Consider the following 68,763-nt stretch of genomic DNA (forward strand, 5'->3'; position numbering starts at 1 on the left):
TGAATAAATGTCAGGAGAAGGAAGGAGCCCGGGCACACACACGGCAGGGAACAAAGCAGACATCCTTCAATGTCCCAGCCTGATGAGCTCTGTTCCAGGGGATGTTAATCACGCAGGTGGCTGGTGCGTGCGGAGGAAGCTGATGGCCCACACTTGGGAGGTGTTAGAGAGCAGGAAAGACCAGAGTGCTCACGGGAGAACCCTCATCCTGCAGTCTGCATGTGGTCCTGTGTGGAACTCACTGCTGATGCAGGTGGAGGCTGAGTGTGTGAAACCCCAGCTCCAGGCCTGGCCTTCTGCAGTGCTGTTCGTGCTTGGATCGGGGTGTGACAGGACAAGGGACAAGGGCTTTCAACTAAAGGAGGTAAGGAATAATTAAGCCCTGCCAAATCCTCCTGGCTTTGTGTTCTGTCTGAACTCAGCATCTCTTCTACAGGCGGTGAAGAATCTGAGCCTCTTGTTGTTCAAGACATGACCCTATCCTGGGTTTTCCAGCACTCGCATCCCGAGAGTTAGAAGGTTTGTCACTCTTCCTGCTCTTTGGGCATTGCACGTGTTCACTTTGTAGTTAGAGCTTCTCTCCTGCAGATGGACAACAACCAGAGTTATCAGCTTCTGTGTAGCCACCAGCCCTTGTCCCATGCATTCTTTACACGTAGGGAGAACTGCCTGTGGTGGAAGTGTGTTTGCTGGAGGCACAGATGATGCAAAGTTAGGATGTGAGCACTGTCTGCCCCACAGAGACTGCCCTAACATTGAATTCTTACATCCTCCCCTGCCCTGACACTACATCCATTTATCTTGGATTGTATCTATCTACTCCTTATGCTCTCTTCCTGTCCTCCTCTTCCTCCTGTTTCTCTGACAGATGGTCTTCAAAGCCAGTTATAACAGGGAGAAGAGGCCAAGGAAGCTGTTTCACTACCCACCACACTTAACACCAACTTGTAAATCATACTTATTACATAGTAAGACCTCTCTCATCAGACCAGAGCTTACATTTGAAGGCTTAGGGGTTAGTATACATGGGCTTCACACGTTTCCTGTCACCTATTACTGGCAATGCCTCTCTTTCTGAGCTGCTGTGGCAGCCTCAGCACAGACCAGTGCCACGTGTGGGCATGAGGTGGGCTTTAATGCACCCCCAAAGGGGAGTTTGGCAAATGGCAGATTAGATCCAGGCATCTGGAGTGAAGATTCAGTGAGTTTTAACCCCTTGGCCATGGATCAGAGCTCTGGAGCCTCCCAGATGGCCACATCCAGCACCTCCAGAAGCACATGGCATGACAAACTCGGGTCTCAATGTGCTACTGGGCCAGGAGCTGTCTTAACTGGATAGACTGGTAACTTGGAGTCTGCAGATGTGGCTGCAGGTTGGTGCGTGTCTCATCTATTTGCTTACTCAATGACACTTCCCAGTCAAAATCATCCCAGATTTCATTTGACTCAACAGTAGTGAAGGTTTATTTAGAGCCTGGCTGTAGATTTCTCCCTGCCAAGGTCCTTATCTCATATGAGATCCCTTTCTTTTAATACATCTCCTCTTTCTAAAAGCAATCCTGGAGCTTTTAGTTCGAAATACAATGGGAGACTTCTTTTAATAACCAGGAGAGGAAATTGGGGTTGTTTTGCCAAGGAAATATCTAGAGAACAGTAATAGGAGTCTCTGCAAAGGGGAGGTTGAGTCGTAAGCTGGATTCTTAATCCTGAATGTTTAAATATAGTGGTTAAAGGCCCATTGCATTCCAAACAGTTAAAGTATTCTGCAACAAGAAACAGGCTTTGCTCTGCTCTTGTGAGTATGATGATGCAGGAAATGTGAAGGTGGAAACCTAAAACAGCACCTGAAGTTAAATAATGAAGCAGTAACTATAGCACCAGTCATTTCCTCACCACTGGTTCTATGCATTACACAGCACAGTGTCTGTGGGGGAGAGAATGGGACCTCTCTTTTGGACACTCATCATCTGAAACAGAAGAGCAAGTCCCAGTCTAGCCTGGTTTGTCAGCTCTGTGCTGCTACAGAAGTTACGTCCCTGCACAGCCCCAGCTGCAGAGACAGGATAAAGTGAGGGGCTCCAGTTCCTACCCCTGGCAACGCTGGAGTAACCTAAAACCACCCACTGCCTTCACTGAAACAGCTTTACCTGCAGTCACAACACTCTTGAGATGACTTAAGGACTAAACCTCAGGTCAAAGATGCAAGGTCAACATGTAAGAACCTGCTGAAGCCTCACCAAGCAGAAGTGCCGCGTGGCACTTGTGTGCTCCTTTGTGTGTGTTGAACTGAAAGCCAGGGGAGCAGAGCTGTCAGCCCGCCTCCACTTGGAAATCATACTTATGTTTTGAAAGTCAAATCCTGGGGGTGACAGACTTCCTGCCACGGAGATGTCAAGGACACCTGCCTGGAACCTCAGGCTGTCTGCGCAGGGCCTTCCTGCCATGGATCAACTGTGAAAGCAATTAACATTTCAGATCCCAATGCCAGAGCAGCAGTAGCAGCTGCCATCATCTTTACACCATCGTGCAAACCGGCCGCAGACGCAGTGTAAGGAGCAGGCTCCACGTTTTGCTTTCCTTGGTCAAATTGGTTTATTAGTTAACTGTGAAGAAACAGGGTGTCACAAACACAATGGCCTAATTCTACATGGCACTTGCAGGATGAGCCTCAGGCTTGTGCAGGATGAGTTTCATGGCCCTTCTGTAATATTAGAACTAGCGCACAACACGGATCCATTTCTTTGTTATGTGAATAAATAGCGAAATCAATGTGTTCTATTCAAACCCTATGAAGTTGTCAGACTCACTGACTGCCAGGCTGGCAATGGAGCAGTTTGCTGTTGGTTTGGATGATCAGAACAAGCTGGGATGTGCACCTGGGAAATCCTGGGTGCGAGCAGCAGGGCGGGAGCCCCATCCATCAGTGGCTGTGAGCTCAGGTCCTGCTGCAGCATCCCCCCATAGGGACCTGTGCTGCTGATGCTGCAATAGGCCTTTGGGACTTCACTGCCTGACCTCTGGCCTTGGAAGAGATTGTCATAAACCAGCGTTATTTCAACCAGAATATATAGTTATTGTCTCTATAGTTATTGACTATATAGTCTATATTGTCTGTAAAGTCTGTAAAAGCCAGGCTGATAGGATAAACCAGAGATGGGTGTTGTGTATTTAAAGCCTTTCATATGATCCAATAAAGTGATTCACACGCAGAACTTCACATTCTGCTGCTCACTTGTAGAATATTCTATGGCAGAAAGGGGGAAATTTCATATTAGAATGTGTAACAAAGGCATTAACGCCAGGTTGCTCCGCAGCAAACAGACCCTATTGGAGATGCAGCTGCCGAAACCACCGAACTCCCTCGCGGAGGCCGGCCAGGCTCGGTTCAGGACGGGGTCCCAGGCTGTGGTTGGGCAGGGCCCCGGGCGGCTCCTAGCCCTGAGGCGGTGATGGGGCCGGTGACCGGACCCGCGGCCCGCACCGCGCCGTCACCCCTGCACCGGCGCGGCCGGACTCTGCGCGCCCCGACCCGCCGCGTGCGGAGCTGCGCCGGGGCTGGAACGCGGGAGGTGGCTCCGTGGCGTTCCTGCCCCTTGCCGGCTGAGGCACCGGCACCGGGGCCCAGCGGCGCCGCGGCAGGCCCGGGGCGCGCAGGCAAAGCGGGACCCACTGACGCCGCCGGGAAGGCGCTGAGGGCCTCGCGGCTCCGGGCAGGGCAGGGCCTGCCACGTCCGTGCCCCATCCCTGCCGCAGGGCCGCAGTGAAGGCCCGGGCCAGGGGTCGGACCGGGCCCGCGCCCAGAGCCCTCCGGCACCGCTCGCTCCCTGCTGGGGCGGGCTCCCGCGGCCGCCTGGGTTCGGAGCGGGGATTTCCCCCCCCCCCGGGTGCCGGGAGGCCGCGACCTGCCCGGCCCGGCCGCGGCTGCCCGCGGAGCGCTCGGCGGCAGCGCAGCCTCCCCGCCCCCGGCACACTCCAGGGAGCCGTTTCACACGGAATCACACGGGAGCGTCTCCCCCATCTGTGCAGCCGAGGCACCCCCACCCCCACGGCTCCTCATCCCGGCAGAGCCTCTGCCATTATGTTCCACCAGCTCTTAGCCAGGCCGCGCCGCAGGCGGCCGAGGCAGCGCGGGCCGTAGCCATGCCCGCCTGAGGCGCCGGCCGGGCCGCGGGGCCGCAGCAGGTGTGTTTGCATGGGGTCGAGCTTGCATGCGGTGGGGATCGCCGTCCTCCGGCCCCGCGCCCGGCTCCCGCGCCGCCGGCGCGCAGGCCCCGCGCCGCGGGCAGGCTCCGGGTAGCGGCCTGCCGGGCCTGCTCGGCGCGGCGCGGTTCGGGCCGCTCCGAGGCCGGGGCGCTGCGAGGGCTGCGGCCGCCGGAGCCCCGCGGCCACCCGAGCGCCGGCGCTGCCAGGGCCGGCGGCCTCGGGCCGGCTCGGCGGGGATCGCTCGGCCGTGGCCGCCTTCCCACGCCCGGCCGCTCTCCCCGCCGCCAGAGGGGCCGCGGCCTCCTCTCCCCGGGCATCCCCCGCGCGTGGCGGGGTCCGCTCCGCCGGGCCGGGCTCGGCAGCGCCCGCTCGGGTAGGGCCGACCCCGGGCCGGGGAGCGAAGCGGGCCCGGCGTGGGGGGGGGCCGCGAGCGCCGCGCTAAGGGGAGGGGGCCGCGGTCCGGCAGCGAGGTGCCCGGGGCCACGGCGGCCCGCAGAGGCGGGAGCAGCCCACCCGGGCTGCGGGGCTGAGGGAGGGCCGGCTGCAGCCGCGGTGCGGGGAAGACAGGGCTGAGGCAGCGGAAGAACATGGTCGTTTTCCCCAGAATGGGGTGGGGATGAGGGATGTGGAGAAAGTGCCAGATCCGAGCTCTCTCCGCAGGGGAAGGGGGGGTGAAGGGTTGTGCCCGAGACCTCTGCTAACAGTTACAGGTGCAGCCCGCAGAGCAGAGGGGCTGCTGGTGTCGCCTGGCGTGGCCGCTGGCTGCAGGGGAGCCTTGCCGAGGAGCCACCGCGGCACATCCCGGGAGGATGGGGCCTGGCGCGTAGGAGGAGGTGGTCACTGGTGTTACCAGTGCCGGGGTGAGTAGCCGAGGAGCAGCGGGGAGCACAACGACTGGGGCTGGGGTGACTGTCGGCCTGCAGGAGGAAGGCCCTGGGTGGCACAGGAGAAGTGGGGAGTGGGCTCGGAGCACGGCTGCCACGGGCAGAGGTGGGCGCAGAGCCCTGCTCTAGAGGGACCCGGGCACCGCAGGGAGCCGCGGCCCTGGTGCGGAGCTGCCCCGGAGCGGATGGGAGCGGGCAGCCGGAGCAGGGCCGCAGCCATCTTGCGGGACGGGAGCGGCGCAGGCTGCAGAGCTCGGCCCCGGCCTCCCGCAGCCGGGCTGGGCAGGGGGCCGCGGCCGGGCGAGGGCTCCGCAGCCCGCTGCTGCTCCCCGGGGCCTCGGGGGCGGCCGCACAGCAGAGAAGAGAAAGCCCTGAGCTCAGCAGCCAGCGCGGCGCTGCGAGGAGGGGGCAGCGGAGCTCCTGCAGGCATCTTGCTGCTGCGGAAATGTGTTTCTTGCGGGGAGGGAGGCGCGTGTGTGGGTAACCCCTGCAGCAGCGCTGTGCAGAGGAGACAAAATGCCATTCGAGCGGCCCCCGAGGCAGCGAGGAGCGGGGCGGGCGGGAGGGGACCGTGTGCGGCCACCCCACGGCCGCAGGCACAGGGCAGATGTGCCGGGGGCAGCGGTGCTGCGGGAGCCGAGCGGGGCTGCCGGTGCTGTGGCCGAGCCTGCCTGGCGCTGCAGAGAGCTCCTGTGCGGGGTTTGGCTGCGGTCTCTTTGTTAGCTACAGACAGGCACGCACACACGCTCAGCTTTGAGCCGGGTTGTGGGAGGTAAGTGGGGAGGAGAGGAAGGGAGCGTGTGGGGCGGCCGTGGGGCGCAGGGGCCGCGTGTGGGGCGCAGGGCGAGGGGCCAGCGCGGCCCCGCAGCCCCAGCAGGGAGAGCCCCGCCATTCCAGGGACTTGCTGGCAACTCCGCGAGGGTTGCCATAGCTTTTTATGTAGGGTGACCAGAACCGGCTGGAACTGGTTTGAGGCAGATCAGCTCCTGAACACAATGCAGTCACTGAGCTACTACAGTGGGATAGCTTCCTCCCTTCATGGCAGCCAAAAGCAGAGGAGCTTGCAGAAAGATACCATCCCAAACCAGTATGTGAATGCACACTTTAGACACACAGCACTGGTATGTGGCTAATAGAGGCATAAAGGGTTCTGTATGTAAATGTACATATTTGCAGTAACTGAGATGACTTTGGCTTTTCGTGCCTTTTTATGCTTAAGGAATGGGCAAGAGCTGAGATTTATGACCCTTATTAAAATACTTGTGCTTTGCAAGGGTGGGACACTGGTTATGCAGACTTATTTTAAAGCTGAGCTGAATAAACCGGCTTGAATGACTTGTAATTGTAGCAATGCTTGTGACTGAAGAATGCTGTTTGCATGCTCTTTTCTTTACAGGGTGCTGTCTTGTGCTTTGCTTCTTTGGGAGACGTTAAGGGGGGGTGGGGGGTGCTGTGCCTTTCTGTAGGGCCAGAAGGAAACAGTGTTGTGAAATTGTGCAGAAGGCATTGCAGAGGTGCTGTAAGGCGTACTCGCTTTCCTTTTTGTCTCTTTCTTTCCCTTGTAGGCCTATTGATTGGGGCTGCCTTTAACCCTTTCATATTTGCAGAGGTAATGCGTCTGTGGCAGTCACTGAGCATTGGCTAAAAACCTTTCAAAGGTCAAGGTTCACAAGGTGAGCTGTGCTGTTTGGGTGTGAATGGAACAATAGCATGAAGGTACATGTATGTGCAAAGCGAATCTGGCTCCTGGCTGCACACATCAGTAAGGAGACAATTGTTTAAGTGTTACTAAAGAAATGCTATTAACGTCCTCCAGCTTTAATAGGATTAAAGCTATTATTTGTAAGACTTACTGATATCTTGGGCTAAATGCAGTGTTTGAATTGCAATATCTTGTCTCCAGCTATACGTTTTTATAACAATGTGGGGATAGGGAACAGGCCTCTGAGTGACAATCAGAAATTGTGGAGCACATGGCACTGAACTGTCTGTGCTGCGTTACAGCAGTCAGAATGTGCTCTCTGCTTATTTAAAGGTTGCTTGTTTGGCCAAATCTGAGTAGCCCAATACTGGCTTCTGAATTCAGGTCTTCAGTGTTAAATGTGTGCTTAATATAGCTACATAGAAAAAAACCCACGTATGAAATGAATAGTATGGATGGTGTTTCTTAAGCTGTTGTAACCAGGGAGGATTTTGCAGGAGCCAAGTGGAAAGATGTATTCAGAGGGTTGATGGAGCTCCAGCGGGTTATTAGCAGCATGAATTATAACGTTGTGCAGTAATGAAATCAGCCTGGGAAGCCGGCTGGGCAGTGCAGCAGCTCCTGGGGGTGGCTGCTTTTAACTCAAAGCAATGGATAATGGAGAGGGTATTTTTTCCCCTCTCATTTGAAAAATAGATGTGTACTTAGATTGGAGCCGGCGTTTGGGTCTTGTGGTGGAAGCTGAAGGGTTCAGAGACAGGGAGAGGGGGAGAGGGAAGCAAGCAGTGATGAATCTAGCAAAGGGAAGAACAAAGGCTGTTAGGGCTTACACATTGGAACACTAAACGTTTTGCCTTGGGGATTCTTTTGCTAGAGCTGCTACTTCCTATAACAGGAAATCAGCAGCTCTAGAATCTGAACCAGGATGATTTTTAAGAGACCTGACCAGTCCTGCCTGTGCTGGCTCCAAGCAAGATAAATATGGAGGCAATCCACTGAAAATGCTCTGTCCTAGTGGGAAATGAGGGTCTTTGCTAAAGCAGACAGGCTTAAAAGCCTTGGGAGGTTGTAGATCTTGGGTAAGTTGTGTGGAGGCTGGTGATAGGCAGGGTGCCTGCACCAGGGAGTGACAATACCAGGGAACCTTTTCCTTTCTGACTGCAGTAGATTACGTAAGGTATTGAGGTATTAATTGTGGCAGAGTGAAAATAGCATGCTAATGTTCAGCCTGGAATGATGGTTTGATGGGGTTTAATGCAGCTGCAATGGGTTGTTTCTCAGATGTGATGGGGCAGTAAATAGCTTGTGTGGTGGAGCAAAATGCTGCACAGATCACTGTGCAGATGATTTCTGCTCATCTTATTCATAAGAGGGATGCAGAGGTTCTATATTTGCCTGTAGACATCTGGCAAAATGATGCTTGCAAACCTGAATTCTTGTTGCATGATAGGAATAGTATCTATTGCTAATGATGATGCATGTTCTTTTCCAAGTGTCAGCTAAAATTCCTATGCTCCATGAGAGCACCTTTTAGGTTGATTTTTCTTCCTAAGCAGTGTTAAAAGTGTATGTTCTTGAAATGTGACAAAATTCAGCGTATCTGTTTTGATTGGGTTTTTGAGCACGGGCTGTCCTCTGAATCCTGATTCTGAGCAAAGGAGCTTTTGAATGGCAGAGATTTCTGCAGGCTGTAAGATGAGAAACCCGAATAGATGCTGGAGCCTGCAGTGGTGGTGGTGAGTTTTGTTTGTTTAGTCTCATGGTATTTGTAAATGCTCTTCACCAGGAGGTTCTGATTTGCACCAGTTCCAGCAGAAAATGCTGCTTCCTGCTGGAGGGCTGCTCCTCTGCATCGGCAATCGTGATCTCTCTTTGCATTGAGCCTTGTCTCAGGTAGCTCATCTTGGGAAGAAGGGGGATGATTTATCAAGTTCCAAGGCTCTTTTGAATGAATTAACTAACTTTGCTTTACTTACAAGTATCAATATGTGTTAAAACATAAATATGCATACAGATTGCTGGCAGTGGATGTTTAAAAGGAAAACAAAATGTGACCCTAATGTTTTAGGGCCTGTTTGTTGCTAGTGGTGCACAGGAGGGCCCTGCCTGACTTGGTGTGCTCTCACCGTGATTGTCTGTGGCTGCTTCATGCTGGTTTTGGGCAAGAATAGCCACCCACTTAACCAAAGTCCATTAAAGGAAATAGGCAGGAAGCAAGTGCTCTTTAGAATGTGATTCACATTTGTGTTAAATTGGGAATCTCAACGTTCCGTTCATTACTGTTGTACATCTGAATTATTCATGCATTACTGTCCTGCCCATTTTACATACAGAAGTACAAAATGAAGCCATTTTTGTCATTCCTTTTGAGTAGAGTGCAAAAGGGATGGTTTGGGGGTTTACCTGCTTGTCATGAATTCATCTCCATGTTAGGAAGAATCCAGGAAGTTGTTAGGCCCAACACCTTAACTGGATCTCTTGACAAGTACAGGCTGTTTCATTTGGCCAGCTCTAGATAGAGCTGGTCAGTTCAGCTCCATGTGGTGTGGGAAAGGAGATGCCTTGCTCACTGTTGAAATACCCCTATTCTTTTTGCCAGCCGAAGGCTGGTAATAGTGAGCTTTGATCCAGTTGCATGTGGTTCTCTTTAGACTGTGCGGGAGGTAGTTCAGTGGTGGTGTGGGAAGAGCAAATGGACAGGCTTCAGAAGATATCCCTTCTCCTCTCAGCCTGTTTTTTCCTGCCCAAAGAGAACTTGAGATACCCATGTTGCAAAAAACTAAGGAAGTTACAAAATGGAGGAGTTAAAATACAAAATGAGGCTTCTGAGGAGTCATGAACTACAAGAAATTCTATTTTGGCTGTCAAAAACCCCATGGAAGATCGCTTAAGAAAGCAAATTCACAGGAACTGTCTTTACTTAATGATACCTATTGCAGAGACAGCCTTATAAACCACCACCACTACTGAGCTTTGTGTAGCTGCTTACCCTGTCCCAGATCCAAGGTGGTGTGTCTGCCCATGGCATGAGCTGGGATCGTGCTCTGGATCAGCAGTTGTGGCCCATGGTTTGATGAGCTTCCACTGGATGGTGCACTCCAGAAACACGTTTGGATGTTGTCACGAGTGGGTGGGAATGGAAGTGAATGTGAGTAGGTCTGAATGCTGGTTACTGCTTTAAATACTTCCTGTGAGGGTGGTGGAACACGGGAACCTGTTGCCTTGAGAGGTTTTGGGGTCTCCATCTTTGGCAACACTCAGAACATGATGTCCTAAGGGTCCTGCGTTGAGCAGAGATGTTGGGGTTCAGAGCTCCCTGTTCTCAGGTTCTGTGAAATGCCTGTTGGAAACCGTTTTGGTTTGGAGTTCCCTTTTCTTTCTAAGGCAGATAAGGTGGTTAATGTTGAAATAGCAGATACATTTTAACTGTAAAACACCCCATACTAAGCCAAGATGAGGACTGGCGTGACCGTATTTATCCTATGGATGGTCAGTGAGGCCTTTATCCTACAAAATCAAAATGCTTTCTATTAGGAAGGGAATCCCTATTATTCCTGGAAGCAGGAATCTTAGTTTTGCACCAGTAACCAATTGTGGAAGCTTGATAAGGGAAAGGGAACCCGTATGTCATGTGAACATGACAGGCATTGCTGATTGTGGTTAAAGTGGCCTCGTGCATATCCTCCTGCCTGCTGAGCATTTAAACCACAGCAGGTTGTGATTTGAGATGTGGTTCTCATTTCCTGAGGCAGGTTTGGAGGGTGCGGCAGCAGATAGCTTCTGTCTGGCTTTCACATATTAGCTGTCAAAGTAAATAATCAGAAGTATTAGTCAGTCATCATTACTAATATATCTTGAATAACTAATGAAGTGCTCCTAAGCTGTGCATTAGGCTGCTGTTTGCCTAATGCTTGGATGTATATTACTGTAATTCTAATTTAATCACTTAAGTCTTCTCTACCTGATGAGATTTCTTGGCATAACAATACAGAAACTTCATTAAAAACTGCTTTTATGCTGGTTAAGCTGGGATTGCTCCCTTTGTAGGCATTTTCTTCCAGAATGAGCACCATGTTATTTAGGAATCAGTACTCATGTTTGGAAGTGGAGTATTTACTGGATTATCAGAATTTAGTCTTGGAATACTGCATCTAACTGGGAATTCCTACCAGTTTAACTGTAACAGTTGTTATCTATGGTTCTACCAGGAGTATTCTTCCAGAATCGAGACATACCCATCGAGACACTGGAAAGTGGTGGCTCAATGCTCATGTTTTCATAGTCCTGAAAAGAACAGTGGGAAATGCCTGTAACAAGAAGTAGCTGCTGTAGGAAAACAGGATTTCAAAATGGTTTCTGAGACCCCTGATAACAGGACAGAAGCTCTCAGATACATGACATTTTATGGTGTTTTCCACTTTTTGCTGGAGATCAGCCTCTTAAAGTCTTTGAATACATCCTTAGGCTTTCCAGCTAAGCAGCCAGGGTGTGAAGGCCCCAAAAAGGTTGACAACAACTGAACTGTTTCTCATGGTATAGCAACAAATTCCTGCCCTGCTTTCTGCTTCTACTGCCAGTAGAGAGTTCTCATGGACTGGGTCTTGTTTTGATGTCATTACCCAAGTGAGTGCTTCACTGGAACGTGTTACCAGATGAGCTGGAAGAAAAGGGCTGCCTGGGAAAAGACAGGCAGTGAAAACCTGTGCCATTTTCTGCATGCTGTTCATGGGAAGCGCTTATTCCAGGAGATGTGTTTCCAAAGAAAGAAGGATGTAGGAAGTCCTGCACACGTGCTTTGAACAAAGCATGGACACAAACAAAACAATCTTGGTTTATCCTCCAGAACTTAATTCACACCTCAGTTTCAGTAAGACATTGATGCACACATAGGGGTGGATGTTGTCGCCAAAGAGATTAATGGAAATCATAAAGTGTATCCAGACTCTGCTGGTTATAGAAACTAAAGCTGAAAACAGTTCTGGTTTGGACAAAGATCGGCGGTCGTTCAGGTTGTTTCTTTACATCTAGTTTTGTTGTTCAGGCTGAGGAACGTCTCTTTGGTTACACACCTTGTGGGCTATTTCTCAGTCCAGTGCTGACAATCATCCTAATAGCAGCCCTGTGATGCTGGGTCTTCCACCTCTGTGTGTCTCTGGAGACACTGAGCTTTATTCTCAGCACTTTTCAAAGCAATTCTCAAAGAAATTCCAGTTCCTGGATAATGGCTGTTTCTGAGGGAACCAGGAACTTGCCTCATTTCCTGTTCTGGAGGCATCACGTTGGCCCAGAGAAGGAATAGGCTAACAGCTTGTCTGGCAGCCAGGGAATCAGTTGATTCTGATCTTGGATAAGAGGCGGAGTTTTATCCCTAAAGGAAGGAGTTCCTGAAAGGTTTTCAGAGGAAAAAAAGGGAGGAGTGTGGCTTCAGAAGCCACATTGTGGCAGTTGTGATGGAAACATAGTTTATATACTGCACCTTCAAATGATACACTACAATAGTGAGGAAGAGATGAATAAATGCCCAGGTTAAAACTTTGCTTACTTGTTTGTCAAGACTGGCCATGGCTTTTGTCCATCCTTGTTTAACTTGAGCGGCTTTAAATGTTTGAAGAACAGGATTGATTCTTCATAAGGGCAGCAGTAATTCTGGGTGCCTGTGGAGAAGAAACCATTCCCTTCTCATGCTCTGTTGGAGCATGGGAGTTGTTCCTTCTGCAGACACCTGAAAGGCAGTTGCAGCTTCACGCAGTGTGCTCCTGAGGATGGATTTATGCCCTCAGCTCTGCAGGCCCCTCAGTTCTTTTGAGATACTTTCCCAGTGTGGAATTAGTCTGAGTTGCTCAGTAAAGGACAAATGTAGCTCCTCTGCCATGCTCTGACACAGTATTTCATCCAGGTACATTTAAGTGGGCCTTTACTTCATTCACTTTTCTTGCTAAATGTTAACTAAACTCCAGTGTATGTAATTAGAGGGAGGTTTAGACCAGGAAGACTTTTGAGTTCTTTCTGAGGGTGTATTGTATAAAAAGACACCTATGGACAGATGTACAGTCAGTGCAAATAACCAGTATCTCAAACCATGAAACACTGTGTCAGTTAAGGCTTTGTGTAGTTTTACATGGATTTGGTAGGCTTTGGTCTCTGGAATCTTTTCCATCTAATTCTTACAGGAACTTCCTTTGTGATTTTGCTGTTATGTGTGTATGTATTTCAGTGTTTAGGAGTCAGACAAAGCAACAAAGCCATTAAGTGGATTGTGAACAGTTTTCAGAACCATTATCTATTTATTTGAAGGTACTATACGAAATGTCTGTGTGTATTCCAGTATCCTGGAGAAATATTCCTCAGTTGCCTTTCTTGGAGCCCAGAATGACTCCCAGGTCATACATGAATACGTAAGACTTGCAGATTTTTGTCAAGCAAAGGGGTTGTGCCAGTTTAATAAACTGTTTCCTCCTGAGTAGCAGTTAGTGCTGCCCCAGTTGATATCTATAAAAATATGTATTTAAACTTGTATGCATTTGGATTAGTTTTCCTTAGCACTGTTACAGCTGAACTCAACAGCCAGTAGTTTCTCTCCAGAGCTCAAGATAATGGGCTGAGAGGAGGAGAATGAAGTGAGCTGCTGAAGCTGTAGGATGTACCTCCATTGGCAAGCGGCTTCCAAGAGACCTTCTGCCATGGGGCATGTAGCTTCTTGCTACTATTAGCTTGACCTAATATGAGGAACTTGGAGAGCGTCGTTGCAGGTAGTAACACCGTGGTTCTCTGATGGCTTGTGTTACCTGATACTGGAGACAGAGTGTTGAGCTATACAATAATGTTTTCCAGTCCTTTAGGGTGATACCAAGGCAGGAGGACAGACAGGATGCTTTCTAAACTGAACTTTCTAACATTAACACTCACTGGTTAAGTATCTTTTTATATTGAATATTACCTCTGGCCTGATGATGATTACTGAACAGAAAGAACAGGATCTGGAAAATGTCATTTGCAAGAGGAAAGAAAACCCTAAAGATCTGATGTTGGTTACCCTAAAAAGGAGAAGTTTGAAGGGAGATAACGGTCTTGGAGTAAAATGCTGTTGCAAAGAGGACAGGTGAATAGAACCACATGTAGTTTGTTCAGATTGCACTAAGAAAGATTCACATTATGCAGGAGGAAACATGGAACAGTGAAAATTGTGAATGACTGGAGTAAATTACATTGGAGGTTGGAGAATCTGTTACGGGAGGTCCTTAAAGTAGGTGAGACCTGTCAGGAGTAGTGTGCAGATCCTTCATTGGAGCTGCTGAAAAAGACTACTGTGAACACAGGGAGACACTTACTCCATAGTTCTTGTAAATCAATTTAACTTACAGAAAAGAGTACAACAGTCTTAAACTATTAGTAAAAACACATTTGTTACCATCTTCAGGAAGGCTCATGAGGTTGATAATGCAAATGTCAAGGAAAATCTAGACTTAGGAGGAATTGTGCCTCATGTTATTTTCCTGAAGTCTGGGAATCTTCCTGTAGTCATTGTGGATGTGGAGAGGCAGGAGAGGAGGCAGGAAGAAAGTCACTGAAGAGAAATCTGTGCTAGAATGAAATGACTCTGATAGAGTCTGTGAAGTCAGGGGCTTACTGTAGCTGTGCTCTAATGATGTGACTGTGCCCTGGCACCAGAACACTGTTCTGTGATGTATCATTTCTGACAATATTACTTCAGAAGTGAAATAATACCTTTCTGCATGGCCTATGTGATCATATGCTGATTTGGTATAAGACTCTGCTCTTAGAGCTTCACATACTGAAGTGATGACTTTCTGCTTGTTTTACAGATTTGCTTACAATCAAATACATGACCATGGGGGATATGAAGACCCCAGATTTCGATGACCTTCTTGCAGCCTTTGACATACCAGACATGGTTGATCCAAAAGCAGCTATTGAATCTGGCCATGATGACCATGAAAGCCACATCAAACAGAATGCTCACACAGATGAAGATTCTCATGCCCCATCATCGTCTGACGTTGGTGTGAGTGTCATTGTGAAGAACGTGCGCACTATTGATTCTTCCGAAGGAGTGGACAAGGATGGGCACCATTCCACAGGCAATGGCTTGCACAATGGCTTTCTAACCTCATCGGCTCTTGATAGCTACAGTAAAGATGAAGGGAAGTCACTTAAAGATGATGGGTCAGCTTCTGAGACTACACTGAAGGATTCAGCTTTCAACCAGTTTAGCCCCATATCAAGTGCTGAAGAATTTGATGATGATGAAAAGATTGAGGTGGATGACCCCCCAGATAAAGAGGAGATGCGGGCAAGCTTCAGAGCAAATGTCCTGGCAGGATCTATATCTCAGCAGGAATATGACAAACTAAAGGCACTTGGAGGGGAGAACTTGATTAAATCTGGAATCTCAGTTTCAAGTAGTCTAGATAAAAGTAAAGCTGCTAAACGAGAGGCAGAGACAAACTCCATGAACTTAAGTGTCTATGAGCCTTTTAAAGCTCGCAAACCAGAGGACAAACTGCTAAAAGACAGTTCTGAGAAGCTGCTTGAAAACAGGGTACTTGATGGAAAACTGAGTGCTGAAAAAGGCGAAGCAAATCTTGCCAGCATTTCACAGTCCAAAGCAAAGTCATCAGCAAAGCTCTCTTCGTGCATTGCTGCGATTGCAGCACTGAGTGCTAAAAAGGCAGCTACAGATCCCAGCAAAGATTTACAGTCTAATTCAGGAGAATCTTCTCCTCTTCCAAAAGACATGAGTGAAAGTCCCCGGGCTGTTGAAAAATCACCTGAATCTCAGTGTCTCATTGATGGTGCTAAAAAGCCGTCCATCAAGCCACCTGACAGTCCCAGAAGTGTGTCCAGTGAGAACAGCAGCAAAGGGTCTCCCTCTTCTCCTGCAGGGTCAACACCAGCAATTCCTAAAGTTCGCATAAAAACCATCAAGACTTCTTCTGGGGAGATCAAGAGAACTGTTACTCGAGTGTTACCAGAGGTTGATCTGGACTCTGGTAAAAAGCCAGAGCAGAATGCTTCTCTGGTAACTTCCATGACATCTCTGCTGTCCTCGCCAACCTCTGCTGCTGTGCTTTCCTCTCCTCCTAGAGCTCCTCTCCAGTCCACAGTTGTCACCAATGCAGTTGCATCTGCAGAACTTGCACCAAAACAGGTCACTATCAAACCTGTGGCTACTGCCTTTCTCCCTGTTTCAGCAGTTAAAACAGCAGGTTCTCAAGTGATTAATTTGAAGCTTGCTAACAACACCACAGTGAAAGCCACTGTAATATCTGCTGCCTCGGTGCAGAGTGCCAGCAGCGCCATTATAAAAGCTGCCAACGCCATACAACAGCAGACTGTTGTGGTGCCAGCATCGAGCCTTGCCAGTGCTAAACTTGTGCCAAAGACAGTCCATCTTGCCAACCTTAACCTTCTGCCTCAAGGTGCTCAAACCACCTCTGAACTCCGCCAAGTGCTAACAAAACCTCAGCAGCAGATAAAGCAGGCAATAATTTCTGCAGCAGCCTCACAGCCTTCTAAGAAAGTGTCTCGAGTCCAGGTGGTGTCATCTCTACAAAGCTCCGTCGTGGAAGCGTTCAACAAGGTGCTGAGTAGTGTCAATCCTGTCCCAGTTTACATCCCAAACCTGAGCCCCCCTGCCAGTGCTGGAATAACGTTACCAACGCGAGGTTACAAGTGTCTGGAGTGTGGTGACTCCTTTGCTCTCGAGAAGAGCCTGACCCAGCACTATGACAGGAGGAGCGTGCGGATCGAGGTGACCTGTAACCATTGCACAAAGAACTTAGTTTTCTACAACAAGTGCAGTCTCCTTTCCCATGCCCGTGGCCACAAGGAGAAAGGAGTTGTAATGCAGTGTTCCCACCTCATCTTAAAACCAGTCCCAGCAGATCAGATGATAGCATCTCCTTCAAGCAATACAGCTGCATCCATGCTTCAAAGCCCCGGGGGGGTCAGCACACACACGGTCACCAAGGTCCAGCCTGGCTTGACGGGGACAGTGATCTCGGCCCCAGCAAGCACGCCTGTCATCCCAGCCATGCCCCTGGACGAAGACCCCTCGAAACTCTGTAGACATAGTCTAAAGTGTTTGGAGTGCAATGAAGTTTTCCAAGATGAGACATCTCTTGCAACTCATTTCCAGCAGGCTGCAGACACAAGTGGACAAGTAGAGTATCATACGTTTACATTCCAATGTTTCACCTCTAAGCCTAGGAGACTTCGGATATGGGTTTACTTTGATTTAGCTGTTATTTATCTGAACCTCCGTGATTAAAATGATAATGAAAACCACCCAACACCCTTGCAAGCACTTACATAGTGAATGTCAACACTGTTTAAGTAAGAGCTTTCTTAGATTTTTTTTTAGGCCCTGAAGTCTGAATTTACCCTGTGTAGTTTTGCTGACATTCAGCATTAGCTTTCTTGCAGCTGAACGTTATCATACTGGTCTTTACTAAGGATTTTTGGTGATTTTTTTCCTGTGCTTTGGAATGTGAGTATCCTGTGGAATCCACTTAATTGGCACCCTCACTAACAGCCCATCTCTTCAATCTGAGTGATAGATTGAAGCGATTCAGTCTGATTTGTCTTCAGTTTGTACTGGTTTCATCCACACTATGGCTGAGCCAGGCACTCCTCTTGCCTACAGGGACAGTGAAAAAATGGCACACAGACTCCTTTGACAGGAGATGCATGCTGTTTCCTCGGGTCCTTCTCAGACAGCAGTGACATGGGGTTCACTAACATGTATCTCTTGCTGTGTGACCATTTGTTTCTTTGTGTTGGCTTTCCTCTTACAATTACAAATGAGCCAAACTTACAAACCACCTTAAAATTCTTTACTAATGTCTATGGCCTAATCTGAAAGAGACACCTCATTCAATAAACGTTAATACAATCAGTGTGCAATGTATTTTGTAATGCTACAGGAGTTGAGCTTGTTTGTTCAATGATACACTTGGATTTCTGTTGGGGTGTGCCAATTAAAAGGGATTCTGGTGTGTTTCAAAGCAGTCACTTGAGCTTGGTGGTGCAGCTTCTTGCTGTGTGGAAGCTGAAGACCTGCAGACATGCTCAAACTGATAGAGACAGGAATGCCCCAGGCGCATTCCTGGGAATTGCATAGCAATTTGAAGTGCTGCAGTTAGGGAAAAATCCCCTTGTCATAGGAGCACATACAGGTTCCTGCCAGAATCTCTTCACTAAACTTCAGAGCTATTCTCTGGCCGTGAGGCAGTTGCACTGTGCCCACCACTACAGATAGTGAAGAGTGTGGAAATAATCTTGACTACGTGGATTATGTGGCTCTGCCTCAGTTCCTCCTTTACTAACTGGGCTGAAATTGCCTGGATCCACAGTGAAATGCCATGGGAGTGAATTTCTGTTTGTAAGATGCTACAGATGTGCATACCAGATGTGCATTCCTACAGTGTGTTTAGTTAAGCTTTTTGGCAGAAAGAAGTTAGCAGAATGTATTCTGTCCTTAGGTCTTGCTGCAGTTGTGAACAGTATCTAATGGCTGACCGTGAGGATATTCTGCACCAGCTCTGGAGTTACTTAATACTCAGTAACTGGTTTTTAGCTAACTGCTTTGCTGGTACTTACTGGTGTTAGATTTATCTTCTATGAGAGGTCCATTAGGTATGCTACACTCCAGTAGTCCTTGTGAAACCCCTGTTGTTCTTGATCCTGTAAAACCAAGCAATTAAGAAGTTATTAAGATAAAGCAAGTGGATGAGAGACAGAAATACACTGAGCATAGGCTGGGAGTGTGAGGTAAGGATAAAAAGGAAAAATTAGGGAAGAACTAAGGTAAAGTGATGGAGTCGCTTTCTGTGGGACTTTTTTTGTAGGAGCAGGTAAACTAAACAGGTTTGTAGAAACCCCTTTTGCCCTTCCCTGCTGCCTCGGCCTGGTGCTTTTGCCCTGTTGCTATTGCCCTGTTAGGTGTTGTTTATCCTGCTGACTTACTACAGGAAAGCAACTGAGATTGTCCAAATACAAGTGCAGTTAGGGGGAAAGATGACTGTGGGCACACAAGGGGCTGCTGGTCAGGGAGGAAAGCTTATCAGGGTACAGGAAACAGCACTGCCTATTGATGAGTTGTGTCTCTTGTTGGAAACTTGCTCTCTTCTAAGAGCTGATGTAGGAACAAGACCTCAACGCCAGCTTCCTAGGCTGTGATTGCCAGGTTTAAATCACAGAACAAAAAAGCCTTGTTGCTGCAAAGCACTGGGCTAAAAGAAGCTATTTTCCTCTTGTTCCATTTGCAAAGAACACTTAATAAATGTAGTTTTAAATGTTCTTTATTGAAATATCTTCTTAAAAACTATTTTTCTTAGTTCCTTTCATGCATCAACCAGCAGGTTTCAATTCTGTGGGGGTTTTTATGTTGTGTTTTATTACCTACCTTAGTCTTGTAGCTCTAGTGGAATGCCCAGCATAAGAACTATTGAACTACTCCCATTTCTGTTTTTCTTCCTTGTACTTGGCACTGGCTTTTTGTTAATGGGGAGGAAGATGGGGAAGGTAGATGAGATTGATATTTTGGCTTAAGAAGGAAGAATAAACACGAACATTTGGGGTTTGCAAGCAAATACTAGGGAAAAAGTTGTTACTTGCAGCTTCCTATGTCTTTCGTGCCCCCTCATTGCTCTTGAAATGGAAATTGCAGCCTGGTTTATGCTTTCAATGAGCCTAAGCAGTAAGTAGCTGTTACTTCTTGTTCTTGAACTCCTGCTGTGAGGGTAGAGTGTTTCTTTTATAATAAAGAGCCCTAGCAATTAAAAGATATTCCCTATAAAGTTGTTCCCTTTCTGTCATATTTTACTTCCATGGATATTCCTGTTAAAGGGAATGGGAGCACCCAGTGACAGGTTTCCTGGCTGAATGAAACCTTCATCTACTTACTGGGGTTAAAAAAGGAGCAAATCTGGGCTCATTAATGGTGATGTTGGTTTCATTTACAGCTCTAAGTGTGTAGCTCCCGTGGAACCTGCACAGCTCATTTCCCTTCATGCTCATGGTTCTTGTGCATCTTTATTTTCCACCTCCACCATGTTTTCTTCTAACCCTTTTATTTCCCTGAAACTCTGACTTCAAATGCAGGCAGGTGATGATTTCACAAACTCTGTTTTGGTTTGGTGTGGGTTGCAATGAGAACTGGAAGTTAAGGCCACCTTAAGCCCAAAACACAATGGTAAGCAAACCCACTGCCTTTCCCAGTAGATGCTGCTTGTTCTTCTGTAACCAGCTGGAATTAAACATTTTACTGTATCAAAGTGGCCAACCAGTTGCCTCAACAAATAGCAGTTGTTGCCTGAGTCTGGCATTCCAGGTGAATCTTGCAGGCTCCTTGTTCCAGAACCAGTTTGCTGTGCTTACAGGAAGTTCTGGTTTGCTGTTTTCTTACCTAATCAAGCAGTACTCTGGGTTCTCCAGTATTATATTGCTGCTTATTAATACATACATGTCAGAAGGTAGGTTTTAGGAATGGCACTGAAGCCAAGTAAATGTGGCTAGCATGTTTTATGTAGCGTTATAGTTAGATTTTGCCCTGAAGCCTGAGCTAGAGACAGAGTTTACATGCCAAACCCGTTGGGAGGGCACCAGTCAGTGCCCACAGCTGAGTGTTCAGTTAAGGACAGATATTTGGCATTTCAAAGTGAATATAAATGTGTGTCTGAATAGTTTCAATCCTACTGTGCCACAGAGACTCTAGTGAGGGTGACAGTTCAAAAGCCCTGCAGAGAGTTAGCTAACCTCAGGCAAAGCCTTCCCCGGAGGTAGTAAATATATCTGTGCTATGTGCTGGCTGGCAGCAGTGCTAATATTGAACTTGACTGAGTAATGGTAGCTTGTCTTTGCTTAACTTCCTCAGGATATTGGGATGGAGACTGTGTTCACAAAGTAAATGTTCCGAGTGAACCACGTGAAAGTACACTTCTTGGACCTGTGTGCGTGACCACAACAAGCTCCATGTTAACATTTCTACTTCAAATTACTCCTAAAAAAGGAATCCAAGTATTTGCATTCAGATTATGTTATTTTGGAAAAGAAGAAGAATGGAGTGGACAGATGGACAAAACCAAGCAGTAATACTGTAAAAATGCTAAGGCAGTTGAGATTTAGACCTTGATATTAAACTGCGTTCTGTTAGGGACAAAGAAATCCTTTTGTGCAGTGACTATAAAGGCTTTTTCCTTCCATCTTTGGAGTTAGTGTCTCCTCTTGATTAAATGGCAATGGGTTAGTTTTTTACTGGCAGAGTTGCTAATACTGGTAAGTCAGATTCCTGTGAAAGCTATTAGTAACACTACTATTTCTTCTACAGTGGTAGCTATGATTCTGCTATTACATGATCTGGACCTTGGTGGGTTTTTAAAGAGAGGTTTAAATGAATCACCAGAGAATCACCAGAAATGGAAGAAGGGGGGGACTGTCGTTCAGTAAGAAACTATTCTGCCATAGGGAAGGGATTATTTCTTGGTTCCTGATTTCAGGATTTCTTCGCACCCTAGGTTAGTAAATCATCTCTGATACAGCTCTGGAGATCTCGTTCTGTTCTCTATTCCTGCATGACACAATCTCATGTTAAAAAACACCCGTATCCTGAAGGAGTCTCGGGTTTGTTTAAATGTTCTTAAGTCACTAGTGAGTACCAAGTCATAAGAAATAATAATATTAAAGCCTTACAAAGCAAAATCTTCTAAAGTTGAGTTAAAATCTTACTCTGCAAAGACCTTTTTGTGCTTGACTTGGAGACCAGGAGTGTTTCTGTTGGTCAGTGAAGCAGCTTCCATAAGCAAAGCACAGCTCCCGAGTGTCAGCTATCTGCTGGGAGATTTTAGGGATGTTTTCCTGTAAAGGAAACATTTCCTGGACTGCTTTTACAGGTTCAGGCCTTTGTGCTCTCCAGTGATGGAAAGAACTTTGTGTTTCATCCCCAAAGCACCCAGAGAATGTCAGTGTTTGTGACTGGGCAGATGGTCAACATGTAGCTGAAGGTTTTTATCACACCCAATGCAGATGTCATATTCCAGCCTGGGAAATACATTTTGCAATTAGCTGTGCACTTTCTGCCTGGTAATATTCCATTTTATTGGTATTATGGCTATTCCTATAAGAACTCCTCAGGAGCAGGGCTCAAAGAAGGTGTATGGTGGTTTGGTTTTTACTTTGTGGTGCACTGAGTTAAAGCCATAAAGTTTGATGCTGGAGTTGTACTTAGGCTCCTTGCGCTATGAAGTATTTAAACCAACATGCACCTCCCATGGTCAGTGGTGCCTGGAGGAGCTTTGTTGTGCAAGAATGGCCCAGGATGCCCACAGGTCTGGTTGCCAGTGTCTGCCAGCTTTGTCCCTCCAGGTGTGTCAGGAGGGCCTGTATTTAGCACTTGCCTTTGGTTCACATCCCAGGCATAACATTTAACCTTTTATTTGCTATATTACAGTGTGTGACACGAGACGTTCTGTATAGCTGAACCAAACCTTTTGTTTCATCTATTTTGGTTTATCGTTTAGAAGACATGCAATATCTGCCAGATGCTGCTTCCTAACCAGTGCAGTTTTGCATCACACCAGAGAATTCATCAGCATAAATCTCCATACACGTGTCCTGAATGTGGAGCAATCTGCAGATCTGTCCACTTCCAGACTCATGTCACTAAGAACTGCCTGCATTATACCCGAAGAGTTGGTTTTCGGTCAGTATAATGATTCCTTTTGTTGTCAATTTATGTGTAATTTCTGCTTTTAAAAGTGATTTTCCATTTTCATAAGCACTGTTTGTAGAATACAGCTTCATGGGTTTAAGGTTGTCACGGCAACAATGCTATTAGTCCTACAGAGTTTGGAATAAATGCCACATTAGGATCCTGCTTGGTTTGGGGCATCCGCTTTTGTATGTTATTAAATCAGAATATTAGCTAATCTTATCCAGCATCACACGTCAGATTCAGGGCTTCACAGCAGAGAATTCAGATGTATTTTCCTAATTTCAGGTCCTTAAAAAATCCTTTTTGGATAACATGGAATTTTAGATTGTTCTCTCTGGTAGAACAGTAGTTTTCAGTATTGAGAGCCAGAAGCTACTGTTGAGATGCTGATGGGTGTACTGCATCTCTCTGGTTGCTCTCTTTCCTTTGGGAAGTCAGGATTCTTCAGCTTCACATCACTTGAAAATGGCCTTTCTCATTCAAGCAGCCTGGCCTTTTGGTTCTTCTTTGTTACCCTCCACTTCCCCTGTTACTCCTGTGTTTCTCACTGAGAAAATGGGGCTCAGAGGCATTTCATGGGAATGTTAACTTTGGAAAGGTTTGAAAACCTGTTTTATCATAGAATCCTACTGGCGCTGAATGGCAGCACAGCCAGAGATCAGGAGAGCAGCCAGTGCTCAGCACTCCTGAAACCTTCCCACCCCATCCTGTCTGATGGAGAAGGGTGATTTACAGTCAGGGTGATTTACTTTCTTCCCACATAAGGTGCCACAAGTTCCCTTGCTGCGGTGGCTGTGAAGTCTTCCACGGAGGGCAGGAAGCATGCTGACTGCATCAGGCCAGCATTGGCAGGCTGCTTCCAGATCAAATTTGTGGCCTGACACAACTCCCAGCTCTTTGTGTTTCTTTGGGTTCTTCTTTTCTCCCAAGCAGTAGTCTGTCTTGTCCTCATTGCTTACATCTGCCTCCTCCACACGTTCCCCTCGAGTCGGTGTCTCTTTGGTTCACACATAGAATCACCTTCAGGGACTCCTGGCCTGTGCCAGTAACGCCAGAAGACTCAGAAATCCTTCACTGCGAATTAAAACTGATGTAACTAAACTTGTCAAGATGTGCCATAAACATCTCATGTCTCACCAAGTCAGAATTTCTCTGTGTGGTGAGACTAACCCCAAAATACCTAGGCAAAGCAAAGCAGTAGCTGGGAAAGTTAATGTCTTCCTTCTTGGGCTCCTCAGCATCTCCTTATCCCCATGGAGCATTCACGTGAGGAACAGCATAACCTTTCTTGCCTTTCCAAAGGACCTCTGAGGGAATCCAGTCTGATTTCAGCCATTCAGTTGCCGGAACTAAATCAGGCAGAAATTGCAACCTTAAGTTTAATTGCATCCTTCCAAGGTGAAAACAAGAAAGCTGTTATAGCAGACCTGGAAAGGAAGGCTTGGTCCTTCAGAACTGTTGGAATATACACTGGTGGATGCTGAGCATTGTTTATTGTGCCACATCACAAGAGAATAAAGCCTAAACAGGATGGGATGGGGAGGTGGGAAAGGCAACCCAGCTCTTGAGGTAACAGCATAGGGGTAGATCTGTTAAGGAGAGGATCTTGTACCACTCTGAAATGTTCGTCTCTGTATAAGCAAGGAAGATCTTACAAACCCAAGAAAGAGAAGGCCCATTTACTTGAGAAATGCATAGATAGATAGATAGATAGATACTTGATTAATAGCGTTAAGCACGTAAGTGAAGTGCTCAGACAAGAAAGGATAACGTTCATAAAATTAAAAGGTGACACATTTAAAGGAAAATGGGATTCTTGAATGCAACGTACATCTATTTCCTGGTGCCTTGCCATCATCAGGGCATTAAAACAGTACCAGAAAACGACGAGAGGTTTATGACAACGACCACCACCATAGATGCCCAAATTAAAATGTTGGGAGGGTAGAGACCTATGTTTAAACTGTAAAACTCTTCCTGCAGAACCTGGTCACTATGAAATGTGTTCATTTGGGAGGTTGTTTTGTAATGGCTGTTGCAGCACATTCTGTGGCTTGGTAGCGGTTACCACTGGGGTGTGTGGCACTACCAGGGGCCGCTGGGTTTATGTACTAACATTAACTCCATTTTTTAATCATTTTGTTTTAGAATAGCTGCGGGAAGGTCACAAATTCTCACCACAGCAGAAGTATGTGTTTGAAACCTGTTTCCAGAGCTCCAACCTGATAGAACTGATCTGACTATAGAGATTGGATTTAATTGTCCTGAGTTGAAATTACTTCTTACTTTGTTTTTCAATCCAAGCTCTGATTCGATTACATGTACAGAGAATCATTACCAGTATGTCTTCATTAAATCTAAAGGAGGGAGATGATGGTAATGTTTCCTAACTGGTGTCCCCTGTTGGTGGTAGCTCCTGAATCGCTGGGGTGTACCTCACACAATCCTCTGCATGTCACAATGCCTCCTGTAAAATCCCTTTCCAAATGTGCAGAGGATTTAAGCATTCTTTCCACAATCAATAGACTATTCCTCTGTCAACCCTTCTATCTGTTTTGTTGTAATGCCATAAACCCACGTTCTGACTTCATATCTCTTGGATTTTCAAATCGGATTGGGGACCTTTCTATTTCCTTACTTCCTGCTATGAAATCTCTGTTCATGTCGATTCTTACTGGCTTGTTTAAATTGACAGAATAATGTAGATTGATGCAGTTGTATATATATGTTTATCTCTGGCACTTGCTTGCAAATCAGTGTTGATTCCATTTCGTTCAGTACTGCTTTGGGCTAGGCTGAACTGACTCTTCTCCGCTCTCTTTGCAGCTGCCTGCATTGCAATGTTGTATACTCTGATGTGGCGGCACTCAAGTCTCATATTCAAGGTTGTCACTGTGAAGTCTTTTACAAGTGTCCTATCTGTCCCATGGCATTTAAATCTGCTCCCAGCACACACTCCCATGCCTACACACAACACCCCGGTATCAAGATAGGCGAACCAAAGTAAGCAAAATTAATCTTCTACTGCACTTGCCTGCATTTTAATACCTGTGAAATTGCATTCTGTTGTGTGCCTGTAATCCTGAAGTCACGTACTTACAAGCAGCAGTTTGTTGTGTGGAGTCTGTGTGATGATTTCAGGAGTTTGCAGTTTATTTGGTGAAGGTTGTATTTCCATGGATATAGCAACGGCAGTTCTTGAAGGAGTGGTTTTCATAACCATAACATCTGGTGGGGAAAAGCGCTGTTACTTGTTTCTGTTGCATGCTCACAGATAGACACCTGGGGGGATTGGGAAAACCAGTCCTGTCAGTGCCATCAGTCATGTGTGGACTTGTGCTGGTGACTTTGGAAGAGGCAGCTGTGGTCCCTGGGCTGCCCTCGGGTGATGCCCAGGGGCAGTTCCGCTCACTGCTCGGTGCTGGTTTTCCCGCAGGGTCTGTTATTCTCTTCCTGTCCACTCCATTTTGCTTCAGGAAAGCTGTCGGCTTTGGCAGTGGTGAGATAGCTTTTTGCTTCCCTAAGGCAGTCATATCTCAAGGAGAGCAGCTCCAGTGTGTTACGAAGGGAGAGGTGCCAGCTTCTACAGCCTTGCCTCTCATATCAACACAGATGCATTCATAGAGCTGTTTATAGAAGCTTCTTTCCAATAGGTAATCTCATTTTCCTGGATTAAAGCAGAACTGATTCCACTCTGTAGCTGGGAAAGTTGTGCTTAAACAGGGGAGTTACTGAAGATGGTAGCACAGGGCACAGTTCAGAACTCAGCTTCAGGGTCTTTGTTTTAAAGCTGCTGAATGTTCAAGGCAAGTGCTGATGCGTGTGAAAAACACATCTCAGTGGTCTCAGCCTGATGCCTCCTCCTTGCAGACCTTGTTCTTCTGTCTTCTTTCTCCTCTGTTGGTTCAAGCGCAGTACTGAGAGTAAATATTCAAGTACTTAACTCCATGTTGTGTCTCCATTGTGCACAGAGCACACTGATGCATTTAGCAACTTGCAGACTCCAGAAGACAGCAGAGAGAAACAGGCATCATGTAACATAATAACCAGATTTCAGAAGGATTTGGTACATACTAAGAGGAGATTTATTCTCTAGGATGTTTAGACCTACATGAAAGCAAAATGGCAACAAGCTTCCCTGCTACCACATTGAGACATTTCCAAGGCCAGATGATACTTCGTTTTCATTCAGGATGGTCCCTTCAGTGAGAGGCTTTGAAATCCTAATTTCATCTAAAACTTGTTTCAGATTCCCATAACTTTCATTAGAGGAAAGCAAAACTTGAGATCACCATTCGAGTAAGGTACTTCCCATATGGAAAGGGCAGAAAAGAGATCCAACTCCTTCCATCTTTCCTCATGGGGCAGAAGATTTCTTGGATTGTGCTTGGATCTGCTGAGCTGTTTCTCAGCAGCTTCATGAATTAAATATTTTACATTAGTTTTCTTTCCATACAGATACACTTATAGGTGTATTATCTTATTAATTTATTATTTAAAGGCTAAAAGTTTTAAGTACTATTGTATTGTAATACACCATAGAATCCATAGTTGAGAGCTCCTCTTAAGAAGCGGTGTTGTCTTCAAATTAGCCAGTTTTAACCAAGGTGCTGTCTTAACTGCAGGGTGGCTAGTAGGATTTTCCCAGTCTTCCCAGTGTTGGAGTTCTTTTCTTCCATTTCACAGTCATCTCTAGGTAGTAACCCAAGATGCTCTGTGATGAGGTCCCCTGAGCCTTCTCCAGGGAGAAGAGGCCCAACTCCTTCGGTCTTTCCTTGTAGGGCAGGTTCTCCAGCCCCTTGATCTTCATTGAGGAAGGGTGCAGCAGCCTTTTGTGTTTGGCAATGGGGAGCTTTTGAGCTGCCATTGAGTGTATCAGGGGTCTGACCTTGAACTTGAGCTCACACCTCGCCCGCAGGCAGAGGTTGTTGATCCTGCATGGCCGTGGAACTGGGGAATGACCATTCCTTCCATCCCATGAGCAGGCAGAGGCCCTGGAGGACTCATCGTTGGTTCCCACTGCGTTGTTCCCAGGACGCGGGCTCCCTGGTAAATGGCTCCGTGCCTCTGGCATTTACTGGAACTGTGCAATTTACAATCATGTTACAAATGGTTGTTTCAGAACAGATACAGTCAACTCCGTGGTGGATGAGAAATGAAGTTTATGTGCAGTGATTCTCAGAGGGATGAAATTAGATTAATTTAATCCAGGGAAATGATGGCTGTCTGGTCCCTCAGCTTTGTGAAGCTCTCCTGCAGCGTACACAAGAGGCTACATGTGTTTAGGGGAAACCAAAACTGGTGTATGGTTTTCTTTTTCAGTCAGCAATGTGACTGCATAGGAATGGCACCAAGATGGCATTTCTCTTTTGGGATATTGGAAAAGCTCTTGTTTATCAAGCCAGATTGTGGATATGTACTGTACTATTGGTACAAAGTATATTATCCCTCATTTTCTAGAGAAGAAGCTACAGGAAGGAGAAATAGCATACTGTGGTGCAGAAGCTTTTGAACACTAAGCATCTTTTGTATGATGTGAAGGTGTGTTCCTGTGAGCTAGGATCTGTAGTTATTCTAGGATAATAAGGGAGTTTGTTACCTGGTTTTTGAAGTGAGAAGTGCATGTCCCAAGCCTGTTTGGGTGCGTGCTGGGGGGCAGGAGCAGTTGAGTAACGGCGCTGGTGCTGTGGCTGCACTTAACTGCCCACCCTGCTCCAGAGCCTTGTTGAATGGAGGTTGTAAATACATCGTGGCTGAGCATAACTAGCTGCCTTTGAGTTCTGGGCAGGCTCACAAGGATCTTTTTGATGTGTGCAGATACCATACCAGGAAGAAGAGGGAGCCAGGCTCCTTTCTGTGGTGCTCAGAGACAGGACAAGAGGCAGCAGACACAAACTGAAACACATGATTCCGCCTCAACACAAGAAATCTCCTGTTTACCGTGAGGGTGGTCAGACACTGGAGCAGGGGCTGTGGAGTGTCAGCCTGTGGAGACATTCAAGCCCTGGCTGGACATGATCCTAGGCAGCCTTCTGTGGCTGACCTTGCCTCAAACTATTGTCATGCAGTAGTTGTTGCAGCATTGAAACCAGAGGATTCTGTCACTGGTTTCCCTGGTTTTTGCCTGTTGGACAGACACTTGACAAGGATCTGCTAAAAATACTACTCATTTCAGCTCACTGATGATGTTCACAGGATTGTGATACAGAATTCTGACTGTCGTACTCATTTTCAGGGACTGTGCTCTTTGTGTCCAGTATCCACCTGGTTCTTTGTTAAGTATATCTAGTTTGAAAGCACTTTTGAAGTGATATTAATGGATGCATTGCTTCACACAGTACTAATGTGTGAATAGCTTCTGTTACAGTTTTGATTACAACATTGCTATCAGAATGGGACATTTAGGTGGCTGATTTCAAAAGTGGCATGTGCTCCGAGAGAGGAAGTTGTGGTTTTGGTGGTGTCTCTGCATTGCTTTGATAGACAGAGTCTTAAAGGCTTGTAATTACAAAACAGGGAAACACCAGCCTGTGAAGTTCCAGCTTCAGAGCATGAACAGAGCCCAGGCTTGGCATTCAGGAGGTTCAAAGCCACGTACATTGCCAAAACCACATTTCTCCTGAAGTCTATTACCAGTTATGGGGCTCTGAGCAACCTGGGCTGGTGGAAAGTGTCCCTGCCTGTGGCAGGGGGTTGGAACTGGATGAGCTTTAAGGCGCCTTCCAACCCAAACCACTCTGACTCTGTGATTACGATCATACTAATCACTCCCTTTAAAACCCACTGTTCTGCAACCTGAAATGGGTGTATTGTCCTTCAGTTATAATGTGAGTTCAGCAACTTAAGACGTTCAGCTTTCAGAGTATCCTAAGCAGATGTTATGTATGTAACTGGCATATGCTGTTGTTTTCTGGCTTTTTGTTTGCACTTTTTAATGATTTCTTTTTCCTTACTGCTCCATATTTTGAATTTGGAAGATGTTTTGACTTAGTTTAATCTTAACCTTCTTCAGGCAGTGTGAAATGATTGCTTAAACATGTCAGATCTTACCTCTGCTGAGAAACAAGTTAACATCATGCTTCTTGCAAAGACATCATCAACATGACTGACACTGTTTATTGTACTTCTGTTTTTAGAATAATATATAAATGCTCTATGTGTGACACTGTGTTTACTCTACAACCTTTGCTCTATCGCCACTTTGATCAGCACATTGAAAACCAGAAGGTGTCTGTTTTCAAGTGTCCAGACTGTTCTCTTCTATATGCACAGAAACAGCTTATGATGGATCACATCAAGGTGTGTAGGCATCTTCTCTTGTTTCCTTCATAGATACCATTTGTTATGCAATATATGCTGTGAGAAAATGCTGTAAAAAGGCATAGAATAACAGGCAGACTGTTGAAAGAGAGAGGTGGTGTTAATTCCAAGAGTCATCTGTGAATATTGTTCTCCCATGTTCAAATGTTATATTTCACATGCTCTTCAGTGTATCTGGGGTGTAATCACTAACTCAGGTTTTCTATATGAATGTTGATTTGGGTGTACCAGGAATATCTCAGAGCATTGCATTCAACAGGTCATTTGATCAGAGTAACAACAGAGTGAAGTAAGTTAGTCCAGTCCTAGTAAGTAGTGAGCCTTATTTACAGTATTCTCAGTATGATTCCAGTTGTTAGTACATGATAAAATCCAAACTTTGATGTTCAGAATTCACTAGTAGGAACCAGTCAGTTTCTTGCAGACATGCAGAGGTTATCTGCGTGTGTCTTTACATACAAACATGAACACATGCACGCTTTGGGACTTCCTCCTAAATGCCCTTAGCACTGAGGGAGAGTCGCTGTCACCCTTTGCACGCAAGGGTTTTCAGAGTCGGCAGTGCCCTGGCTGTACTCTGCTAGCTGTGCATTTGAATATTCTTGTGTTGCCTTGGTTTATATAGACTAAACCTGTCAGCAATGTTTATGCCTTATCAACAGCTGGTAACAGTTGAAGTTATTTACACCATTGCAGAGTATTACAGTCCAGGCTGGTAGCACTTCATTCAGTGGGTTTCTCTTGCAGTGACACATCAGACTTAAGTCAAATTTGTATATAGAAAAGTGGAAAACCAAACCTCTTTCTTGCCTGCTAAAACCAGCATTTTGCATTTTAGTCTCAACTGTGGCACTTGTAACCTCAGACATCCCTGAAGCTGTGCTGAAAACAAGGTCACAAGTCTTGAAAAAGAGTTGGTCTTAAAGCCAGTCCTTAACTTGAGGAGCTTCTTTGCTTCTGAACTAGTTCATATTTACTGTAAGAATCAGCTTACGTCTATGCCAGGGATCTCAAATGGTCCTCTCATTGGCAATGCAAAGTCCTATTCTCTTGTATTGCTTCATTTTTTAACTAAATAGGCAAATTCCCTGTATTGCAGTGCATGTCTTATTTATGTAATTAGCTTTTCTTGACTCAGGCATTACTGAAAATGTATTATTATATCTGTACCCACCTACATCTTTAAGACCGGAAAACAACTACTGAGGACATGAAGCTATTCCTACATAAATTAGGGTTGTTCACCACCTCTCACTATAAAGTTATTCTCAGTTCCTTAGGATTTGGGCACTATTTAACTCTTGGCTTTAGTGTTCCATGCCAGTATTTGTATTTCAAACACAGTGGGGTTTTAGCATTGTCACTGTAAATGATTCAGATGTTTTTGAGTAAATGAGAGGATTGGAACATACACATGCACTAACTATTCCTGCTGTTATTCAGAATTGCTAGAGCTTTTACATCAAGGATGTGTGTATGGCAGTATGCGCAGCCCCAGCAAAGTTAAGGGGGGATGAAAAGACCAGTAACAGGGGCTAGATAAGAACCTAAAAGGGCTCAGGAGAGGAGGAATGCCAGAGCTCAGCCGGGTATGGCTAGACATTAAAGCATCAGGGCAGAGAAGACTGGGCTGAAGGCAGAACAGAAAGGGACAGCAAGCAGCTCAGGAGGAGGAAGGTAACCTAGAGTAATTCCTGCAGATGTGTTTCTTGTTGGCAACGTCTCATTTTCCAGTAACAGCTCGCTACAGAAACCTTGTCAGAGCCAGTGAATGAAGGGCTGGGCTGGAGGTGAACACTCCCAGCTCTGCCAGTGGTATGTGCTGTGGTCACTGTGACTCCATGTTGTGCTTTGATACTTCTGTTTATTTTCAAAAAGGTAATTAAATTCCAGCAATTGTGTGTAAAAGACACTTGGGAAGTTGAGCGCTAACACTTCACATGCGGGCAAGTTAAACTGGGGGGGAATCTCAGTTGCCTGGAAGCATAGGGACCTCCTTCCTCCCTGCCCTGTGCTGCTGCTGCTTGTCCTGGTGCAGTGGGATACTAAAGGCAGCCTCCTCCTTTCCTACACAACTTCACTTTGTTCTCAGAGCCAGTCACTTGGCCCTGTGTGCTTTGCTTTTTAATAACATTTTAGGGTTTTAAATTACTGGCTTTTCTTCTATTTAGCAACTGTTAAATAGAAGAACATGTTTCACAGATCAGGTTGATATTTGCTAGAGAGCCAGCGGGTAGTCCCAGGAGCCACAGGATTTACGGAAGAACTTGATGCTGAAGTATAGTGCTAGAGTATCAGATCTGTATTCTTACATTGTCAGAACCAAGAATGTATTGAATGGTTTTTTGTTTCTGAGGTTACCTGTAGTAAAATAATTAGGTTTGGGATGGCTTCTTACTCATGGTTTACTGAAACTGAAAAAGCCTAGAAGGAAGCCAGTGAGAAAGGATCACTGTGTCAGAGCTGCAGGGTGCTTGTCAGACACTGCTTAGCTGTGCCCTGGCCTTGGGGACCACCTTTGATTCTAAGGACTGTCAGCAATGTGGTCCTGAGTTAGGTACTAATAACCAGAGCATGGAGTAAGACAGGGCTCACCTCAGCCTCAGCATAAAATAATAATACATCCTGAATGATGGAGTTGTTTGATCTTTGCCTTTTCTTGTCCTATTTACCAATGTGCCAAGTCAAAATGTGACAGCAAACACCTTTCCTTCTTGGAACTCTCTAGTCATGTAGTTTGAAATGAGGATGCTCAACTCATGTTAGGTAAGTAAAGTGAGAAATTAAACTTAACATAAAGGACTTCTTCAGCCCCTTTTCCCTCCTTATTAAGCAGCAATTTAAACTTAACTTACAAAGTCTCTTTTGTGTGTGTGAGAAAACATCTAGCCATGGAGAAAACTTCTCTTTAGCTACAGATGGCGTCTGTTAGTGTTGGCTAATTTCTCTTTATGCCAAGCCTTGCCTTTACTTAGTCATGTTTCTTTAAGAATGTGATCTGATAATAGTATGGCAAAGAAGTAAATGAAGACCTTTGGTTCAGAGGGTCTTTCATTTTGTCGATGCAACTGTTACATCTATGTTAGTTTTGTACTTCTCTTTTCTCTTTCATTGCAGTCTATGCATGGAACTTTGAAAAGTGTGGAGGGGCCACCAAACCTGGGGATAAACCTGCCTCTCAGCACTAAACCCACCACTCAGAACTCCGCCAGTCACAACAAAGAGGACACAAAGTCTCTCAACGGCACGGAGAAGCTGGAGAAGAAATCCCCTTCTCCCATGAAGAAAGCAGAGCCTAAAAAGGTGGCGAATCCTGGCTGGACGTGTTGGGAGTGTGACAGGCTCTTCACTCAGAGGGACGTGTACATCTCTCACATGAGGAAAGAACATGGGAAGGTAAATGGGGAATATTCTAGTACAAAAAAGTGAATTGAATCTGAAATATGAAATGTTTTTGCAAGTAACCCTTTAAGTTCCATTATTGTTCTCTGGTTTTGGATCTACTTCATCTTTCTCTCTTTGGCTGCTTAGTTTTTGTCATTTTCTACATGGTTTCCCCTGTAGTCCAGATACTAAGTCATCACTACCTTTACCAGCAAACAGAACTAGATTCAGACCAGATGCACTTCATATTGATGTAGTTCTTCAAACCAAAGCCACACAACCTCCCTGTGAAACTGTCCCTTCCGAGCGAGCTGGAGAATGGCATCCAGCCTGATCACGTCCATAGCAAAGTGCAGAAGACGTGTAGAATAAGCTTAGTAACACACTGATAATGCTTTCTAAATATTAGCTTTAAATATGTATCTTTCTATCCCTGATGTTTGATATGAATGTGCAGTGCTACCTCAAGAGCAGCCCTTACTGTGAAACACTGGATGGATAATTGTGTCTCTCAAACACTGGCCCAAAGGCCTGTTTCATTGCTTACATTTAGGTGCTATATTTTATCCCTATTCAAGCAGTTCCTCAGGCAGCACAGGAGGCATATATATATATAAAAATGAATAGAAATACAACTTCAGGTCTTTCAGAAATGGGTGATAAAGACAGTTGCTGTGTTCCTTCCAGACCTCTCAACATTTGTTAGCTTTCACAATTACTATATTCAAACCCTAAACTTTTATGGATGCATTTTATTGCAGAAAGACTAGAAATGAGCATAAGATACCAAGAATGTCGCATGGGTCTAACAAAGAACGGAATGAGTTCATAGGCTGGTTTTACTAAGGATGATGGCTGTGGGTTAAATGCTCTAAACTGAGCTCTGCAGGATGAGGTACAAACTTCATTCAAGCAACCCATGAGCTATTCACAAATAGCCCATTCTCATGCAATGTATTTGAAGAGAATGACTTTCAATCCTCTAATTGCTGCTCTTGCAGGACCAGAGCACCCTCCTTAGCTGATCCCAGGCTGAGTTGCGCACAAGTATTCACAGAAGAGCTAGTGCCAGATATTTCCTCTTTGGACACATGAGTTTCCAGAGCTTGTTGGGAAATGTCTACACAGACAGACAGACAGACAGATTGACCTTTCCTGATGCTCTTCCTGAGCTGCTGACGGCGAGCCAGCTGCAGGGTAGGAAGATTTGCAGCCCCCTTAGTGTGTCTTTGCCCGATCTTATAAGTGCTGTTTAAAATAACAAACAAAAAGCTATTAGCCAGACAAAGGGTGGCTCCAACAAGTCTATACAACTCCTGGCTTGAAGCTGCATCATGTATGTCTGCACTCGGCCAGGTAGGCGAATGCTGAGCTTCCCAGGACTTGTAACTAATGCATCCAAAATCCTGGTTGGGTCTATCCAGAATCTTCTAATGACTTTAAAGCAAGTGTGGTGGTGTGGATGGTTTCCCCAGTGCTCTCAGAGGGACTGGCTCCTGTGAGCACAGTCCTGCTGCTTTCTGAAGTGCTTGATGCATCCACACTGGGCAGTAGCCTTGGCAAAGCACTTGGGCTGCTTTGGCTGAGCTGGTGTGTTTGCACCCCATGGTGCAGGGCTGTCTCTTGATGGAAGCCCTCAGACAACTTCACCTTTTATTCTCTAAGTTCCTCCCAGAGCACTGCAGTCATAAGCACAGTGCAGAATGTACTCATCCATGCAGTGGCATCATTGAGTATGCAGTGTGTGCACACACTGTCAGGTTCTCACCTTTAACAATTCAAGAGCAAAATATGTTGGTTTCCTTTTATTTTAATTGGCCTTTAAACATGAAAAGGAAGTCGAGGCTGTTCAGTACTGCGCCTGTAACAGCATTGTGTTGACTAGCCGCAATCATATTACCATATCGTGTTTCCTAATGGGCTGCCTCACATTTGCATCCACGACCTTTCAGAACAGCTTTGCTTTCCTTCCCCACACTCCACGTGATAGCGAAAGGTCTCCCATCTCCCTGAAGCAGCTCTTCTCCTTTAGCCATGCAGACATCACATTTTCCTGCACACCAACTTCCCAGCAGTAAACAATAATCCTCGGGAATCACACCACCTCTGCAGGGCTCCACTGGAGCTCATCCTAAGCAGTGCAGCTGTCATATAAAACTCACAGAATTCCACAAACCAGTGTCCCCCACACTGGCATTGGACCATTCCTCTCATTTCCTCATGGCTTTTCCAAGCCCTGTTAGTGTGTCAGTGTCTGTGACATTTTGCTTTGGTCCTTATTCTGTGCTCTTCAGCCCTCCTTGGTGCTGGGAAGGGACAGATTACTTCATAGTGAAAGCAAAGCTCTCGCTGTACTGCTTTTACTGATCCAGGAATTACCCACTATCTCCCTTGCTGCTTTGGTGGAAGAAGTTCCCTTCATCCCCATTCTGTGTCACTGATTTACAACCGTTGGTAGGTGTGTGTGTAACTCGTACTGGCCACGCTGCTTTGAATTGGTCCGGGCCCTCCAACTTCTGCAGCGTTGCTGTGGGAGTGGTGTCACTTGCAGGTACACTACCAACACTGGTGAGCGGTGTTTCTTCCCTGTCAGCAAAGGTTTGACACATGCACCACTACTTTTCCTGAGCTTTTTTAATTCATGTCTTTCTCTTCTTTTTTAAAGCAAATGAAGAAACATCCATGTCGACAGTGTGACAAATCTTTCAGTTCATCCCACAGTTTGTGTCGGCACAATCGCATCAAGCACAAAGGCATCAGGAAGGTTTATACCTGCTCGTAAGTTCCACTTCCATTTATGTAGAAACAGAGTAGAAACCAACAAGAAACCCTGTTAGTATTGTTTAGTTCTTGGTTCTATAAAAGCCAGTGTCCCATTCATTCAGATGAAGTGGGTATTTAGATACACAGACAGCCCAAACTATTGAGGCTCTCCTGCCTGCATAAAGCATAGCAGGCTACTGAGAAGGCAGGTACCTGAAGTCTGCTGCCTCTCAGGGGCTTTGGCAACGAAATGTAAAGCTTTCTTGAGAAATGTAAAGCCACAATACAGACTTCCTGTTTCCCTCTTCATTCGTAGCTTGGTATGTATTTGTGTGCTGTGGAGCTGAGTTTGGAGTTCTGTGAAGGAAGCTGCAAGCTGCAGCAGCTGTCTGTGGCTGAGGTCATAGTCCCTTCTCTGTGGTAGCATGGTCTGTGCTGTCTAACAGAACACAGCATTCCAACAGCCTGGCTGTTGCTCGTGATTGCCTGACACAGCCCGTGCATCAGGTTGTTTCTATAGCTTGTACTATATGTTTTGCCTCCAGGAGCTGGCAAGCCTGGCCACTATTTATCCTGGTTTATGACAACCAGCAAGTGTCTGGGTTTTGCTACCCTCTGAGCAGAAGAAAGCTTATTGTGGTTCTCTGTGGTGTTTCTGTAGGCACTGCCCAGATTCAAGACGTACTTTTACCAAGCGGTTGATGTTGGAAAAGCATATTCAGTTGATGCATGGCATTAAAGACCCTGACGTGAAAGAAATGACCGAATCAACAAACACAGAAGAAAGGGAAGTAAAGGAAGACACAAAGGTAATCACTTGGAAGATTCATTCAGTCACTGAGAGGGGATTTTTTGACAATGCCCTTTATAACATGCTTTAACTTCTGGTCTGGCAGTTGGACCAGGTGATCATCACAGGTCCCTTTTAGCTGGGCTGTTCTAGTCTGTTCTTCTATTGATGGTGAGTGTTAGGAGGAAAGCAAAAAAGACAGCACTGTCCAAAGACTTGTTACATGCAGAGATTAACAACATTTTTAAGTCTTTTGGGCTCTGAATGATACAGAATTTCACCTGTGATGGCATGTCCAAAGCTGACAGCAGAGAAAACAGAACTAATGTATCCAATACACAGTCTCCAGAGTGCTTAAGGAGTTTCACAGAGGTGGCTGAGAAGGATCCATAGCTTTTTCAATCCAAAGTTTTTACAATCCATAGTTTTACAATCCAAAACACATTTGGATTGTAAAGTGTACTCTTACCCTTTACATGACTGTCTTTCAGCCCAACATATTGACAAATTCAATTTAAGTGTTGAAAATGTGGCAGCTGTGTACGTTGCCTCCATAAACACCATGGAGCATACCTGAGCTACATAGGATGCAGAGGGTTCTTGAGGAATATTTGTGACAGAATAACAAGGATAATCTAAAACATGATCCATGTAACTAGTTAAAACACTGTGCATGTTGATTCATCCTTGGGCAATATGTCAGTCTGGTTACTGATGATCAGGAGATCATCTGCCAAGCCAAATTCAGGCATGAAATCATGCTAAGTAATAAAAATGGAGTTGCAGGAGGTAGAGCTGATAAGTTTCTAGGCTGATGCTCTACGTTCTGCATACAACTGAGCTCTCACTGGTGTGTGTGCTTGGATGCAGTTATGCTGGCAAACACTGATTCAAGTTTATAGAGAGTATTAGATACTGTGGCTCTCTCAGAAATGACAAAACAAATGGTATGTGCAATTTATAGGAAAGAAACCCCATAGGGAAAGTTTTTGATGTTTTTAAGTCACAAATAGTGATGAAAAGAGCTGTGTATTTACACTTACATGACACACCATCTGTGGCTTTTCTAGGTTCCTAGTCCAAAGCGTAAACTGGAAGAACCTGTACTGGAGTTCAGGCCTCCACGAGGTGCAATCACTCAGCCACTGAAGAAGCTAAAGATCAATGTCTTCAAAGTTCACAAGTGTGCTGTTTGTGGCTTTACAACAGAAAATCTTCTCCAGTTCCATGAACATATTCCTCAGCATAAATCTGATGGCTCCTCGTACCAGTGCAGGGAATGTGGACTCTGCTACACATCCCACGTGTCCCTTTCCAGACATCTCTTCATTGTACATAAGCTGAAGGAGCCTCAGCCAGTATCAAAACAGAATGGCTCTGGGGAGGATAACCAGCAAGAGAACAAAGCCAACCATGAGGATGAGTCATCTGACAGCACAGCATCGGACAGAAGGTGTAAAGTGTGTGCAAAGACTTTTGAAACTGAAGCGGCCTTAAACACTCACATGAGAACACATGGCATGGCCTTCATCAAGTCAAAAAGAATGAGCTCAGCTGAGAAGTGACCAGAGGACTTGGGATGCAGAAACCTCTCTCCACATTGGAATACTAAGGACATTTTTGCTACAGAAAGCTCAAGATATAATAGTGTTCACAGGACTGTTCAGGCTGTTGCAATATATTCTGCATAAAAGTGTCCCCTTCACCTCATTGTCTGTACCCTCAAACCCATTGAAGCAGTATTTGAGTTGAAAAGAGTTTGTATATATTTAAACTAATAACTTTTATACTCTTTGTTATGTGTTTGTATCGTATCTAGTGGCAAATTTGGGTTTTCCTGTTTTGTTTCTCTTATTTTTTTTTGAGTAAGTTTCTTTTCAGAGTTCTGAATGCTGGGGCAGTTCCTTTGCTTCTCTCAAACTGTTTCTTGTTTGGATGCTTCTGAAGGCAGGTTCAGCTGATGGAAGTGCATCAGAAGGCTGTGCCTGGAGGGGAAGCAGGCTAAGGGAGACTTTACATTCAAAGAACTTGTGCTTCCACATGCCCAAGGCAGCTTTTAAACTTTATTTTAAAAATATGTATACAAAAAAGACAAAACCAAGATAAAGTAGCACTGCACGGGTGAGCTGCAGTGCTGGGGTTGGGTGGCAACACCAGAAGAGGTGCAGATCCCCTAGAATGCTCGAGTACTTTTGAGAAGTATAATTGCACAACTCTGTATCATGAAGTGATTTTTTAGGCCACCAGGTGCTTGTGATCAAAGCTCCCATTGTTCCAAAAGGGCTGGGCTGCTCTGGAGTTAACAAATAAGATGTAATTAGAGGAATAGGTTTATAATGATGATGTTTTTTGTCATGTAATTTATTAAACACTCTGTAGGAGCGGGTACACAGCATTATGTATGTTCCTTTACTTCTGGTATTGAAAGAAACTAGTTAACCCTTGCTACAGGGGTTGGCTCTGCCCAACTCTGCTCATGCCAAACATTCTGGTGCTCAGTGTCTGGAGAACCACAAGCAACAGGAAGCTGACATGCAGCCTGTGTACGTGCACCGGCTCAGGCAGCTGGTTCAGCCCTTTCTGACACGTGCTGGGGTCCCTGGCTGCGCTTTCACCACGTACAACAAGGTACCACACTGTCCCTTTCATATAGAGTTCTCTGTGAGAGTTATATTTTTGGTTTGGTTTTGCATTTTATACCTTGTATGTATCCCTAAAAAAGCAATTTTGTACTTTTTTTTAAAACAAATGGTGTATATATAGATAGCTGCATGATAGCCAGTAGTAACTGTTCGGTTCCTTAAAGTCTTGCTGCTGTCAGATGTTACTATACACTATGTCCATTACGACTGTATTAAACACATTTCATATGTAAATAAATGTGGAGCATTTTGCCCCGAAAGATTTGTGAGATTCTGTTATTTATCATGAAATTTGAACCGTTTTAAAAATGGAAGTGTTTGAAAAAACTATGGATCCTTCTCAGCCACCTCTGTGAAACTCCTTAAGCACTCTGGAGACTGTGTATTGGATACATTAGTTCTGTTTTCTCTCCTCATCCCCATTTTTCATTTGGTCCATTGGTAAATGCTTGTTACCCCCTTTAGAGTACTCCATGTGAGTGGTTATGAGGTACTTCTCCATCCTGAAACACACAGCCAGCGCCACAGGATCTCAGTGTGTAATGTGCACTGGCCATCACTGCCCTCTCCATTGAGTGTATACCTCCTGAACACTTGTTTGTTGATGTGCACTGTCAACTGTACAACAAATGAGTTCTCACTATGCAGAATGGTGTTTTGTATACAGTGAACAGATAATAAAAGTTAAATTTTCACAGCCATTACTAATACTTTGGTTTCTTTTCCCTTTTCACTGACTAGCACCTGAGAAGGATGCTGTGAACAGTAACTGATGTCACTGTTGGTGCTGCCAAGAGGCCAATCACTAAGTTACTGACAGAGCATGTGAGAGCTGCTGGGCAGGATGTGGAATGGCTCCGTGCTGGCAGCCCACTCCCCAGCTCTGACGTGCAGTGCAGTGGGTGTGCAGACACTGCTGACAGGTCTGTGAGGGCTGTGGTGTGGTGGGTGCCAGGCATTGCGCTGGGGTGGGTGCACAGTTCACCCCGGAGCAGCGGGGCTCCCATTACCCTCAGGGCTGTGCATACAGCACTGAGACAAGTCATTGTGGCTGTAGTGCTTGTGTGGGAAACCCCACACGCCCCACTTGGGAAAGTTTTGCTGCATCTTCATGGGGGCAGGCCCTCACTTACCAGTGGGAAAGGAACAGAAAATGACAGCATGGGAGTTTACAATGCCTGGCAAGGCAGCATGGAGCCAGCCCTTTACACTGTGCACAGGGCCATATTCAGACACTTTCCAAAGCATTCAATTTGCCAGCAACAAAAATGCCCTTGAGAAAGGCTGAGACACCAGCTGGAAGGAACAATGAGCCAGGGAAAGTGGGACACCGGGTCAGCCAGAGCTGCCTCATTCCCTGCAATCAACCCCATAGGAAGCAAACCACTCTGCTCAGGGAAAAGCAAACCCACAGCAGGCTCTGGGGCTCTGCTGAGCCTGACTGCTGGGCATGCAGAGCCACAGAGCCCAGCTGCACATGTAGCTCTAAACTCAGCATGTCCAAGCAAATGAATGCACTTGTGTTGTCCATGCACAGCCCCTCTAACGCCTGCACTGTGTATCTGCCTCCTTTGTTCATGGTTATTGGGCATGATGCATGTATGCACTGCCCACCCTGCACCAGGGTACCCTCATGGTGCTGATCTGGCCTTCCTCAGGGAGGTTCTTGCAGAGGAGGTAGAGCAGAAGTTGCATCTGGCTGACCACAGTTGTACTTCTGGACTTATCTGGGGTTTTATTCAAGATGCACGACTTGACCTGCCAAAGGCCCAGATCTTCTCAGTTCTTAACCTCTGTGTATCTGTGGGGAGTTCAGGCCTATTTAGTTTTAAAAGGGTTTTTATATAACTCTGACCTTTTCATGCTGTTAATATTACCTTTCTCAGTACACCCAGCACACACACGCAGCTGCCAGGCCAATAATGGGACACAGAGAAACCTATTTTACTTTAAAACCTTTCTCAAATATTAGGGCAGTTCAGAAATCAACCCTCAGTATTTGAATTTCAGATTATTACTAAAAGGTTATGTGTCTAAGCTCCCCGAAGGACCAAGGGTGGGGAATGGAGGGAAAAGAGAAAGAAGTACAGAACATGGCAAACACAGAGGGCACAAGCATAGCCAACCCACATCCCTAGGCTTCGCTTACAACCCGGGTTATGTAGCCAGAGGTAGATGGAGAAGGAGCAGGAAAGAAGGAGCACTTCTTCCACTGCTATGGAGTGTTTTGAACAGACCTGGTAGAACAAGGCATTGGGAATGACCCAGATCCAACTGGAAAATGAACAGGAGGCATTACAGTTTTCTTCTCTGACCCCCAAGTTCCTAGTTTGAAGGAAAACAATATTTGGAGCAGTAATGTACTATTAGCATTGTATCCTTCACAGCTCTGGCCCCTAATGTGATTTGGCAGAAGCCTTTATGCAGTTCATTTATTTCATATACCCAAATTCTGCTCTTTTGTATTCAGTGATTCTAATCCAATGGTGGGGAGATGGATGCACTGCTTTATAAGTGTTGCTGTCTCTGAGCCTGGCCACCACTCGGCTCCATTGGCATAGCTCTGTGTGCCAGATTAATACTGAAGTATAACAATATTTCCCAGTTGAAGTGACTGTCACTTTCCCAGTTAAAATGCAGAGCAGCCCCTGATGAATGCACTCAGGCTGCAAGTGGAGGAGCTACTGTCTCAAAATAGCCCTTGGTGATTTTATTTCCATACCGTTGCTGTTAGCAAAATGAGCAGAGCCTTTTATAAGCACAGAAACATCTCCATCACGCAGCACCAGCATTGGTCTGGATGCTTTACCCTCGCTGAGATGTTGCCCACACATGATGTATTTCACTCATGTAATGTCCAGCACTTCCAAATGCTCAGGAAAGTCAAAGCACAAGCATCAAATAGCAGCTTCTATGGTCAGAGGCCAAATTTGTCTTCACTGAACTCAGTGACCAGGGGCCAGATTGTCTTGTATGAAGCAGATAGCTAGCTAACAAATATCATTACCAGCGAATTGCTGGTGCTACACTGCTCATCTTCCCAGGTAATACAGTTACAGCAAAGAGAAGAGATCATGGAAAAGTCATCATGGTTCAAGACACTGAGGCGACCAGAAAACAAGAGCTGCACATAAACTTTGGGAACTAAAACTAAACCAGAACTGTTTAGGAATTAAAATGCATTGGGAAGGCAGAGGAATGACATGACCTTTCCTCCATCAAAAAATCACCACTAGCCTCTGAGCTTTCCAGCACTGTACAGCTGTGGCTCCCAGAACAGTGGAAGCAGACAGAGGTTTCCAAGGTGCTCCTGCTCTCCTGTATCACCTTCAGCCCTGTCTAACCCAAGCTAAGGCTGAGGGAGCTAGCTTTGTGAGAGCTCCTAGATCCTTCCAGAAGCAGTCGCACTTTGGCCAGGATGTTTTCTAAAGATGTTAGATTCAGCTGTGCTAAAAGGGAACCAACCACAGGCCAAGAAGGTAGAGGCAGAGCTTTTGACTTAACCACAGATCAAGTCTGCCTCCTTGCATCCCTACAGAGGTACCCTGGGATCTGGGGGAGATGACAGCAAACACCTCACAGCACCATGTCCCTGTTACAAAGAAGACATCAGCACATCAAAAGCACCCAAGAAACATTAATCTTTATTGGTAATGCTTACTACACCCACCCCCCCCCCCCAAGACAATCTGTTTTCCTGCTTCACAGGAGATTTGTCAGGTATTAATATCATATTGTGATCAGATTAATATCATTATTGTGATGAATAAAGAAGTGGTGCTTTGAGCCAGCACTCCAGTACATGACTGGTGTTTCATGCAGTGGGGCTCCTCAGGGTCCCTCCTTGTGTCACACACAGCAGCAGGGACTCTCTGGAGCTGGGTCTGCGGGAGGGCTTTGGGCACATGTGGTCATGTCTCACCATGAGCTGCAGCCCCAGGGATGTTGGTTGACGAGAAGCTTAACATGAGCCGGCAGTGTGTGCTTGCAGCCCAGAAAGCCAACCATATCCTGAGCTGCATCAAAAGAAGCGTGACCAGCAGGTCGAAGGAGGTGATCCTGCCCCTCTACTCTGCTCTTGTGAGACCTCACTTGGAGTACTGCGTACAGTTCTGGTGTCCTCAACATGAAAAGGACATGGAGCTGTTGGAGCGAGTCCAGAGGAGGGCCACGAGGATGATAAGAGGGCTGTAGCACCTCCCATATGAAGACAGGCTGAGAGAGTTGGGGCTGTTCAGCCTGGAGAAGAGAAGGCTGCGTGGAGACCCCATAGCAGCCTTCCAGTATTTGAAGGGGGTCTATAAGGATGCCGGGGAGGGACTCTTCCTTAGGGACTGTAGTGGTAGGACAAGGGGTAATGGGTTCAAACTTAAACAGGGGAAGTTTAGATTAGATATAAAGAAGAAGTTCTTTACAGTGAGGGTGGTGAAGCACTGGAATGGGTTGCCCAGGGAGGTTGTGGATGCTCCATCCCTGGCAGTGTTCAAGGCCAGGTTGGACAGAGCCTTGGACCACATGGTTTAGGGCAAGGTGTCCCTGCCCATGGCAGGGGGGTTGGAACTAGATGATCTTAAGGTCCTTTCCAACCCTTACTATTCTATGATTCTATGATTCTATGGGGCAGAGGCAGCTCCAGGCTGGCTGGAGGCACAGGCAGAGCCTGAATCAGCGGAAAGGAGAGGAAAGAAAGGAAAGAATTCTCACAGGCTATTTACAAAGGCATCCTTGCTGAGGTCTTTTACATTCTAAACCTCTCACTGTCCAGCTAACACCTATCCTTAAAGCAAAGAAAGGAGTTAAATTGAGCTAAAGGGCAGAGAACTTTGAATGCAATACAAACCCAACAGAAGACACAATGGCAAAATGAGAATGCCCCTGGGAGGCATGCACTGAAAACAAAAGATAAACCAGAATCTTTCCAAGCCCCAGGGGAGGGTCTGTACTTGGACTTTCAGTGACTGAAAACCCCTCTCAGAAGGGTGAAGCCAGAGAGGCCCATCATAACTCCAAACATGAAGCTCTCCATTTCCCCAGTGACAGGTCACAGCGTCCTGTCTGTTGGGTGCCCAATTCTAAGGAGCCTTAATGGGATTTCAAAGGCAAGGCATGTAGTTTTGCCTGAGACCACTTGGTGTGTGGGCTAACAGAAGCAGCTGAAATTACTTCAGAAATGACTTTGAAGAGCAAGGGTGTGTGCCTGGGGCTATATTCCACTGCAGTACTTTTCACACACAGAACAAAGCCCTTCAGCACATCAGTGGATATAGTGTGTATGAAATGAATGAGACTGAAGTGCTGGAGATAATGAAGCCACATGTAAACCACACAAGAAGGAAGAAAGAGGGGCCCAGGGCTCCCTGTCGGTGCTGCAGGAGAGCTGTCAGCATTCCTATCTTTGTCAGAACATGATTTCATGTGGAATGAGGGAACTGAGTCAGGGGTACATTCCCTCAGCTTTGTGGCTCAGAAAATGGTGTAATGATGGTTTCCACTTACTTGCACTCAGATGCAACCACTCATACAGGCAGCTTAGTGCTCCAAGTATTGGAGAGGAGGAGAGTGTGGTGTTGGTGTAAGTGGCATCCTGTTGCTTTTGGACACCACTCTGTGCATTAGTGGCTGCTCTAGCAGCCTATTGAGCAATAGGAACAGGCAGCAGAATAGTTCCAAATGTATTTGAAAAGAAGAGTGCTCACTGGGGAAGTGAGTTACTGCATTTCATCTGTGCTTTACTCACAGTGGCTGCAAAAGGACTCCAATGGCTTTCCCTATTAACCTATATTTCTCAGCTCAGGTGCAAGTTGCTGGTTATTTGCCCATGATGAATCTCTTTGAAAACACAGAGCCGTCATTCAAATATTATCCACAGAGGTAGCACTAAGACCTGGATGTTTGCAAAGGTCTGGCAAATCAGCCAGAATGTCAAGAGCTACATTTTTCCGTGTACTAAAAATGAGCATCATTTTCTAGGTGCAGAGCTCCAGCAGATCTGCTATACAAATATTGAAGTCAAACATCCACAGCAGGGGAAGATTGCAAAACACATGTAACCTTTAATAATCGAAATCATCGATGGTGATGGTGAAAGAATAAAACCACCAGCAGAAGTGGGGGTGATTCCCAGCACCTTCCTAATGTTTCCCTTGTTTCACCATGAACAATGGGTGAGTAAAAGTGTCTTCTGAGTTTTGGAACTGTAATCAATGGCAAACTGATACTAGGGCCTCTGAATGAAGTGTGGGTTTGTGCCTTGGACAAAAGGATGTCACATCTCCGTGACTTCCTAATCACAGAGAGACTGCACACAACTCTATGGGAGGATGTAGAAGCACAATCACATCCTAAGTCCTCCTGTTTCCTTTGCATCAGTGAAATCCTGCAACAGCCTCAAAAGTCTCATGGTTCATTTTAGGTTGCAGCAGCCACAAGAGAGCACAGCAAGGCATCAAACAGCCCACATGCTTCCAGCCATACCTTCTTGCACTGGTCTGGTCCATATTTCATACCTGCGTAGCAGCACTGGAGGACTGCAGAGTGTGGTTCAGTTGGAGAGCTGGGTCACAGTCACACATCGCAGCACTGCACTGGGCAGGTGTTGAACCAGGAAAAGCCATCTGAAATGGTTCATGGAGAACATATTGTTAAGAACCCAAACTACCTCAAACATCACAGCCAGTATGAAATAACCTTGCAAACACATTATAAACTTGCTTAGAAGAACTGGATAATACAAAAGGGTCAAATTTTTACTGTTAAATGTCAACACATAATTCAATGCAAAGTAATGTTTAAATCTATTCTACTTTAGTAGGAATTTGGCTGTGGTGCACAGTATTGTGGAACAAAAGCTGGTTTGTTGTGGGGTTTTTCTTATATTAAGTCACATATGATATTCTGCACTAAAATAATGAATTATTTTAATAGCTAAAGTGAAATGTACATCTATAACCACAAGAAATAACATAAAGATGCCATTCCAATGGCAAAGTAATTTTAACCAAGCTTTAATTGTCAGATTGCTTATAACTGCCTATGAGCTTCAGGTCTGAACTCAGTTCTGCTACGCCTTAGTGTAAATCAGTGGTATATTCAATGAGGGGTTTAGGTTTACCGTGATGAAAGTGAGAATTTGGCCTTTTTTGCTTGAAAGGCATGATTTTCTGGCCAATCCACTGCTGTTGGAGGAGCAAATGAATGAAGACTTGAATGACTCTTGGAGCAACAAGTCTCACATTTGTGTCATGGGCAGAAGGTAAGCAAAAGCTGTTTGGACTTGTCCTAAAGCTTCGCTGAACTGTGATCTTTATCATTCCTTTCCTCTGTCTTATCTGGACACCTCTGTAAACTCTGCAGGACTCATATGTCCCGGATGTGTTTGGAAACCAACATGTGGCTCCAGATTCTGTGGTTCAGTCACCCACAGGATGTGATGTGGGAGTCTCCCTCACACTGAATGTGCTTCCCAATCACCATTTTTAATCTTTAAGGGAGAAAACCTTCGTTTAAAGACCAAAAATGTGTCCAAGTATCATGGGATGAAAAAGCTGCTCCAGGGGAACTGTAGAAAAGCTGTCACTGGGCAAGCACCTACCAAACATTCCAGTGGCAGATCCTACTCCTGAAGAACAGGTAACTTTGCTCCAGAGCTGTTTAATGCCAATCTTCATTACACAAAGAGCATTCAGCAACCTTCAGCCACCTTTGAGTTTGCTCTGGTGTATTTTCCTTACGGCTTAGTAATTACTTGTGAATACTACATCTGCTTCGAGGGAGATAATGACAAGTTGTGTCACGTACTTTGAATACCAGCAAGAAGAGTCTGGCTCTTTATCTACTCAGGTATTGATGTAAGTTGACAAGATCCCCTGGAGCCTTCTTTTCTCCAGGACGAGCAGCCTCAGCTCTCAGCGTCTGCTATGCTTTAAGGCCAGTTCTAGCACGGGCAGTCACTCTTTGCCAGCTGTTTGCTAACAGAAAGTCTGGAGCACACACTTTCCCAGTCTCCTTGAGGCAAACTCTTTGTTTCCATTTCTCTCAGTAGCATTTCCCGTGCTCTTTGTTCTCCCTTTGTCATTTCCACTCTTTGGGAACTCCTCCTGAACTCGGTGAAAGCACCAGTCTGGTTCATTTCATTCCCAGGAAATCGACAAACCCTGGGCCATGACCTGCCCCTGTTTTGCTGCTTGTTGCTTCAGACTTACACAACCATTCAGATGCAGAGCTGGAAGAGGCTTCCAGAGATCATCTGCTCAGCCCTTCTGCATTGGAAGGAGACAACCTCCCGCAGATGTTGGTCTGTCTATGGGCTCCCTGAGGTACATCCCGTTCCCGGTACCTTTGCCGGCTGAGGCGGGAGCCGAGGCAGGAGCTGAGGCAGGAACCGCGGCAGGGCACCGCCGCCATCACACCTCACCACAGCGCCGGCCCCTCAGCAGGACGCCCCCTACCGCTCGCCCGCTCCTGCCCCTCCTTCGCTTGAGCTCCCCCCTCCCGCCCCGCCTCGGCTGGCCAATGAGCTGCGCACACGCAGCAACGGTCCAAGCGAGAGGTGCCCGGCAGCCGCCTAACCCAAAAGACAGGGCTCGGGAGGCCGGTGCCGCCGTTGTGTCGCTCCCCACACGAGCCTGGCTCATTCCGCCGTGTCGCGGGATTCTCAGTTCCCACCGGGAGCCCCCTCCAACAGCAAACTGGTCAGGCACTTCTGAGGGCAGGGGACGAACTGCCTCTTCTTCAGGACCCCTTGCTGCGGTGCATGCTGGGAATTGTAGTTCATGTGCCGCCGAGGCCCAGCGAGCGTGAGCGGGGCGGGGCCCGGAGGAGGACTACAACTCCCGGGGCGCACGGGGCTTGCCTCTTCGCTCTTCTTCCGCCTCGGCGGCAGCTGTGGGCAGCGGGGCGTGCTGGGCTCGAGGCGTGGGTGTATTCCGCCGCGGCCCCCTCTAAGGAGCCGCCCGGGGGGGGCGCCGGCAGGTTCCCGCTGCCGGCTGCGTGCGGCCCGTCCCGGGGCCCCGCCATGGATCTCTTCGGGGACCTGCGGCGCATGAACAAGCGGCAGGTAGAGGCCGGGGCCCGAGCCCGCGGGGCGGGACGGGAGGTGGGGGCCGCTCGCAGGTTCCGGGGCTTCGGAGTTGCCCGGAGCTGGCACGGGGTGCCCAGAGAAGCTGTGGCTGCCCCATCCCTGGCAGTGTTCAAGGCCGGGTTGGACACAGGGGCTTGGAGCAACCTGCTCTAGTGGAAGGTGTCCCTGCCCGTGGCAGGGGGTTGGAACTGGATGAGCTTTAAGGTCCCTTCAACACAAACCATTCCATGATTCTGGGAATAGGAGGAAATGATCCTTGTTGTTTCTCTTCTATTCCCACAGCTCCTCTTTTTAAACGAAAAGAACTGTTGAAAGCACAAGGTCTGCTGTTACTGATCTTGCTGTATTTCTTATGTGTGTTTTGAATACTTATGAGCTCAGGGAGGAATCAGCAACCTGTGATCAAAATAGACTTGATCATTTGGCTTTTGGCTTCCTGTGTGTTAGAAGCCTTTGCTAGTGAGTTCAGTAGCTCCTGTACAAACACATGGGAGCATCGCACAGGCAGAATAAGCCAAGATTGAGGCACACACTGGATTTATGCTGCAGGATGGTGTGTACGGTCTGATTGGCACTACAGCCATCTGTTCCACCAGCTTCTGTTGGAATATGATTTTAGCGTGGAAGTCCACATGCCTGGAGTGTGGTTCAGTGGTGCATATGGGTTGAAATTCTATCTTGTGCTTCTAAATACAGCACAGTAACTCTGCAAAACGATTTTCTTGTTTCGTACAGCTGTATTACCAAGTCCTAAACTTTGCTATGATTGTGTCTTCCGCCCTTATGATATGGAAAGGGCTGATCGTGGTTACTGGAAGTGAGAGCCCCATTGTCGTGGTGCTCAGGTAAGTGAATGCAAAGGGTTTTTTTGTTCAAGCCCAAATATTATTATGTCCTATGTCTCCTCCCCTTCCCCCTTGGATACATTTGGAGTTTGAAGTCTCACCTACTTAAAGGAGCTGTCAAACACTTCCTTTCTTCTAACTCTGGTTTTGTAAGAGTTTGGTCTGCTTTTGTAGTTGCAGTCTGGTTTTCACTGCAGTTTGTAGAAGCAGTAGGTATGTGACACCTTTGAAAAGCTAGGTTATCTCATTATTTCTCTGAAGCAGTAAGGGGAGTCTTCTATAGGCTGACTCAGCTTGGGGCTTGCTGAGGCTTGGGTTGTTTAAATGTGTGTTCAGTATTACTGAATGGATGTAGCAACACGTTTCAGTTAAAATGAGAGTTTATCTGTTTTATGTCATGGTGGTTCTTTCATTTTCCATAATGCTAATAAAGCCTCCCTCTCTTTCTGTTTGTAGTGGCAGCATGGAACCAGCTTTCCACAGGGGAGACCTGCTGTTCTTAACAAATTTCCACGATGACCCAATCAGAGCTGGTGAAATAGTCGTTTTTAAAGTTGAAGGCAGAGACATTCCAATAGTTCACAGAGTAATCAAAGTACATGAAAAGTAATGCAACTTGGCGTTTTCCTTGTTTCTAAATGTACTCTCCTTCACCATGGCTTTTGATTATGTTCTGGTTTGTTAGTATTTTATGACAAAAGGCAGTGAGGCTATGCTGGAAGATAAGGCATCTCTAGGGTGCGATCCACTTTTGTGCCCAGTCCTGTGGCACGGTTTGTGGCACGCTTCTTGAGACCCTGACTCCTGTCCCTCATCAGAGGTTTGAAGTAGATAAACCTGTGCCAAAGAGAAGTCCAGTAATACAAGCTGTACGCATTGGGTTTGCCAGCAGTAGCAGTATGGGAGCAGAGTCTGTTTCTAATTCTGCACAGTGAAAAGCTAACTGGAGGTTGCAAACATTGACATATTTGCTCTTCAGGAAGTGCTGGCCATGAGCTGGTGTTTGAGTAGTATCTGTTCTTCAACACTTTTTGGAACAAATCTGTACCTCCAAGAACTGCCTCTTTTTTAATATCTAATTTGTCTTCGTGAAAACTCCTTGTTTCTTGATATCACTACTTGCAGTTAGCAGCTTTTTGAGCAAAATTATTAACTTAATCGTTTTCTTTAAATGGGAGTGTTGAACCAAAGTCTTGCATGCATCACCTGCATGTATGCCTGGTGTTCAGTGAGTGACTAAAACTGTATGAGTGTTAGTGACAAAATGCTGAATTTGATGCAGATTTGCAGCTGCTTTAGAGGGTCTTCAATATCTGTTTCCATCAAAGGAAGGTCGAAGCTTTCTTTTGACATAAATATGATTACTGAAAGTTAAACAAGTGTCTAGAACTTAGAAGCAAATTGCCTAAAGCACTGTGGCGTTATACCACTTTCTTCCCAAGGGAAGATTTTCACAGACTACCTCATGTGAAACTTGTGATTTAAGTTAATTCTCTAAGGTGTGATGGCTTCAGAGGATCTTGCTCCCCAATTTGTGGAATAAAAATAAAACAGACAAAACCTCTTAGTAGAGATTATTCAGGATTTCAGAGTTAACTTTCTGATCTGTTGAAAATGCAGAGGGTTGGGTTTTTTTCTCCCTGATAGGCACGTACAGCTTTTGCTCTGGATGGACAATATCCCTTTCATGTCCATTGTGTCATTGCTTACATTAAATGACAATCTAGGAATGTTTTTAAAACACATTTCTTGTTAAAATCTATTAATTCTGTCAATAAAGTCCATACTGTTAATGATTTAATGGTGTTAAATAAGTAGGACTGGAAGCGAAAAACGCTACAAGATTAGATAACACTGTTTATCTTCGTTGTGTTTTGTAGATGTTAATTGAGGCTTTTATATTAAGCGTTATTTAGTTTATCATCTCTTTGCCTTCTAGAGGAAATGGGAACATCAAATTTCTGACTAAAGGTGATAATAATGAAGTTGATGATAGAGGCTTGTACAAAGAAGGTCAGAACTGGTTAGAGAAGAAGGATGTCGTTGGAAGAGCAAGAGGGTAAGTAATGAAAATGTCTGTTCTTTATAGTTAAATAGAAAGAAAATGTGGAACTTAAGTCAGTTCCACTGTTGGTACAAAGTGGATCTGGTATGGGGGTTTTTGAATTTCTTAAAGAAAATGGGAAGTAAAGTACTTTACATGGAGATCCACACTGGTAAGAGGAACCACAGAGGCAACTTTTCCAAGATATATCTCACATAACTTGATTAAATTTTTATCTAAGGGAAAAAACAATTATTTGCTATTCAGCCACCCATTAGTGGCAGGATAAATGATTGTTTTACACCGAGTAACATCGAGACATTTCCATGTAATATTTGAGGGTTAGTGTTACATTCAGCTGCTTTGTGAATTACAGGTTTTTGCCTTACGTGGGGATGGTGACTATAATAATGAATGACTATCCAAAATTTAAGGTATGTATGCAGACATTTTGGATACTTTAAAATAGCAAGTGAAGATAGTAAAAATGTTGCCTATAAGAACACATGTTAATAAATGTGGTTCTGTGGCTTTGTACCTAATGTGAAGTGAGCTGTGTGCTCTTGCTTGTTTTAGCCTGTTATTCAGTAGAACTTAGTATTTGTAATACTTTGAAAACATTTAGTTTATAGGAATTCCAGAAGTGTTTGCAGTTGTGATGCCTGTTTGTAATGATCACCTTGAAATAGTCCTGTAAGTTTGTAGGAACCCAACTCCTGTGTACTGAGCTAGCAGGTGTGATGTTGGACAGGGCACGCTTGGAAAAATTTGCAATGAAGAGACATTACAATCATCTTTATTCTCTGTTTTCTCTTGCAGTATGCTCTGCTGGCTGTAATGGGAGCATATGTACTGCTGAAACGTGAATCCTGAAACAAAGGTCACTTTTGCAAGAACAAAGTCCAGAGTTAAATATACAGGGGGGGAAAAACCTAATATATTTCAGATCATTTCTGTATACAAAACTGTGCAAGCTTCTGTCTTGTCTGAATAAACTGATGAGTAAAGCTGTTGCCTGTTGGTTAATTCTGAAATCATATGTTTACTATTTTACATAGATGCTGCTTTCAGTTAGACTTTTGCTTGTTTGGAAGACACTGCCTGCCATGTGCTGAAGCAGCCTGTGGCACTCCTTGACATTGCTGCTGGTTTTGCTGCATCTGAATCCACTTTCTCCCTCCTGTTAAAGTATTTTTGTTTCCTGGCTACTTCTAATCTCTGTTTTCATGACCATACAAAGCGTTTTGATCAGTGCTTGCAAGGACACAATGTATGGGTTGGGACAGGAAGTGAGTTCAGAGAGTTTAGTCAGACTGATGCCTGAAGAAAGCTGTCCAGGTAGGACTGACAACACTAGACAGGAATGGGTATTTCTGAGTAAGAACTGAGAAGTGGTAACTTGGAGCTTTTCCCCCTGGATTTGAAACATGTTCCTTAGTGCTATAGGGACAGATAACCCGATGGCCTGATTTTGAGAGGCCTGATTTTTAGGGACTCTAGAATTGTAGCTGTTTACCATTCTGCCTTTGTGTTCCCAGCTATAAACCAAACCCAACAACAAGATGTTATGGGGCTTTATTAACACCAGTAAATTGCTGGGTGAATAGCACAGTAGTTCACTTAAGTAATATTACCAATAAGGGTATGACATAACTCATATTCCAGTTTTGAGACTGTATTGTGCTCTCCCATCATCTGATACCTGAATAGTGTTAAACATAAAATGGGTTTTTCATTTAAAAACTTGCCTGATAAGTGTTTTATATGAAATTCTGGCTTTTTTCTCTCCTTTCTCTTCAAATGTCAATGTTTTACCCTTAACAAAGCAGAACTTGTTTTCCTCGCTTGCTTTGTTTTTGTAGCCTTGATAAGGAACAGCATGAGGCTCTACAAAACTATATCCTCTTCTACAATAATGGCACTTCTTCCATTGTAAAGCTACTGCTGAAGGCAGACAACTGCTGCATTTTTCCAAGTACTTCTTTTGTGTCCTACTAAGCAGTTTTCATGACAAACTGTATTATAAAAATGACTTATTTTGTGTCAAATTGTGTCGAAATAAAATTGACTATAATAAATGGCATGTCAGAATAATTTAGGTATCCGTAATGCAGCCTTCCTGGAAGTGTACCATCACAGCTCAGGAAATTATTTCATTTTTGGAGATGGTGTATGTGTAGTAAGATACATTTACATGTTTTCATTCCCTCCTTCCCCTCTATTGCTGAACTCAGAGTCCACCTCTCCAGTGCAATCACAGCCAGCTCCAACTCTGAGAGGAGGGTTTTGGGTAGACCCCCAGTGACAGATTTGGCACATTATTATGACATTATTACAACACGTTATTATGGGAGTTTATTCTTCTGTTGAGGAAACATGGGTTAGTAAAAAGACACAAGCATAACATCTAAATATGTGGGTTCATGCTCAGAAAAAAAGGTTGTACTTCTTGGGTGTGGTATCCCATGTCTTGTTTTAACTCTTCTTGCACAGTGGAGTGAAATGTGGTTGTCAGAGTGGCCACACCTGCTGCTCTTCACGTTCCGCAATGCTGATGGCAGTGCTGGCCAACTTTATCTGTCTGAGTTTAGCCGCTTGCCTAGAGATCTGCTAGTGCATCTGCCAAAGCAACTTTGGTCAGCACATACACTCACCTGGTTAACCATATAGGTAATCTACCTGCCTACGTGGGAAGGCTGTAAAGAAGATGGAGCTTGACTTTTCTCAGTGGTGCCCATTGCCAAGGCAAGAGACAATTCCATCCGAACGTTAGAAATGGTAATTTTTACTGAAACAGGCTAAACCCACAGTTGAGACCACTAAAATCACAGTGAAACTACTAAAACATGGTACCTTTCCACACAGAAATACATTGGCTTGCTAGCTGGTGGCTGCTTTGTCCAGGCCAGGTGCGTTGGCTGCCTGTGAAAATGCTTAAAGATCACTCACGACAACTGGATCGGGTTGTTCTTGATTCTGCTCTTGACTTTCATTCCTGTCATTGAACTGCTTTAAGCCACCACTTCCATTTCCGATGATCTAGTTAGATAGTGCTGCTTATTAATTTCTGTAGCGTAGAAGTCAGAGAAAAGGAGTGCCAAAAGCTTTGCCCAGAACCTCAATCTCTGGTATAAACCCTTTCCTTCTGCTAAGTAACATACAGAATCTTTTAATTCTTGGGCTGATAAGCAATGATAAATGAGCTTTGATGGGGAAGTGTGTATCAGGAGAATACTTTCTTTCTGCTGTGAGTAAATTGCACTCTGATGCTAGAATGATTTGACTTGTAAACGTTAATTTGTGTTTGCAACAGAGAATTTTGATCAAACTGTTTGATATGTGTTGTAACTGCATAGTAACAGCTCTCTGCTCGTCCTGCTAAGAACAAGTTTTAAGGTGATTTAACAAGTTGCAGTCAAACTTAGCCACATTAAATTCAGGTATATTGCTGCTCCCTGTGCTTCAAGCAGAATGTCACATCTCCTCAGAGGTGAGGGACAGACTCTGCTCATGCATGTGGTTTGGCAGGTTACAGATGGGGCTGACTAATAAAAAGTGGGTTAAAATCCTATGCATTTGACGCATCAAAGCGCCTTCCTTTTTCTATAAATACAGCTACTTCAGTTGCCTGCTCTGTTCCCAGGCTGCAGCTTCCCTTTGAAGTCAGGACAGATCAAGGATCTAATCGGCAGGTCTACTGACTTATTAAATGGAGGCAGTGCTCCATCGCTCCTTGAAGCTGTGGTAGCTGGTTCACCTCAGCCTACATGCTGCTTTAGACACCAGTACCCCTGGGGAGGATGGCTGGCTTGGCTACTGGCATGAAATACTGTGCATTGTGCCACTGGAGAAAAGGAAAGAGCATTTTAAAGCACTTCTCTCTTCGCAGCACTTCGGTGTTTGATGTTAGGCTGGGGGTGTGCAGGGCAGCTCTGGCACTGCTTGCTGTGCCCCTCTGCTCCTCACTGCCTTTCTGGAAGGGCAGCACTGGAGGTGTCCAAGTCCTGCTGCCACGTGCTCAGGCTGAACTGCTGCCTGTGTTGGTAGAGAGAAAATGAGTGTGTGGAGTAACTGGAGAGAGAACTCCAGTTTAAGCCTTGTTTAGCAAGTAATTTCTCTCTATGTTTAATCAAGATAGTAAGCAACGGTGATGAAAAGGACGTTTTCCTCCGTATACATGGATTTTATCAACGTTTCTTTGAACATCTTAAGGGCTAAAAGCAAACAAAATGTAAGCCACCCACATGGCAAAAATTCAATATGCTTCTCTGCTCCGCGGCTTGGCTTAAATAAGTATATTCCATCTCTTCTGTCATCATTTATGCTCCAGTACCCTGCTTTTGTATAGAGAACTAACTGCTTCTCCATCATCTGTGTGAATACACTATCAGCAGAAACTATATATATACACACATGTGCTATATATAGTCTGTATCTGTATGTAGGTGCATGGAAGTCTGATGTGGACATGACCATCACCTGAATTTTCAATCTGTTTGAATGTGTTTGTCCTCTGCTGTGGACAAAGCTTTGTTTCTTCTGCAACCACATTAGGACATCAGTGCCTAGTGCTGATGACCACATTTGCTAGAAATAAAACTAAAGGTATATGTGGAAAATCTGACTACAAGAAGGGTCTGGGCATTGGCTGGGAGCAGGGTGCTGGTGCACCAGCCCCCTGGAGCACCCTGGCTGTGTTTGCCTGCTGGGGGCAAGGGAGGAGGAGAGGTGGCCACATGGGGTTTTGCTGGTCTCTGGGGGGGGATGCACAGCGTGGCTCTGCCCCAGGGTGCCTGAAGCCTTTGGCTCACCTTCCAGCCAGCTCAGGGCTCCAGCAGTCACAGGCAGCCCAGTGCTGGGCGCTGGACTGTGGCCTGTCCTTGCTCTCAAGGAACAATGCCCCTTCTGCCAGCCACTGGATGGGTCCTGCTTCCTGCTTTGCTTCTTGTGGTGGGAGTCTAGGGCCCCTTGAGAGCCTTTCAGTTTGCTGATGCCTGTCCTGCTGTTTTGTGTTTGCTTGCCCTCTGGATTTGTGTCGCGCAGGTTCCTCAGCTCTATTTTCTCCAACACAATCCAGTATTTATAAACCCAGAAGCTATATGTGGAAGGAAGTTGCCATGTGGGAAATAAACCTTGTAGTTTCAGATTTCCTCACTGCTTATTTTCTATAGATTTAGTTGCAACCCAACAAACTGCAGATGAGTCACCCGCCACTCGCTGCACTACCCCGCCCCAGCTCGTGCAGAAATCCTGCTGGAACGGCTCAGGCTGTCCAGGGAAAATGAGCCCTGACCCTTTACATGAACCCTGTGCTTAACCTGCACCCTGAGCCCTTCCTGAGAGGCGCTTGTTCAAACTTAAACAGAGGAAGTTTAGATTAGATATAAGGAAGAAGTTCTTTACAGTGAGGGTGGTGAAGCACTGGAATGGGTTGCCCAGGGAGGTTGTGGATGCTCCATCCCTGGCGGTGTTCAAGACCAGGTTGGACAGAGCCTTGAGCCACATGGTTTAGGGCAAGGTGTCCCTGCCCATGGCAGGGGGGTTGGAACTAGATGATCTTAAGGTCCTTTCCAACCCTTACGATTCTATGATTCTATGATTCTATGAGAAACAAGCAACAAGCTGCCTGTGCCCAGCACTTTCTGAAGCACAGCATGTCAACTGTGCCCTATCAAACAAAAGTTTCTTGTTTCCTGTTGCTCAGCCCCTGTAAAGCGGGGAGCTCGTGTTGGAAAAATGTCTTCGGTTCCTCAGGGAGCTGCTGCTGCCGTTGGCTCTGGGGCTGTTCGCAGGCACCTGCCCTCACTGCAGGTGGGAAGTGCTGCAGATGAAGTCTATTCAGCGTCTCCAACATTTACCAAGTATTCCTCGGTGATTGTGCCCTATTATTGCATTGGTGATACGCTTCAACCATTGTTTGTTCTGTACATACATTACAGCTGCCTCTGATGGCAGGATCCCTACAAAGGGAGTGATGAAAGGCACACCATTCTTCTGTTAGCCCTTTCTCTTGCCATAAACCTGCCTTGCTGATAGAACACTCATAGGTGTCTAAAATGTAAAGGAAGCAAATTAAAGAGTGTTATTGTGGTAATAGCATTTAAAACCCATTCGTGTTTTCCTGCCATGGAGCACAACACGGGTTCACTTTGCCATGGGATATACGAAAGGTAGAAAGGTACTTTAAAATGGAGAGAGCTGCTTCTGGGTGTTCCAGCACAAATCTACGTGATCAGATTTCTTTTTTAACAAAGATTGTCTCGACTGAGTCACAGTTGATAACGTACATTTATGGTATCTGGCTCTTCTTTCTGATGAGGGGGTCCACTATCTTATTTCTGTATGTTACCAAATGAGTATTATTCTGAAAGGTTAATGAATATAATAACTAAAATAAATTCATATTACTTTTTTATTCTTATGAACAAGTAAAGAAGTTACTTGTTCATAAATTATAATGATGCACAAATGTATTCCAAGAGTGGGCTGGATCCTTGGCTGGGCTGAGGAAGGTGATGAGGCCAAGGAGGAAGGATGTTTGTTTGGGAACATTCCTGCTGTCCCTGCCCAGCACCCGAAAAACCTGATGAGCACAGACCAGGCGTTCATCAGCCTAGACATGGTCCAAACCATGGCAGCCTTGACAGCCCCTTCCGTGCCCACCTTTGTACCCCATCTCCCTGGGTGCTGGTGGTGCACCGCACAGCCCAGCATGTCCTCAGTATTCTGACAAAGGACAGTTTCCTGAATTTCCAATTTCCTGTCTCAAATGGCAAAGAACAATGAGAATGTCCCACGGGTGGCAATCTTGTGTTGGATCACTGTCACTCAGCACGTGCTGTCTGTAGCTGCACTGCAGGCTGCACAGAGGAACGTCATTGAGGCATGAGAATACTATTGTACATTAAACAAGAATGCATAATTAATAACCAAAATAAAGGAATGAATCACATTAATCAGTACAAGAAGATGCAATAAGCTGAGACTAAGCAAGGGAACAATTTAGCTCATACAGTAGGATACACAATTGACTTCCAAAGTGATTATGCTAGATGGTTTGCCCAGTAATCACGTTAGTTTGCATCCACGGTAGTTCCCAGTGGGTGTAGTTCAGTTCCAGCTGGGCAGGGTTAGCTGAAGGATGTGGCAAGCCCCTGGCACTCAGCTCTGTTAACTGTGTACCCCACCCAGGTGCGTAGGGAACTAGACACCACATAAACTGTACCAATTCATATGACTCCATCCCTGCCTCTGTTCCTCTAGGGACAAACAGCACATCAGGACTCCATATCCCTCTGCTACTCCCACCTTCACCTCAGTGGAATACTCGCATGCCTGGAGCTGAGTACGTGTTTCAGCTTCCACTTTTTTGTGGCCTTTACTGTCGCTCATTGCCTCCTTCAGTGATTCACTCACCCTCTCCTCTGCACTGCCTCTTCAGGATGAAGGTCTTTTCATCCATTATTATGAAGTTGGCCAGTTCCAGCCACTTTAGACTGCTGGAAGTTCACAAGTTCTCTGTGCAAGTCCTGTAGATCTGTGAGTGACATTACTGTCACCCGTGGAGATAAATGTATGCGATAGTGGGAACTAAAAGAAACTCTTTGCACAAGATGTTCCATTTCAGTGATCCTCAAGGGACGTTATCATTTGAGTCTGGTCGCTTCACAGCCATTCCTCCAGCTAGAGAAACGCTGGAGCGTGTTACAAGCTTTTCCGTAAGCTCTCGTTAAAATCTATCACCCGCTTTGGTCGCTGCAGTGAGAGCAGCAGAACGCTCCTGCCAGCGCTCCCATGTCCGACCCCTGCGGCCCCGCACGGGACGGGCACAGGCGGGAGCAGCGGGGGGGCAGGACGAGGCGAACGCGAGCGGGGCGGGCGGCGGGACGCCTGTGAGCGGGTCGCGGGAGGGGTCCTCGCGGGGCTGCGGTCCGCGGCGGGCGGGGGGCAGCGCGGTGCCGCACAGGGACGGGCCCCCCCGCCGGGGCGGGAGGCGGGCGGGGGCCGGGGGCGGCCGCAGCCCCGCGAGGAGGCGTCAAGAGCCGGAGCCCCGCTCGCTCCCGGTCCCGGCTCCGTATAAATGGGCGGCGGCGGCGGCGGCGGCGGCAGCGCTTCGCCCGGACGGAGCCGGAGCTGCTCAGCGGCGGCACCGGTGGCCCCGGCGCGGCAGGATGGGCGGCGGCGGCCCGCGGCGGCCCGGCGCTCTGCCGCTGCTGGCGCTGGCGCTGCTGGCGGCACAGGGCGGCTCGGCTCCCCTGCAGCCCGGCGGCTCCCCCGCGCTCTCCAAGATCTACCCCCGCGGCAGCCACTGGGCTGTGGGTAAGTCTCCGGCCCGGCCCGAAGGCGCACGCGTGGCGGCTGCCGGTGCCTCCTCCTCGCCCGGGCGGACACGGGTGCGACCGCCCGGCATCCGACCGGGCTTCCCTGTCCCCGCCGTCGGATTGGCGGGTGGCTGCCGGAGGAAGCCCCGGCTCCAGCCGGTGCCCTGGAGCCGACGGCGCGGGGTGAGCGAGTCCCCGACGGGCGCTACCCGGTACCCGCCGGGGCCGGGCGGACTCTACGCGGTCCCCGAGGGCCGGCAACCCTTGTCCCGGTCAGCCTCTGTCCCAGCACCCCGCGCTTGTGCGGAGTAACGCAGCTTTGGCACGTTCATTTGGCGATGATGTTTCTACCGCTGCCTTTCCTCAGACATGCAGGAACCCAGACCCGACCCCGAAGCTCCCCAGCACTCTAGGGCGCTGTCAGCACCTTGGGTAGCCCCGGTGTGGCCGGAGCCCCGGGGCGCTCAGCCTGGGGAGCCTCCTCCAGCGCTGCCTTTCCACCTCCCCATCCCAGTAACCTCCTTTGCAGCCTAAAGCCAACTATGATTTCAGTTTGATGACCATAAAGTATGGTATATCAAAAGCGCACCCAGTTTAGCTCCTAGAAAGGCACTGGAACATAGCCTTACTCTACAGTTCCCACATGGCATGTCAAGGCAGGGAAAGTCTCAAGCCTACTGCTTCTTACGATTGGACTCAATGATCTCAAAGGTCTTTTCCAACCTAGTTCCTAGATTCTATGATTCTCTATCCACTTCTTATTCCAGCATTCTTACCAGGTGCCTCTCTAGCTCCAGGCACAATCCTCGGTTTTTTTATGCCTTTTCTCAGTAATGTTTTCTCTGACAATGTAGAATAAGAGATGGGGGAAATTGTGTGTGACATTGTGACAGATTTCCAGTCCCAGTTGTGCTTCAGCTTTGACATCCTCTAAGCCATTCCCTCCATGCTATCCGTCAGTAACAGCTTCCAGCTGATGCTCGAGCAACCAAATCTATACCAGTCTTGGGTAATTTCATGCTACCATCATTGTTGTTCCAGGGCATTTAATGGGGAAAAAGAGCACTGGAGATTTTCCTTATGCTTATGAAGAAGAAAACAAGACCCCATTTTCAGCATTACCTGAAAATATCAAGCAGCTGGAAGACTACCTGCAGTGGGAAGAAATCTCCAAGTATTTGCTACGGCTGCTGGAAAGGAGTGAAAATAAAAGTGCTCATGTTTTAAAAGGAGGGCTTCCCTGGTATGCCAGGAATACCTGGGACACAGATGACAACAGCAGCTGGAAAAATGTAAGTAACAAAAAACCTGTAACAACACTCCATATGTTCACCTTTTGTTGTACAGTAACAGACCAGCTTCCTCTGGCTTGCGGGTTGTCCAGAAAAGCAGCAGAAATGCATCTCGTGCACTAATCATTCAGTAAAGTAAGATTCTACTCTTGATTATTGCTTTATTGATTAGTGATTATCTTGATTGCCCTATCCCTGTCAGTGTTCAAGGCCAGGTTGGACAGGGCTTGGAGCAACCTGGGCTAGTGGAAGGTATCCCTGTCCGTGGTAGGGGGTTGGAACTGCATGAGCTTTAAGGTCCCTTCAACCCGAACCACTCTGTGATTCTATGATTACAGATTGTATTTTTAATGAGTTAATTTGCCGCTGGACATAAACTCAGATTTTAGTGCCTGCATTCCCTTCAAGTCACTCGGTTGTTCCATTCTCTTCTTTTCCAGCACTTCATGCTCATTTGGCCACATCAGCACCAAGTTGTGTATTAACCCAGCAAAAATAAGCTGATGTGAAAACCAGGTGTGAGTATAGAGGGCAGGAAGAAGGCAAAGTGTGTTGTGTATAACAGCACATCACACTGCCTGTCTCCCTCGGGTGCTGATCAGAGGATGGAGCATCTGGGCTGGGGAGTTTCCTCTGTTCCAAGCTCTGGCTTGGCTCACGCAAGTCTTTTCCCCCAGGGTTTGTGGCTACTGATAAACTGTAGGTGTGCCTAGGACCCACCTCTTCTTCCCTCAGGCTAATGGACTTACTAGCACTATTTCAGAAGTCAACAAGGCTTTGGGCCAGATTCACCCCTGTTCTTTTGGAAAATCCTATAAACTACACTTGGAAGGGTATCAGTGAGGCTTTAGAGAAAATAATCAGGGTCTAAATGACATAAAATTGCAGAATTTACTAGAAAACCCCTTTCTTTATAATGCCTCAGGTACAGTCATGGTGATAGAGCTGCAGAAGTTTGAAATAAAATACAGAGATTAATACAGCCCCTTAAAGATATTGGTGGGAAGATTCTTTTCTTCCCATATTCTACTGTAACATGATGTAATTAATATTCCTCCCTCCTGAAACCCTGGTGCGGTGAAGCCAGTGACTTGGGTTTAACTTGAATATGGATAAGAAATTAAAGCCAGCATTTAAGTCTCTTACACCACTAATACAAATGCTGTCCGTAGGTTTCTTTCTGGCTATGGCTTTATGACAATGATACTTGCAGTAACAGTGATTACTATTATCTAAAAGGGAACTGTGTCATCTTCAGCTCTGCAGTGGGCAGTTTTGTCATCACATTAGATAAACAAATCCCATCATGCTATGGAAAGAGGGGAATATTTTGACTTTGAAAAGTATCTGGTAATGAATTGTACTTACAAAGGCTGAAAGTTGCCTCTGGTAAGTGTAAATATATCCAATTGTGTGTTCTTTTACCCTGCATTAATAGCCACATTTTTGTGGTCAGACTTTGAACATATACATGGAATAATGGGATTATTGCCCTAAATATCCAGATTTCTCCAATGATTAGTAAAAAACCATGTCTTCTGTGTGACTAGGGTATATGACAACTTGGAGAACCTCATTTTGCCACAGAACCTTTGATATCCAGCATTCAACAGTTACTTTGTCTCTATCTGGAAGTAAAACATAATCATGAGAGTAGTACAAGTAGTAGGTACTCTGTGCTTTCCTACTGTTGGACATGGGCACCTGATTATCTGCACCCCAGATAAGATGTGGTGTATCGGTTTTCCTTTGCCTTCAGAAAGTAAAACCCCAGCACCTGATGGTTAAGCTTTGTGTCTGTTTGAAATCTGTCTTCCAGATGAAGACGTGAAGATGGGAAAGAATGTGCTTTTTTCTTCAGGGCTGTGATAGATATTTAAATAATGATAATTGTTACTTTTAACAGAGGAGGCCTTATTTATGAAGGTGTAATTCTGGTACCTATGAACGTCAGTCATACATGTACACAGGGATACAAGAGCATTTTGACTCTGTAGGTCTTGACTATATATTTTTCTGGGTGTGAGGGGTTCTGTGTTGCACAGGCTTTGGTTAGACATCACTCTTGTTTAAGGTGCTGCTGTCCCACAGCTCACACAGGGGCCCCATGTACAGGAATGGTGGATGTAGCTGCCTGCCTCAGGGGAGAAAGCTGCTGCTGCTGGTGTGGTGCATGTAGGAACTTTGCACTCAGCATTAAATACTTCTCCAGCCATACTGTTTGAGTTTGAAATAGAAACTGCTCTAGGAGGAGCGAGACGCTGTATTTCCAGTGGGTTACTGTTCACTCTGAAATGGCCTTTTGGATTGAGGCATCGAAATGTGACCAAAACCCAGTAAATCATAAACCCCACTGTCAGCTGATGGAACAGCCATCCCAGGACCGGATCACCAGCGAGGGGGCTGTGGGTCCTGTCTGTAGACTGAGCATGCACTTGCAGAGGTGCTGACCACGAGGCCCTGGCTCTGTGTGTGTGCAGCTCTGTGTTCCCCGCCGCCGAACAGGCTGTGTTGGGAAGACGTGGACTATGAGGACTTTGCTTCATGGACTCCGTCACATTTAGCAGATTTTATTCAAAATCTGAATTTTAAATTTAAGATCAGCAATCCCCCAAGCTAAAGGCTTCAGAATTAAATACAGACACGTAGCAGAAGTAAATACAGAGATGTACTTCAGGTTACTCAATCCAGGGTCTTGCTTGTTAGGTCAAACTCATTCAGTGCATTATTCACCACTAATGCCCACACTGTGCTGTACATTTCTCAATAATAATAATAATAATAATAATAAAGTCTTTCTAAAAGACTCAGCCAGAGTAGGGAAAGTGCTGTAAGACACGAAAAGTCCACAAAGCCAAAGGGATTAGCATAACAGTTCTGGGAATTAGGCCTAGAGTGGTGCACCTCAGTTAATTTCTTCTGTTTTCAGTTATTAGCAGGCAAATGAAGCTCTTGCCTGTGAATAAATACCAGTTAAAGTAGGTAAAGATCAGAAGGGAACTCTCTCCTGGAAGTTGCTCTTGGTGTAAAAGTAACTTGGAAAATAAGCTTTAAATTGTTTCTGTGGCTTGGCTTTTCAACACTAATGAGACACTATATAAATGAGATGGCTGACAGAATTCTTTGGGAGGATGACTTTCCTCATGCTTTGGCAGTTGGTTATGACAGTAACTGAGACAAATGGGGCCTATTTTGGAAAGATTATTAGGAATGTGTTTGCTATGTGAATATCCAGAGCAAGGGCTATTTTGGACAGATGATTGGGAATGCACTTATTATGTGAACACACAGAGCAGATATATATTGGTCTTATTAACTTAGTGAATTACTTTTTCCAGGACTGTTCTATAAATAATATTCTTCTCTTTTGATTAGATGATGGACTATCTGCTTCAAGTTGTGAATATGAAAGAGAGCACTCCAAGCTGAAAGAAGGTCTCTAAATCATGAAGAAATGGAATACTTTCCATAAGAGACTATGTTTCGCAAGCACTTGATTGTATCAGATAATCAACAAGGTCTCTTTTCTGTAAACAAGATTTCCTTGGTGTAAAATACCTAAATACACATATTCTTGTATGTTCAGCAGTGACTAAACTCTTTACTTCAAGGCTGCATTTTCTCACTTGAATGGCTTTATACATTTAATTGTCATGGAAGGGTCTTCCAATTAATGATATGACTTATCTAATCAGTTCATCTCTTAGTTCGAAACTAGATGACATTTCCACATTCGCAATAAATAGTACTACTAAAAAGGCTGACTTTATACTCTCATTTGAGTTAATAAATTGGAAATTGGCTGTGCCACAGCTAGTAATAAAGAAACAACAGAATGATTCTTTCCTACTGAAGCTCTTCTCCTCTTGAATTGCTCCCTGCTCTGTAGTTTTTTGTCACTCAAGGGGAGCTGACACAGCCTTCGCAAGGTATGGAGTGTGTGGTGCACCTCCACGTGCAGGCAGCAGGGAGATCTGCTGGAAGACACGCTGTCTCCTCATCTGACTGGAGCTGATGTGGTAGCGCAGCATCCCCACCACACACCCCTAGCCATGTGTTAGCAGATCCAGTACCACTGTACATCACTGTGAGACTATAGGAAGAGTGCTACCTCCCAGGAGAACAGGCTCAGCACGGAGCAGAAGCAGGGCTGGATAAAGAGGTGCTCAGCACTGGTGAGGGCACCCCTGCAGTGTTGGGTCCAGTTCTGAGCATCCCAGTACAATGGGTACCTGGACAAACCGAAGAGAGTGCAATAGAGGGCCACAAAAGGTGATTAAGGGGCTTTTCCATCTCTCCTAGAAGGAAAGGCTGTGGCTTTGGTTCGGCCAGGTGGCCTTTGAGGTCTTTTCCAGCCTGTATACCATGATTCTACGGTTCTACGAGCTGCTCAGCCTGGAGAGGACAAGGCTCAGGGAGTCTTACCAGGGAGGGTATAAAGGAGAGAGGGCCAGGCTCTTCCCAGTGACACCAGTGACAGGACCAGGGGCAGTGGGCACCTCTGAACATCAGGAAACAGTTTGTCACTGTGAGGGTGACGGTGGAGTCTCCCTCTTGGGAGCTATTCACAAGCCATCTGGACACAGTCCTGGGTAACCGGCGCTGGGTGACCCTGCTCGAGTAGGGGGTTCACACGGTGACCTCCAGAGCCCCTCCCCACCCCGGCCGGTCAGAGGTGAAGGGACGAAATCGGGCAAATGCGTGTCTTTGCACGAAGCTCGTGCAAACGGTCTTGTCACGGCCTCGCCGGTCGCAGGCAATGCCCCCCCCCCCGCAACGCAGAGCAGGCCGGAGCCCGCGGTGCAGCTCCTCCCGCTTCCACCAGGCGGCGGCCTCGCGCCAATGTCGGTGCCGCGCCGGTCCCAGGGGAAGGATCCACGGCAAAGGAGAGAACTCATGTGCCGCCCGGGTTCTGCCATCGAGTGGGTGGATTCTGGCTCGGTGCAGGGCCAGTTTGGGCACCTCTACCCAAGCGCTTTGCCAGGACATCCGGAAAGGAGAAACCTGTGCCTCAGTTTCCCTGCACGTAAAATGGGGCTCCCCCATCCCGCAGACGCAGCACCAAATAAACTGGAAGGGTCTCCTGGCCCCATCCAGCAGGGATGGAGGGTTGGCCCTGGCCAGAGCTAGCCTTGCTCTGCTGGAAAGCAACTGAGCTGGACTCCATGCCAAACCTCTCTGTGGCTTAAATAGGTCAGGTGTCTTTGCGAGTTTGCTTGAGTTCTGACAGGATTTTGAACAGGGGTGGGAAGACAGAGAGATTAGAATAGAATACACTTTCTGCTGAGAAATTGTGCCCTCGAGAGAGAGTTTCATGATGGCATTTGCCCGGTAATTATTAATTCAGAGATCTTCAAAGCTCTTTATGGTAACTGTCTTCCGTCCCGCACAGCTCACAGCACTGACCTGTGCAAAGCTTTACACTTCTGTGTGTTGAGCCTGGGATTTCTGAGCTGGGCAAAGGCAGCCAGGCCTAATGGAAAGACTTCTCATGAAAAGAGGTCTGTCTACCTCTCTGCATTTCACATCTTAATAAGAACTCACTCGGGATTAACCACATTTGCCAGTGGAGACATTGCTACAGATGAAGCAGCTGCAGAGATAGTGAGATTCTACTTTTCCAGAGCTTTGAAGCACATACATACAAACTGGACAATTTCATGCCTAACATAAAGAAATGTGTGCCCATCCGTACTGTTCCCAACTAAAAAAGCTACTCTTGGAAAGACTCTCACAAGTATTTACAGCTTCACCAAAGTTTACACACTTCCATGAGTCGCTGCGACCGCTGACAAACCCTGTCCTACAAGTCCACCCCTCCCAAAAGGTGGGATGCCACGACGAGCATAACAATGTTCACTGTTTGTAACTGCCTCCTTGCAAAGGAGTACATTTCTTAGTATTTCCGCTGGCAGTCTTTTATCCATATTATTATTCCTTACTCAGATGGTGCAAAGAATACAAATACAGACACTAAAAATACTTCCTTGCTAATACAGTTTAAACAAAAGAAGAAATAGATCACTCAGAACAGGCCATGCTAATAGCCTTAGCAAAGTTGGAGTAAAGAAGTGGTTAAGGATCTAGATGATTTAATCCACTTTTAAGAAAAGGTTTTACAGTGAGCAATTAGATGCTGTTTAAGGAATTAATCACTAATGGGTCATTAACTCTGACTGCTATTGCACAGTTAACAACCGGAGGCAGGATTATTAGACTCAGCACCCAATTAAGGAGAAGATATTTACAACAAAATGAACAAATGAGCTTTTAAAATGGAATGGGACAGTTTGAAGGAAGTGTAGGAGCACACACAACCAGGCAGGGTACACGGGAGCTGTGATTTTATGCATGCCTCTGTCCTTGTGTTTGTTTAGGAAGTATTTACCTGCCTGTGCCCACTTCTGCCTAGCTGTTGAACTCTTTATTTTCAGCAACAAACTCACAGCTTTCCTGGAAGGACGTGACTGCACAGTTTATGTGTTACAGCGTTCACATGTGCAATGCATAACAAAAGACCTGCTTAATATGTCAGTAAAAGAACAATTGCCACAGCTTGAGATTATCTTTCACTTCTTACTTGCAGGTGTTGGATCAGGACCTTAATGGAAGTAAGGAGCTGTTTTGTTTTCTGCTGTCCTGTCATGTTTTTATCTAGTGTTAGTCTCCAAGTACCTCAACCAAGCAGCAGTGCTGGTTACAGCGCTGATCAGAAAGTTGGGGGGGGTTCAAATGTCTTTACAGGCTGAGAAGAATTGGTGGCAGCAGGGAGGGAGGGCAGTGCTGTCAGAATGGGGAAGAACATCACTGACATCTCAGGGGGTTATTTGCTCACCAGGAGCAGGAATCGGGCGCCAGTTGAACATGCTCGCACACAGGAGGGTTTTGGGCATCAGAGCCACAGCTGGACTGCAGCCAAGTAATGACAAGTGGGATTGTTCCCACGGCGAGGAGGAGGAAGAGTGCGTGGAGCCTGCGCCATCATTCCTTAGTGTGCGTCGCTACTGATGCAGCCTGGGGTGCATGGGCTCTTCTCAAGCACGCCAAGAGACATCCTTCCTTCGTAGCACCCTTGGTGATGCCACCAAAGCTCACCTGTGGAAGGACCACTGGTGCAAGACTTGAACCAGAAGAAACACAGCTTTTGTTCTTGTCCTGTCCTGTTCCCCCCCCCGAGTTTACTGAGGCCTCCTTACTAGAAGTTAGCAAAGTATCTCCCTGGTTCTGAGAGCAACAGCACTTTCTTTCCCTAACAGCAGGGAACTTTCTTTGCCACAGAAGCAAAGAGCTGTGTGCTGGGGAGGCTGGGCACCACCACGGCCGTACATACAGTGGCACTGACAGGAGGGACTGGCCCAAGCAGAGCTACATCCCTCCTCAGTTCAGTGGGGACCACTCTCTGGGGCTCCCTGCACCCCCCAGAGCAGCACAGCTCAGGGAAGGGAAGCCTAGGCACAGCGTGAGCTCTGCTCCAGAGGCAGGTTGGATTTGCAGGGACGCTGTGGAGAACGGAAAAGGCCATTTCAAAATAGAGGGATTCCTATTATTATCAGTAAAAGAAGCTCTCCAGACAATAGGTGGGGGTTGCTGTGGAGAAGGCTGTGAAGGGATGTTTAGAAACTGCTGTCTAAGGTTAAAAAGCTCTCTGAAGTGAAGCTGAACAAAGCTGACATACTTGTTTCTGACAGGACTCTTAAAAGATACGCACAGATTGTGAAAATATAATTAGACGCCAGCCTTTGTCTGGCCACAACGAGTGGG

General features: G+C 46.2%; 3 protein-coding genes across 13 annotated transcripts; all 3 read left to right on the top strand.

Annotated features, from left to right (window-relative positions):
* Nucleotides 1–3,981: 3,981 nt before the first annotated feature.
* On the top strand, nucleotides 3,982–40,122 carry ZNF532 (zinc finger protein 532). Of its 11 annotated transcripts, none has more exons than XM_032919643.1 (10): nucleotides 3,982–4,182; nucleotides 4,908–5,063; nucleotides 14,613–16,972; nucleotides 22,329–22,510; nucleotides 25,349–25,525; nucleotides 29,659–29,821; nucleotides 32,960–33,238; nucleotides 35,892–36,004; nucleotides 36,651–36,798; nucleotides 37,850–39,681. In XM_032919643.1, exons 3-10 carry the CDS (start codon nucleotides 14,633–14,635, stop codon nucleotides 38,342–38,344), a joined length of 3,897 nt encoding a protein of 1,298 aa, XP_032775534.1. In that variant the 5' UTR covers nucleotides 3,982–4,182; nucleotides 4,908–5,063; nucleotides 14,613–14,632; the 3' UTR covers nucleotides 38,345–39,681. The 11 variants fall into 11 exon arrangements, with proteins under 11 accessions (XP_032775534.1, XP_030330722.1, XP_030330725.1 ...); XM_030474857.1 differs by lacking the exon at nucleotides 3,982–4,182 and adding an exon at nucleotides 6,031–6,174 and having other exon boundaries at nucleotides 4,915–5,063; XM_030474861.1 differs by lacking the exons at nucleotides 3,982–4,182; nucleotides 4,908–5,063 and adding exons at nucleotides 5,601–5,859; nucleotides 6,653–6,760.
* An 8,036-nt stretch (nucleotides 40,123–48,158) lies between these two features.
* Nucleotides 48,159–52,399, top strand: SEC11C (SEC11 homolog C, signal peptidase complex subunit). Its single transcript, XM_030474866.1, has 6 exons — nucleotides 48,159–48,476; nucleotides 49,236–49,345; nucleotides 49,802–49,951; nucleotides 51,285–51,404; nucleotides 51,766–51,823; nucleotides 52,209–52,399. Exons 1-6 carry the CDS (start codon nucleotides 48,174–48,176, stop codon nucleotides 52,260–52,262), a joined length of 795 nt encoding a protein of 264 aa, XP_030330726.1. The 5' UTR covers nucleotides 48,159–48,173; the 3' UTR covers nucleotides 52,263–52,399.
* A 6,854-nt stretch (nucleotides 52,400–59,253) lies between these two features.
* GRP (gastrin releasing peptide) lies at nucleotides 59,254–64,617 on the top strand. Its single transcript, XM_030474867.1, has 3 exons — nucleotides 59,254–59,708; nucleotides 60,752–61,002; nucleotides 64,378–64,617. Exons 1-3 carry the CDS (start codon nucleotides 59,561–59,563, stop codon nucleotides 64,429–64,431), a joined length of 453 nt encoding a protein of 150 aa, XP_030330727.1. The 5' UTR covers nucleotides 59,254–59,560; the 3' UTR covers nucleotides 64,432–64,617.
* The last annotated feature ends 4,146 nt before the right edge of the window (nucleotides 64,618–68,763 follow it).

This window comes from Strigops habroptila, chromosome Z (genome assembly GCF_004027225.2).
Source record: "Strigops habroptila isolate Jane chromosome Z, bStrHab1.2.pri, whole genome shotgun sequence".
In the NCBI taxonomy this organism is placed as follows: Eukaryota; Metazoa; Chordata; class Aves; order Psittaciformes; family Psittacidae; genus Strigops; species Strigops habroptila.

Coding starts and splice junctions, on each gene's coding strand:
- ZNF532 (XM_030474856.1), top strand. CDS start 4,820: ATGAGGGATGTGGAGAAAGTGCCAGATCCGAGCTCTCTCCGCAGGGGA. Junction 29,822..32,959: donor TTATGATGGATCACATCAAG/GTGTGTAGGCAT, acceptor CTTTCATTGCAG/TCTATGCATGGAACTTTGAA. Junction 36,799..37,849: donor AAGTAAAGGAAGACACAAAG/GTAATCACTTGG, acceptor TGGCTTTTCTAG/GTTCCTAGTCCAAAGCGTAA.
- SEC11C (XM_030474866.1), top strand. CDS start 48,174: ATGCTGGGAATTGTAGTTCATGTGCCGCCGAGGCCCAGCGAGCGTGAG. Junction 49,346..49,801: donor CCCATTGTCGTGGTGCTCAG/GTAAGTGAATGC, acceptor TTCTGTTTGTAG/TGGCAGCATGGAACCAGCTT. Junction 51,824..52,208: donor ATGACTATCCAAAATTTAAG/GTATGTATGCAG, acceptor TTTCTCTTGCAG/TATGCTCTGCTGGCTGTAAT.
- GRP (XM_030474867.1), top strand. CDS start 59,561: ATGGGCGGCGGCGGCCCGCGGCGGCCCGGCGCTCTGCCGCTGCTGGCG. Junction 59,709..60,751: donor CGGCAGCCACTGGGCTGTGG/GTAAGTCTCCGG, acceptor TTGTTGTTCCAG/GGCATTTAATGGGGAAAAAG. Junction 61,003..64,377: donor ACAACAGCAGCTGGAAAAAT/GTAAGTAACAAA, acceptor TCTTTTGATTAG/ATGATGGACTATCTGCTTCA.